Source organism: Ricinus communis, chromosome 7 (assembly GCF_019578655.1).
Source record: "Ricinus communis isolate WT05 ecotype wild-type chromosome 7, ASM1957865v1, whole genome shotgun sequence".
Classification (NCBI taxonomy): domain Eukaryota; kingdom Viridiplantae; phylum Streptophyta; class Magnoliopsida; order Malpighiales; family Euphorbiaceae; genus Ricinus; species Ricinus communis.
Genome location: NC_063262.1, coordinates 19,118,007 through 19,190,095, shown reverse-complemented (window position 1 = coordinate 19,190,095; position 72,089 = coordinate 19,118,007). Strand labels below are relative to the sequence as shown.

The 72,089-nt window shown below is 33.6% G+C and overlaps 4 protein-coding genes across 5 annotated transcripts in view; 2 read left to right on the top strand and 2 right to left on the bottom strand.

Annotated features, from left to right (window-relative positions):
* Positions 1-2,287, bottom strand: part of LOC8277697 (elongation factor-like GTPase 1) — a 3,468-nt gene extending 1,181 nt beyond the window's left edge. Inside the window, exon 1 of the mRNA XM_002515669.4 lies at positions 1-2,287. This exon is cut by the window's left edge and continues 1,181 nt beyond it. Coding sequence (XP_002515715.2) covers positions 1-2,007 — 2,007 coding nt within the window. The 5' untranslated portion in view covers positions 2,008-2,287.
* Positions 2,288-33,971: 31,684 nt separating this feature from the next.
* On the top strand, positions 33,972-35,670 carry LOC8277696 (uclacyanin-3). 2 transcript variants are annotated; one of them, XM_048376486.1, is made up of 3 exons: positions 33,973-34,618; positions 34,928-35,154; positions 35,206-35,670. In XM_048376486.1, exons 1-3 carry the CDS (start codon positions 34,453-34,455, stop codon positions 35,536-35,538), a joined length of 726 nt encoding a protein of 241 aa, XP_048232443.1. In that variant the 5' UTR covers positions 33,973-34,452; the 3' UTR covers positions 35,539-35,670. The 2 variants fall into 2 exon arrangements, with proteins under 2 accessions (XP_002515714.1, XP_048232443.1); XM_002515668.4 differs by having other exon boundaries at positions 33,972-34,618; positions 34,928-35,670.
* A 16,794-nt stretch (positions 35,671-52,464) lies between these two features.
* On the bottom strand, positions 52,465-57,709 carry LOC8277693 (pentatricopeptide repeat-containing protein At3g26782, mitochondrial). The gene is made up of 4 exons (XM_048376485.1): positions 55,033-57,709; positions 53,515-53,597; positions 53,151-53,361; positions 52,465-52,988 (listed from the first exon to the last, which is right to left on the bottom strand). Exon 1 carries the CDS (start codon positions 57,579-57,581, stop codon positions 55,425-55,427), a length of 2,157 nt encoding a protein of 718 aa, XP_048232442.1. The 5' UTR covers positions 57,582-57,709; the 3' UTR covers positions 52,465-52,988; positions 53,151-53,361; positions 53,515-53,597; positions 55,033-55,424.
* LOC8277694 (beta-amylase) lies at positions 52,860-55,384 on the top strand. The gene is made up of 7 exons (XM_002515666.3): positions 52,860-53,066; positions 53,170-53,568; positions 53,725-53,889; positions 53,980-54,243; positions 54,320-54,529; positions 54,738-54,977; positions 55,060-55,384. Exons 1-7 carry the CDS (start codon positions 52,860-52,862, stop codon positions 55,267-55,269), a joined length of 1,695 nt encoding a protein of 564 aa, XP_002515712.2. The 3' UTR covers positions 55,270-55,384.
* Positions 57,710-72,089: the final 14,380 nt, after the last annotated feature.

The following is a 72,089-nucleotide window of genomic DNA, read 5'->3' as shown; positions in this document are numbered from 1 at the left end:
ACTGGCACTTTCATCAAGCACCTTGGTTAGAGCAGGTGGAAGTTTCATGACTTGCGCGCGAACAACACATCTTCCATTTGGTGTTATTTTCTCCACATAATCAGAGCTTTTACTCAGTGACTTCAGATTATCAAAAGCATTGGATGCATTATTCTCAATGGTCTCCTTATAGGATACGAGAGGTGGAGAGACTTCCAGGCTCACCTTTGCAAATCTTTCCCTCAAATCTTTGACGCATCTTTCTAAGTGAACTTCACCAGCAGCAGCAAGCACATGCTCCCCTCTAGAAGAAACAGTTACCTCTACAAATGGATCTGCCCTGTTCAGAAGCCTCAAACCTTTCATTAGAGCAGTAATATCTGCTGGATCAGATGGCTCAACTGCAACTCTTAGAGTTGGAGCAACCTGGAATGTCATGCTGGAGAAAGGCCAACAGTTTCTCGTGGATGAAAGAGTTGCACTTTTTAAAATATGTTGGCCGAGGCCTCGAATTGCCACAACGTTCCCTGCTTTTGCAGAGGTCACTGGTTTCAAGCCTTGACCCATCATGAGATACAAGGAATGCAACTCAGCCTCCTGCACATGCTTCTGCATTGAGTCTCCCCTCAAAGGGTCATATAATGCTGAAAGAACAAAAACTCTTTGACCTGAATAAAGAACCCCACTAAAAATCCTTGCAAATGCAAGGAAGCACTCATCCGATTCACCATTTCCATTTTCATCACTGTAGTTATTCAAAATCTCCCCATTTGGACCCCTTTGAGGTAGCATTTTTGTTGGTACAGCAAACATCTTGGATACAAAAGCAACAGAAGCTGCTTCAGGGCTAGAATCACAAATCTCAATCGACTTCCTCACAAGATCTGTCTCAGTAATGACACTCGGGTCAGCCACATCATGCAAAACATCTCTCTTTGGAAGCAAACGTGAAATTCGAAAAGACTGGGCAGCAATAGGATCTGGCATACATTTCACAACCATGGATAAAACAGAATCTGACAAAGGAAGCCAGCGGCTCATGACAGCTTGAAGCACAAGCTTTGGATCCTTATTTTGAAGTTCACGAGGTGGCACACTCAAATTAAATGACTTAATAACTTTCTCAAGTAATCCTTTATTTCCATCAGGCTCTAAGGCTGAATGGTAAACCTGCCACAATGGTTCAAGCACAAATTGCACAAACATAGGCCGAGCCTTGCCTCCTCCTTCCAGTCCCTTCTTCCCTACAATCATCTTAGTCTTAGGATTGAAATACCTAGGACCCCACAAAGCCTTCTGCAATGCAGCTGAACTTGCACCAAGCTTTGACGCGTAAAATTCAGCAAACTCACTAATACTAAAACCCCACCCATCTAATGCACAAACAAATGCCACATTCCCCTTCTGCGGTTGAAAAGTATCCTCCTCGTCATCTTCTATTAACTCAAGATTTTCATCACCCAACTCACCAGATGGCGCGGAAAGTATAGAATCAACATCTGACAAATATCTCTCAGACTTGTATGCACTCATAATTCCATTAACCTCATGAACAATCCTCAAAAGACGGTTATATGCTTCCATAGGACTCAACTTCAACTCACAGATCAACCTATCAATCTTATTAAGCACCAAACAAGGACTGAGCTTCTCAAGCCAAGACTGACGCAAAACAGCATGTGTCTGAATATGAACTCCCTCAACAGCATCAACCAAAACTAAAGCCCCATCACTCAATCTCGCAGCGGTAGAGACCTCACTGCAAAAATCCATATGACCAGGGGAGTCTATAAGGTTAATCGAGTAGTCCTTATAATGAAGAGCAATTGAAGAGCTCTTCATAGTTATAGCACGCCTTTGTTCCTCATCAAGATAATCCATAAACCTAAGCTTCCCCGCTAATTTAGGGTGAAGCAGACCACCACCAGTGGCGGCAATAAGGTGATCAGCAAGCGTAGTCTTCCCATGATCAACATGTGCTAATATGCATATGTTTCTCACTTTTCGGGCATCATCAAAATCACCCATTTTGTTTCTACTATAAATATACAAGCAGGAGCAGCAGCAGCAGCTACGAAGCAAATTATTGAAAGTGCTTAGGAGAATATTTGACGAAAAAACGAAAAGGCCGCTTACCTGCCTCTGTCGGAGCTATGACAAGCGGTCATGTATGTCGGCAGGTCGGTTAACTTGTCGAGCTTATTCAAGGAGAACGAACCGTGGTGGCGACGGCGAAACAGCCGGTGACAAGGGAGAAAGTAATAGGGTTTGTTAGCAATTCATATATCTTTATTAAACTATGTCGTTTTTGTGTGGTGCTAATGATATATATATATATATATATATATATATAAAAGAGCCTCAGCAATAATAAAGTGCATAATTTTTATAAATTTTTATAATAAAGAGTATAATTTTTATAATATAGAGTATCTTAAGAATATATAGTTATAGAAAATATTTTTATCTAAATTTAATAGATTTTTTATATTTTTATTTAACTTTCATAAATATTAATAATTTTTTATTAATAAAAAAATAAGAATTACAAGTATTAATTAAATTAAATGTATAAATTTTGATGTATTTATTAAATATAAAATAGAAAGAAAAAGTTATCTCTTCATATATATAAAGAGTCAAATTCATTATCTACATTAGAGTATCATTTTATGGTATAACTCTTTAATATAAAGAGTTTGATATATACAAATAGTGCATTTAAGATGTTCTAACAATGCACTCTTTATATATGTTAAACTCTTTATTTTAAAGAGTCATATAATAAAACTAATATCACTCATCACACACATCACGTATGTAAGTTATTATTATAGTAATATAAAAATATTGGATAAACTAGTATATAACTAGATAAATGCCCGCTCTTTGAGCGGCTTATTTCAATAAAATAAAAATTTTAAAATTTTAAATTGAATTTTAAATTTTAAAATAAAAATATATAATTTATAATGAGTCTTTATATATATATATATATATATATTAATTTATGTACATTGGAAGCGACTTAATAATATAAAATGACTTTTCACGTTCAATGATAAAATATATAGTTTAAATTCAAAATATCAAATAAAAATAATACACCACATATAGAGACATTTAAATTATTTTTACTAATTAGTAATTTTATTAATTTAAATATAATTAATAAAAACTTATTAAATAAATAAATTAGTTAATATTATTTGAATATTTTAAATGATAAGTAGTTTAAAATTCATATGCATATCGTGTAAGTGTTCGCATAAATAATCGTATATAAAGTAATTTAATTTAATTAATAATAATAATAAATAATAATATTATTTGATTTGACTTGATAAAATATTTAATAAATATAATATTTCAACTTGAATAGAAGTAAAAACTAGAATGAATGTAAGTATGTGTTTATATATATATAATTCTTATAAGAATTAAGAAGAATATAAAGAAAAAAATCTATTTATCTTGTGAAAAATAAAAATTTTAAATAAAAAGTTATATATAATTAACAATCTAAGTATTTTTCCATTATTATTGGAGTATTTAGTAATAAAATAAATTTAAATAAATTAGAAAATGATAGTTATCAATTGATGATTAATGATTTAAATATTTATAGTAATATACTAAATTCATCAAAATATAAAAAAAAAAATTCATAGAAAAATTAAGTTGAAAACATAAGAAAAAAAAGGCTTGTATGAGTATTAATAAAAATATATATAAGAAAATATTCATCTTTTTAGAAAAGAAAATATTCCAAATGAAGAGTTGTATAATCAATAATATAAATGTTTTTCACAAGTTTTGAAATATTTAATAATAAAATAGATTAAAATAGACTAATAAGATTATGCTTATTAAATGATAATTAACGAAGAGCTATGTAATTTTTTAATTTAGATATTCTTAATAATAGATTAATTCATCAAAATATAAGAAAAATTATAGAGAAATTGTTAAGAAGAGAGAGAAAAGCAAGTTGAAAACATTGCTTTCATATATTTTAGTAATAGATTAATTCACCAAAATACAAGAAAATTCATAGAAAAATGTTAAGAAGAGAGAAAAACCAATTAAAAATCATAAATTATATAGTATAATTTTAAGACATCAAATAAAAATTACATACTACATATTGAGATATTTAAATTCTTTTTGCTAATTATTAATTTTGTTAATTTAAATATAATTAATAAATATCTATTAACTAAAATAACTTTAATTAATTAATAGTATTTAAATACTTCAAATTGATAAGTAGTTTAAAATTTAGATACATATCGTATTAGCATAAATAATTGTATGTAAAATAATTTAATTTCATTAATAATAATAATAACAATAATAATAAATAATAATAATAATAATCTCACTGTTTGATTGGACTTGATAAATAAATACAATAAACATATCATTTCAACTTGAATAGAAATAAAATTTTAAAATAAATATGAATATGTGTCTATATTATAAAAGTCTTTATAAGTAATGAGAAGAATATAAAGAAAAAAAATTAACGTTATAGAAGAGAAAATACTTCAAGTAAGAAGTTATATATAGTTAAAAATGTAAGTATTCTTTTCATTATATTGGAATATCTAGTAATAAAATAAATGTAAATGGATCAAAAAAATAATAGTTATTAATTGATGATTAATGAAAAGTTATTTAATTAATTTATTTAAATATTTATAGTAATAGACTAAATTCATCAAAGTACAAAAACATTTATAGAAAAATTAAGTTGAAGACATAGTAAGACAAAAAAAGAGACTTTTCTAAATATTAATAAAAATGTAAATAAAAAAAATTATTTATCTCTTTAGAATTCAAATAAAGAGTTGTATAGTCAACAATCTAAATATCTTTTTCATCATTATTGAAATTTTTAATAAAAAAATAATTTAAAATAGACCATTAATATGATGGTTATTAAATGATAGTTAATGAAGAGTTATTTAATTTTTTTATTTAAATATTCTCAATACTATATTAATTCACCAAAATATAAGAAATTCTTTAAAAATTTATCAATAAAAGAGAAAAAGTAAGTTGAAAACCTTACTCGCATATATATATAATATTTACTAAACATATTTAACTATTTTATGAATTTTTTTTATTTTGTAGTAAAATATCATATATTATTATGTACTTTACAAACTTAACCAATAATTAGACATCAAATAAATTTATATAAAATTATAAAATATTTTAATTTTTCTTTGCTTTGAATTTGTGACTCACTATAATAATAAGCTTTATATAATTATTTTATTCATAAATATAATTTATTTTAGTTAAATAATTATTTTTATTTATTTTATTAAAATATTTTATTATATTATTTTAATATTTATCTAATAAAACATAATGAAATAAAATTTCCATAATAAAGAAAGAAATATGAAAGTAGTTAAATATTTCAATTTTAGTAATTTTTTTAAATATTTACTTTATATCTTAATACTTTAATAGTGATATTATTATAATTAAACAAAAATTGAAATAAAATATAATAAAAAATTTTAAATTTTTATAATAAATAGAAGCAATCATCTTAATAATGAAATATCACAATAGTAATGAACCCATGAATGTATTAATCTATACTAATATAATAAAAGAGGAAATACTTATTGACTTACAAACTTAACTTTCTCTGGCCAAATAGGAGCACTTGAAAACGATCGTGTAACGCATGGATATTTTTATCAAAAGCTCAGTTATATTCCAAAATATGCTCATACCAATCCCGCATTAAAATTAGGGTTAATTGTATATCGAATAACGACCTTTATCATGATTTGCATATTTAATATGAGCTTTCGATTTTAGCAATCTCAATCACCAACTTTTCAAATTTTGCAATCTGATACACTAGTGGAACTGAATGTCATATCATGATGATGTGGATGGTGGAGCTACATATGACCTGGCAATATGATAGAATGACTTGTCATATAAGTGACACATAATTTTCACAAATACTTAGAAAATTAATAAAAAAAATTATTAATAAAGCGCATCATTTATGAGTGAAAGTGTAAATAAAATTAATATCCCTAAGATTAAAAAAAGCCTAATCTCCCAAAAAGAATTAATATTTGTTCTTATCTCTCCTTCAAAATCGATAGTAGTTTTCCCAATCAATTATAGATTTCTAAAAAAATCTTCTTTAATCGATATATTGCAAATCTAAGAAGGCGATTTTTGCATTTTTAGAAGTTGTGATTATCATGACCCGATCTATGGGCCCGTTATCGACACTAGGGAATGGTAGGCTTAACGCGACCAAATCCCATAGTAAGCCTTACTAATCGATAATTCAATAAAATGCTTACAACAATATAATATTAATCATGTCTAACATGCCATACACAAATCTAACTGGTCTTTGATAATATCTCACATTCATTATGGACTAAAATAATTATAACAAATAAAAAATACTACTGCAGAAGGTCTATAATGTAAAATAACTAAAAATATGAAAGTATAGATTATTTACAATAAACCAGATGAAGAAAGAAGTCGGGTTGTCAAATTGCAGAACGACGAAGAACTCTATGTAACACCCGGAATTTTTATATATTTAATAATGATTTTTTATTTGAGTTAATTTTAGCTTCATTATTATTGGGTTTAATTTGAAATGATTTAATGAAAAATTTAATATTAATCAAATAAATGAGTTATTTTCTATACCCAATTAGTTTGAAATTTTAAGAAATTATTCAAGTAAATTATTTGAGAAATGATTATATTTTGGCTATTCAAATTTTCCCAAATGCATATTTATATAAGTAAAATTATATATTGGAAAATTTTGGAAGAAATTATAAAGGATGTTTTAATAAAAGAATTTTGGGAAAATTGGTATTATAATTGATCAGTAGTATTAAATTTTAAGTTGGAATTTGATTATTTAATTTAATTGTGTGTTAGGACTAAATTGGAAATTTATTTTGGAATAAGGATTGAAAGTATAATGTTATTTTTATGGGGTTTTAATGGAAATTTGTGAGTTTGGTATTTTCGTAAATAAATATGTCGGTCAGGGTATTTTTGTAATTGTGTATTTTCAATAATTCGGATTTGGCCCAAATTAAATAGTTAGGGGCTTAATTGAAAGGCTAAAAAGAAGTTTGGGGGTCAAATTGGAATTCTGTATGATGAAATTGTAAGTAATTAAGAAAGTTGAGGGACCAAATTGCAATAAGGAAAAGTTCAGGGGTCAAATGTCGATATTGAAGGGAAAGAAATCGGGGAAGAAGAGAGGAAGAGAGAAAGAAAGCGGGCGTCATGAGAAGAAGGAGGAGTAGGTGGCGGCCGTGGCAAAAGCGGCTGAGGCGGCAGAATCGCAAGGGAGAGAAAGAGCGGCCGAAGCTCATTCCGGCTTCCGGCCTTCCGTACCGATCTTGGTGGCGATTGGCTCCCCTTGGAGAGCTTCCTTTGGCGGCCGGTTTGGTGGCCGGGAGGAGAGAGTTCCGACGAGTGGAGGCAGCCATGGAGGAGAGAGCTCCGTGAGGATGGATGATCGGAGGATGTATCCCGACTCTCCTCATCTCAAGCTTTGCATTGGCACCGATTTCGTGGAGATCGGGCTTCGTTTGCGAATCGACGGTCGAGATCGTCCGCAAATCTCTCCGGATGATCGGGTGTCAGATCAGAAAATCGAAAGCGGGGATCGTCATCAGCGCGTCGTTGTGAGTCCGATGGTGTGTTCGGATCGTCGATCGGACTCCGGCGGCTGGAGGCGAGTCGACCGAGCGACCGAGCGTCTCGGTAATTTTCTTTGGCCCATTAATTTTAGAAATTCTTGGTTTAATTGTGTCTAATGGTTTATATTGAGTATTTGATGATTTTTGTGAGTCAAAAATAATTATCTGTCAGTTAGCCTGCCTTGTATTTTGTGTCTTTGTGTGGCGAGGTCGGAAATAGTGAAGTTTGGGGACCCGACTCCTATTGTTTGAATCGTTAAGCATTTGGAGTGTTTTTCTGGCAGGTCCTGGACCCGTTTTTATGGGGGGTAATGTTCGTGTTGTTGGGGAGGTTCTGCCGGATTTTCGGTAGAATTCTCCGGTCAGGAGTCTAGACCTAGGATTAATGATCGATTGTTTCAGCGTTTTGATAAATTGTTTTCCGTGATTAGATGATCTGTCTGTTCGGCTCGCTCCTACCGAGGCACCGGAGCAGAGCTAGGAAGTCGCCAATTCTGTGAGTTAAAGTCATTTAATCATTGCACTATTGCTAAGTCTGATTTTAATATGCTATTTTGGAAGTTTATGTTTAACATGGTTACTAATATCTCAACGTAATTAATTTTACTGGATTATTAATTATTGAAGATAATATGAGTATTATTATAGTAATGTTATAATAATTCCAAATATCATCAATTTTCCACCGAAATACCGATGTTTTACTCTTAATTGTTAATCATTAATTTGATATGGTTGAATGACTTCATTATACAATGATATTTATTAAATGGATGATTGTGTCTTGGGAAACGTGGCTTGTAGAACATGCCGCCTGATGGGTTACATCAGGACCGCGTGCGCACCGGTAATGATCATGGATATAAGGTTATTATAGATTTGTTTGCCCTGATCGAGCTTGCTCTCCGGGGGCCGAGTTCGATTGATTACGGGAGTTAAGGTCCCCGATCGAGCGATGCTATCTGGGCGCCTGCTTATTTGGAATTCAAGTGTTCAGGCTGGAGGTAAGGACCCTGATCGAGCTTGCTCTCTGGGCGCCAGTCTTATTGGATTAAGAGAGCCAAAATGGCTGTTAGATTTTGGGGTTTAGGGTTCTACCGAGCCACTCGTCCCGTAAAAGTAAAAATATATTTTTATTATTCATTTATTTATTTATTATGGTATGATTATAATATGGATTGTATTTACGTGCATGGTTGATATTTTGATTCGAATGATTGATATTTTTATGTGAAGGAAATAGTAGGGTATAATTATAGTATGGTTTGATATACTGATTTGAATAATCTATGTTTTCTGAGAAGAAGCAATAGTCTCTAGATTATTTGATTTTAACTCACTCTAGATCGATGCCTCATTTTTGTTTTTCATATTTATTAGTTCTCCATGACTCTTATTCAAGAACTCCTTCATCATCGGGTGATGTATTTGATTTGGTATGTAAATTGGTAAATCTTAGATTCTCCGCAGTAGTAATAGTAAATGTATCAGTTGTAAATTTTCTGAGCTTCGGGTCTCGCCTAGTTTTTCTGGCAGACTGAAGTATTTATGTAGAATGTAGCTATTAAGATAATTTGTGGTTTTAATAATATTAATTTGAGATGAGATTTGTTTAAATCAGTGAGTGTCAGGCTTACTACGGGTTTCGGTGGCCTTAAGCCTACCCATTCCCTAGTGCCGGTCACGGGCCCACGGGTGGGGTCGTGACACTCTAACTGTCACCTGAAAAATAAAATTGAGACTATCGAGAGTAAGTTAAAATCACATAACCCTGTAACTATTGTAGTCTCCTCAATAAAATAATATTCATTAACTCAGTATATCATATGCCATTATGTATCAAAATACGAGTCATAGCATAATTTAGAAAAAAAAAATTTAATACTCATGGGACGAGTGGCTCAGTAGAACCCTAACTCCAAATACTAGTAGCCCTTCGACTCTCTTATTCCAATAGGTCTGGTGCCTAGAGAGCGAAGCTCGATCAGGGTCTTTACCTTCAGCCTCAACACTTGATTCCAAACTAAGCCGGCTTCCAGAGAGCATTGCTCGACTAGGGACTTTTCTCCGGCAGTCAAGCTTTCAGAGCCTAGAGAGTTATACTCGACTAGGGAAAAATCCACAAATAACCTTTGTTACTTGTCTCTGATTATTATCGATGCACGCGCGGTCTTGATGTAACCCATCAGGTGTCATGTTCTACTATAGTCTCATTCCATTGTCACAATCATAACATATATATAGTAACCATAATAGAATATTCATAGACTGACATAATTTTTCAATATCATACCGAAAAATAAAGTTTAGTAATATCAGGTAAAGCAAACATGCAAGATATCTGTAGAGATAATAATAATAGTATTAAAATAACATTAGTTATCGTAAATAACGAGATAAATTAACTAATAATAATATTAGTATTATTCATGATGATTATTAATTAAATGACGTTTATTTATAATAATGATAATGATAATCATACATAAACACTAATCATTAAATATCACATTAAATCTAGACATGTCACTGTAATGATTATATGACTTTAACTCACAGTTTAATCATGCTTCGCAGTCCGCTCCTACGCCTCGAGTGGAGCTAGCGGAATGAACGAATTATCTATTCACAAAAACGCTTAGTTAATAGACATTCTTAAAACTATCTAAAATTATTTTAGACTTGAGAATTCTGTCGAAAATTTGATAGAACCTCCCCTAAATTACAGACATCTATCCACGTACAACGGGTCTGAAACCTGCTAGAAACACTTCAAATATTCTATGATTAATTAACAGGAGTCGGACCACCAAAAATGTATTATTTTTTCCGACTCTGCAACACACCACAATCATAATTAATTAAATCTAATAAATTTTAAATTATCTATAATTGATAATTAATAGCAATAATATTTTTCTAAAATTATAACATAATTTTTAGGGTCTGAATAAAATTATATCGGCCAAAATTTCTATATTTCGTGCGTCCAAAAAACACGAAGGTCCAAAAATTGGTCCTGCCAATGGTGTCAAAATTCGAATCCGGAAGCGCCTACGCGAAGCTCTAGTTGTGGGGAGTCCGAAAAAATGAGAGTTTCGGCCGGACGTCCGTCGGAAGGCACCAGATCGGGACCAGAAAGTTTTCAGCTCCGGTGAGGATGAACACAGTTACTGACGAGGATTTCACGGTGGGGGAGACTTATTCTAGGGTTTTCAGGGGTGAGGAACCCGAATTTGGCGTTGGCAGCGACAAGGAAAGGCGCCAGGAGCTTGTTTCAGCGGGGAGGGTAGGCTTCAGCTGGTGAGCAGCAGAAGAAAAAGGAAGGGGGAAGGGTGGCGTGGCGAGAGGAGGGAGTGGTGTCGGGCGGCACGCAGGTGGGCAAGGGAGAAGGGGCAGTTGGCATAAGGGGAGAAAGGGAGGGAAGGAAAGAAAGGAAGCGGGGGGGGGGGGGGGAGGAAAGAAAAAAGGAGTTATTATTATTATTATTATTTTTTTGGTATTACATTCTACCTCCCTTAGAAAAAGAATTCGACCTCGAATTTTAAAAGAAACACGGCTTACCTTAGGATTAAAATAAATAAGGGTAAAGACTTCTCATTTCCTGCTTGGTCTCCCAAGTACACTTCTCTAATGAATGGTTCTACCACAACACCTTAACCATCAGAATAACCTTATAGCGTAGTTGGCGAACTTGAGTATCCACAATCTTGACTGACTGCTCCTCGTAAGTCAGATCTTCACTTCCATATATTGAAACTGCAACAAATGGGAAGGGTCCGAAATGTACTTCCTTAGCATTGATATGTGAAATACCGGATGCACGTGCGAGAAATTTAGCGGCAAGTCCAGCTTGTATGCCACCTTTCCAATTCTGTCAATAATCATCTCAAAGGGTCCCACATATCGAGGGGCCAATTTGCCCTTCTTGCCAAACTGCGTCACATCATGCATAGGAGACACCTTCAAGAACACATATTCCTCAACACTAAACTCCATGTGCTTTCGCTTCAGATCCGCATAACTTTTCTGCCTACTGAAATCTGTCTCCAGGCGCTTGTGGATAATAGAAATCTTTTCTGAAATGATCTGAACCAACTCCGATCCTGCTAACTTTCCTTCGCCAACTTCTTCCCAACACATAGGAGATTTGCACTTCCGGCCAACAATGCCTCATAAGGTGCCATCTTAATGCTCACATGGTAGCTGTTATTATACACGAATTCAATCAACGGTAGATACCAATCCCACTAACCACCAAAATCTATTACGCACATTCGAAGCATATCCTCTAAAGTCCGAATAATCCTCTCCGACTGTCCATCCGTCTAGGGGTGAAAAGCTATATTGAAGTCTAATATGGTACCAAGCTCTTCTTGTAGCTTTTTCTAAAACCTCGAAGTGAACTGCGGTCCTCTGCCAGACACTATGAAAATACGAACACCATGAAGACTGACAATTCTCTCCAGATATAGTCGTGCATACTTAGCCACAAAATAAGTAGTCTTCACCGGAAGGAAATGCACTAACTTAGTCAATCGGTCCGCAATCACCCAAATAGAATCATAACCAGCTGAAGTCTTAGGTAAACCCGATACAAAATCCAGAGTAATCCTTTTCCATTTTCACTCTGGTATGGGAAGCGGTTGCAATATATCTGAAGGCTTCTAATGCTCTAATTTGACCTGCTGACACGTTAGACACTTGGAGACAAACTCTGCCACATCCTTCTTTATTCCATTCTACCAATAATTTCCTTTCAAATCATGATATATCATGGTGGAGCCCGGATGCACGCTATAAGCTGTATAATGAGCCTCTTCTAAAATCTTCTTTTTGAGATTATCCACATCAAGAACACACAGCCTAGTGCCCATCCTAAGAGTACCATCATCATCTATAATAAAATCATTAACTCGACCCTGTTGCACTTCTTTCAAGATTTTTCATAACTGTGGGTCCTGATTCTGTCAACGAGTACAGACCTAACCCTAAAATGTGCTAATAATGCTCCCGATTCAAATACCTCCATCTGTAGCCCTTGGTCGTACAGTTCGTGCAACTCTCTAGTTTTGGGTCTTCTGCACTGATATGAGCAAAACTATCTACCGACTTCCTGCTTAAGGCATCTACCACAACATTCGCTTTACCTGAATGGTAGAGAATATTACAATTATAAACTTTTAAAAGCTCCAACCATCTCCTCTGTCTCAGATTCAATTCCTTTTGTTGAAAAATATACTTTAAGCTTTTATGATCCGTATATATCTCGCACGTCTCACCATAAAGATAGTGCCTCCAAATCTTTAAAGTAAAAATTACTGCTGCCATCTCTAAATCATAGGTAGGGTAATTTTGTTCATGCTTCTTCAATTGCCTGGATGCATAAGCCACTACCTTACCATTTTACATCAGGACGCAACCCAAACCCACTCTGGAAGTGTCACAGTACACCGTAAATCCACCAGTCCCAAAGGGTAAGGTTAGCACTGGAGCTGAAGTCAAACAGTCTTTCAGCTTCTGAAAACTTCTTTCACACGTGTGAGTCCACTGGAAGCTGACGTTCTTTTGAGTCAGCTTAGTCAAAGGTGTTGCTATCCTTGAAAAGTCCTGCCTGAATCGACGGTAGTAGCCTACTAATCCCAGAAAGCTATGCACCTCAGTCACCATGGTCAGTCTCAGCCAGTCAGTCACTACCTTCACTTCTTAGGGTCCACTTGGATACTCTCTCTAGACACAACGTGTCCTAGAAAGGCAACGCTTTCTAACCAAAACTCGCACTTGGAGAACTTAGCATACACCTGATGCTCTCTCAACGTCTAAAGTACCATCCTCAGATGCCATGCGTGCTCCTCTTCACTTATGGAGTACACCAAGATATCATCAATGAATACGATGATAAAACGATCTAGAAACTGCTTGAACACTCGATTCATCAGATCCATGAAGGCTGCAGGAGCATTAGTGAGTCCAAACAACATTACCAGGAACTCATAACGGCCACAATGCATCATGAACACCATCTTCGACATGTTTTCCTCATACATCCTCAACTGGTGATACCTCAGTCGCAAATCAATCTTAGAGAAGCATGCGGCTCCTTGAAGCTGATCGAATAGATCATCGATGCGATGAAGTGGATACCGTTTATGAATCGTCGCCTTATTTAGTTGCCGATAATCAATATAGAGGCGCAAAGTACCATCCTTCTTCTTCACGAACATAACAGGAGCACCCAATGGAGACGTACTAGGTCTAATAAAATCCTTATCTAGGAGGTCATGTAACTGCTCCTTTAACTCTTTTAACTCGGCTGGTGCCATTCAGTAGGGCGGCAAGAAAATAGGTGTTGTACCCGGTACCATGCCGATGCAACTGGTAGCTCTTCTAGAAATACATCAGGAAACTCGCAAACCACCTGAACGTCCTCAACGCTACTCTTCCTGCTGAAGTATCCTTGACCGAAGCTAAATATCCCTAACATCCACAGCAAAACATCCGCCTAGCTGCAATAGCTGACACGAGATTCAATGAAGTAGGTACCTGCTCGCCTTTAAAATGGAACTCTTAGTCTCTGGGGGTTCAAAAAGCTACTTGCTTCTCCCGGCAGTCTAACATGGAAAAATGCACAGCCAACCAAGTCATTCCCAAAATTACGTCGAAATCTATTACGTCCAACATAATTAGATTAGAACTGTCACGACCCCATCTGTGGGCTCATGACCGGCACTAGGGAATGGGTAGGCATAAGGCCACCGAATCCTGTAGTAAGCCTGACATTCACTGACTTAAATAAATCTCATATAATATTATTGATACCACAATTACCTTAACAGTTACATTTTACATATCAGTCTGCCAGAAGAATTAGACGAGACCCGAAACTACAAAAAATTACAACTGAGACACCTACTATTTCTACTATGGAGAATATAAGAGTTTACAAATTAACATACCAAATCAAATACATCACTCGATGATAAAGGAGTCGGGTTACTAGATAAGGGTCGCGGGAAGACTAACATTCATGGATCTAAAAAATAGTAAAATTGAGACTGTCACTCTCGAGAGTGAGTTAAAATCATATATCCAAAAACATTTGTATATACTTCGATCATACATTTATTTAATTTAAAATAAGCATTAAGTCATGTAAAAACATATGTGTCATGCCATGCTTAAATTAAACAAACTAATTTTCACAAGCTACGGGATGGAGTACTCCAGTAGAACCTTAATCCCACATCTTGGCTAATCTCAACTCTAACATCTCAACTAATCTCATTCCGATAGGACTGGCGCCTAGAGAGCAAAGCTCGACGAGGGTCCTTAACTCAGTCCAGTCACTTAATGTTCACTATCTGCCTTAGCCTTTCAGCTATCTTATTCTAATAAGACTGGCGCTCAGAGAGCAAAGCTCTACTAGGGACCTTACCTCCAGTCTGGTCACTTAGATTTCCAAATAAGCCGACGCCCAGAGAGCAATGCTCGACCAGGGACCTTTACTCCGGCAACCACACTTTACTAAGCCTAGAAAGCGGTGCTCGACCAGGGAAAATCCTAAACCTTCCTTTTTAAATTTACCCATTTACCCTTTTTCCATCCCTCTCGGATTTACACCGGTACACTTATCAAACCAAAATGTTCTATTGTGATCCCATCCCATGTCAACACAAAATCAATAAAAATTGTAATGCGAAAAATGAAGCATGCATGAACAGTACATAACCAATTAGCCAAATATATTAATCATTAAATCAGAGATATCATATAAAATATTTACATGACACACGTGAGCAGATATATGACTTTAACTCACAGCTTTGGCGACCTCCTAGCTCTGCTCTGGTGCCTCAGTTGGAGCGAACCTAACAAACGGATTATCTAATCACGGAAAACAATTTATCAAAACGCTGAAACAATTAACCATTAACCTTGGGTCTAGATTCCTAGGACTGACTATCTAAGAATCTCGACTCGGATAAATTCTACCGAAAATTCAGCAGAACTTCCCTTAAAACACTGACGTTTACCCCCGTAAAACGGGTCCAGGACCTGCTAGAAAAACACTTCAAATATTCAACAATTAATACAACGGGAGTCGTGTCCCCAAGACTTCACTATTCTTTCTGACTTCCCCACACAACACAATTCACGACTACGACAGGCAGACCGACAAACTATTATTTTTGACTCACAAATATCATCTAATACTCAACACAAATCAATAAGCATAAATTAAATCAAAGAATTCTTAAATCAATGGCCAAAGAAAATTACCGAAACGCTTGATCACTCGGTCGACTCGCCTCCAGCTGCCGGAGTCCGATCGACGATTTGAACACACCATTGGACTCGAAACAACGCGCTGATGACGATCCTCACTTCTGATTTTCTAATCCGACCCCTGATCATCCGGAGAGATTTGCGGATGATCTCGGCCGTTGATTTGCAAACGGAGTCCGATCGCCACTAAATCGGTGCCATTGCGAAGCTTGAGCTGAGGAGAATCGGGATATGTCCTCTGATCATCCATCCTCCGCCGAAGCTTACCGAAAAAGCCAGAAAACGCGGCTGCCACCTGCCTCACCGGAAGTCCCTCCTCCGGCCACCAAAGCCGACGCTGCCGCCACCAAAAAGAAGCCCTCATCTCATTGGTCAAAACAAGACCGACCTCGCTGCTAGAGGACGCCAGAAATGGCCAGAACGGCGCCGACAGCCACAACGCTCCCTCTTTTTTTTTCCGTTACTTTTAACGTCGCCGCCATTGGACTGCCAAGAAGACTTCTACGGCTTTGCCACTCCGACAATGACGTCGTCACTGCCACGCCTCCTTCTCTCTCCCCCGACGACTTCTTCTCCCTCTTCCTTCTTCCTTCTTTCTTTTCTTCTTTCTTTCCTTCCATATCGACTTTTGGTCCCTCAAATTTTTCTTTCTTACCTTTTGGTCCCTCAGGTTTTTTAATTATAACAATTTCGCCCCGTAAAATTTCTAATTAACCCCTAAACTTTTCTTTAGTCTTTCAATTAAACCCTCAACTAATTGATTTGGGCCAAATTAGAATTATTAAAAATACACAATTACATATATACCCTTGTCGACATATTTATTTATAAAAATACCAAACATACAAATTTTCATTAAACCCCCATAAAAATAAAATTATACTTTTAATCCTCATTCCAAAATAAATTTTCAATTTAGTTCTAACACACAATTAAATTAAATAACCAATTTGCTAAATATTTTCCAACTTAAAATTAAATACCACTAGCTAATTAAAATACCAATTTCCCTAAGGAATATCTTTTATAAAAACATCCTTTACAAATTCTTCCAATATATAATTTTATTTATACATATATATTTGGAGAAAATTTGGAATGACCAAAAATATAATTTATTTCTCAAATAATTTACTTAATTAACTCCTTAAAAATCAAACTAATTGGGTATAAAAATAACTCCTTTATTTGTCTAATATCAAATTTTAAAATTGCGTTTAAATCATTCCAATTAAACCGAATAAAAATATAATTAAATTAATTTAAATAAAATTAATTTATTAATCATTATTAATATTATCTTTATTAAAAAAAAATTTGGGTATTACAAGAACCAAATCTCGACCCTCAACTGACACCGGATACGACGGAAACACAACATCGGTCTCTAAGGCATCACTTAATGGCGTAGTGATCGACATTGAACTTGAAGTCTAACGGGCTGGACATCCAATCTTAAGGAAAAACTAGGCGACACAAAAGAATGGGTAGCCCCAGGGTCTAATAAAACTCTAGCTTTAGAATAGTAGATAGGAATAATACCTGACACCACACCATTAGAGGCTCGCACATCCTGAGGAGTGAGGGTGAACACTCTCGCTTGCCCACGGCCTAACTGCCGAGAGCCTGAAGCTTGACTTTGAAATCTGCTCCCAGATCGGCCTCCCATAAATCTACCTCCAAAACCACGGCCCTGCTGACCGACAAACTCAGATCCACCCGTAAAATATCCCGAAGCTGCAGGAAAAGCTGGCTCGGTCGCATTGGCAGATGAGCCCTGAGGAAAAGTTGGCTGGCTGAAGTAGCAAGTGCATGCTCGAGCGATATGACCTATCTCGCCACACCTGAAACAGGCTCCGCTAGAAGCTAGGCACGGTCCTTGATGTGACCTGTTGCACATCTGATAGGTGCTGGCTCTAGAACTAAAGCTGCTGTAGCCTGAACTCTGCCCACTACCACTGAAGCCTTGTCCTGGTGTGAACCCTCTACTACCCTTCCGATTGTGCCTACCCTTATGGGTACGGTAGCTTCTCTGCTTGGCCTACTGGTCGGAACCTTTAGAGTAGTCTCCACTACCATAGTACGACATAACTGGCTGCGCACTGGACTGACCCTTAATCCTGGTATTCTTTTTCCTACCATCGTCAGTCCCCTAGCCAAATCCTCGCAAGGTCATCTCTATCTGTCTGACCATGTCAGTCACTTCTAAGAAGCTGCTCCTTCTAGACTGAACCAAGGAGACAAACTCTGGACTGAGTCCTGAAATATACTTGATGTTCTTCTGCTCCTCGGTCCCTACAACATAGGGCACATACCTACTCAGCTGTATAAACTGTCTGGTATATTTTGCCACTGACAGGTCTCCCTTAATCAGCCTTTCAAATCTCTCTCAGTACTTCTGCCTCACGCTAAAAGGGATGAAATACTCCTCAAACTTGCATTTGTACTGCCTTCACGATAATTCATCCAAAAAGGGGCAGATATAATCTCTGAACCACTAAGATGCTATCCCCTTCAAGGAAAATCCGGACATCTTGATGGTCCTCCTATCAGAACAGTGCAAGTCGGATGCCCTTTTCTCGACCTTGTCTAGAAAGTTCAAAGGGTCCTTAGATGTCCCATCAAATTCCAAGGGTACTCAGACATGGGAACCTTGTCCAGATTCCTGATACCGGACCTACTACCATGACTTCCTAAGCCCTAGGCAGCCTGCTGCTGCTGAAAAGCCAATAACTGCTCTAAGGCCCTCTGCAGCCCAGTTATATCAGCTACAAATGCTTCCACTAGGAATTCACCAGCACCGTGTGCCTCCTGAGTCTCGCCTTGATCTGGTTGGGCTACTGCTCGAGGCCTACCTTGCCTCCTGGTATCACAGGCTGGGCCTGGTGGGGCCATCAGAGCAAAAAACTCATCTTGGCCTTCTTGGGCCGATGCTACAGCTGCAGTCGCTCGAGTTCTCGGCATGGCAAGGGCTGAAAATAAATAGCAAGTTATCAAACCCAATAGACTCTCTAACATACAACATATATATTAGAATCAACGAAACACGCAAGGACAGACTCGATTTCCTAACTTCGCAGTAGTTAAGGAAACTAACCTAGGTCGAAGGAAAACTAAACCTAGGCTCTGATACCAACTTTGTCACGACTTGATCTATGGGCTCGTGACCGGCACTAGAAAATGGGTAGGCTTAAGGCCACCAAATCCCACAGTAAGCCTTACTAATCGATAATTCAATAAAATGCTTACAACAATATAAATATTAATAATGTATGATATGCCATACATAAATCTAACTGGTCTTTGATAACATTTCACGTCCATTATGGACCAGAATAATCATAACAAATAAAAAATACTACTGCAAAAGGTCTAGAATGTAAAATAACTAAAAATATGAAAGTATAGATTATTTATAATAAGCCCGATGAAGAAAGAAGTCAGGCTGTCAAATTGTAGGATGGTGAAAAACTCTAACTGTCACCTGAAAAATAAAGTTGAGACTGTCAGTTTCGAGAGTGAGTTAAAATCATATAATCGTGTAACTATTGCAATCTCCTCAATTAAATAATATTCATTAACTCAGTATATCATGTCATTGTGTATCAAAATACGAGTCATACCATAATTTAGAAAGAAAAATATATTTAATACTCATGGGACGAGTAGCTCAGTAGAACCCTAACCTCAAATGCTAGTAGCCTTTCGGCTCTCTTATTCCAATAGGTCTAGCGCCTAGAGAACGAAGCTCGACCAAGATACTTACCTCCAGCCTGAACACTTGATTTCAAACTAAGCTGGCGTCCAGATAGCATTGCTCGACTAGGGACTTTTCTCTGGCAGTTAAGCTTTCAGAGCTTAGAGAGTTATACTCGACCAGAGCAAAATCCACAAATAGCCTTTGTTACTTGTCTCTAATTATTATCGGCGTGCGCGCGGTTCTGATGTAACCCATCAGGTGGCATGTTCTACTATAGCCTCATCCCATTGTCACGATCATAACATATATATAGTAACCATAATAGAATATTCATAGACTGACATAATTGTTCAATATCATACTGAGAAATAAAATTTAGTAATATCTAGTAAAGCAAATATGCAAAATATCTATAGAGCTAATAATAATAGTATTAAAATAACATTATTTAAAAAATATCGTAAATACCGAGACAAATTAACTAATAATAGTATTAGTATTATTTGTGATGATTATTAATTAAATGAAGTTTATTTATAATAATGATAATGATAATCATACATAAACACTAATCATTAAATATCACATTACATCTAGACATGCCAATATACAACAATTATATGACTTTAACACACAGTTTTGTCATGCTCCGCAGTCCGCTCCTATACCTCGGGTGGAGCTGGCAGGATGAACAGATTATCTATTCACAAAAACGCACAGTTAATAGACATTCTTAAATTTTTGTAGGCCTAGACCCTAAATTAGACTACCTAAAATTATTTTAGACTCAAGAATTTTGTCAAAAATTCGGCAGAACCTCTCCTAAATTACGGATATATACCCCCGTACAACGGATCCAGAACCTGCTAGAAACACTTCAAATATTCTATGATTAATTAATAGGAGTCGGGCCACCAAAACTGTATTATTTTTCACGACTCCGCAACACACCACAATCACAATTAATTAAAATAAATAAATTTTAAATTATCCATAATTGATAATTAATAGCAACAATATTTTTCTAAAAATACAATATAGGGTCTAAATAAATTTATACTGAGCCGAAATTTTAATATTTCGCGCGTCTCGAAAATACCGGAGTTCGGAAACCGGTCCTGCCAATGATGTCGAAATTCGAATCCGGAAGCGCCTACGCGAAGCTCGAGTTGCGAGGAGCCGAAAACACGAGAGTTTGGCTGGACATCCACAGGAAGGCAACGGATCGGGGCCAGAAAGTTTTAGCTCTAGCAAGGAAGAACATAACTGTCGGCGAGGATTTCACGGTGGGGGAGACTTGTTCCGGGGTTTTTGGGGGTAAGGAACCCGAATCTAGCGTCAGCAACGGTAAGGAAAGGTCCCAGGAGCTCATTTCGGCAGGGAGGGAAGGCTTTAGCGTCGGTAGCAGAAGAAAAATGAAGAGGGAAGAGCAGCGCCGCAGTGGGAGGAGGGGAGTGGTGCTGGACGGTGGCGGCAAGTTAGGCAGCACGCAGGTGGGCGAGGGAGAAGAGGAAATCAACGTAGGAGGAGAAAGAGGGAAGGGAAAGAGGGAGAAAGGGAGGGAAGGAAAGAAAGGAGGGGGGGAGAGAAGGAAAGAGAAATGGAGTTATTATTATTATTATTATTATTTTTAAATTTCTAGGTATTACAGTGATCTTTATTCATGTGGTCGCAAGCTTTTTCCTTTGTAGCTATAATAGCGAACATGTATGCTATTTTTTTATTAGTGGTCCCAAATGTTTTCTTTTTTCTGTATTATTCTATTAGTAGAAGTGTTAAGACTTCAATTGCATAATGTTAAGGATATTGTAATATTTTATTAGTAAATGTGCTAGAGTTTCGAGCATTGAGAGTAAAAGTTTTAATTTATTTTTTACTTGGTTTATGAAGGGAAACATTCTCTTTGTACTTTCATCATGGTGGTAGGTTTTTTGAATTTGGTCGTGAATATGGGTATATTGGTGGAAAAATTACTGCCAAGCATGGACTAGATGTAGACAGGTTTGGATATTTTAATTTATGTGATGAAGCTGAGAAGTTAGGGTATAATTTGTATGAGAAACTTGGATATAGAATCCTAGGATTGAACTTCAGTGAAGGGTTTAAAGATTTAAAAGATGATATTGGTGTAATGGAGATGTTGCATTATGTTAGTGAAGGGCATATGGGATGATTAATTTGTATGTGTAGAGGGGAAAGTTGAAAGTAGTTGTTCTTTCATATTTATATATTTTAGTTTATTCACGATACTTCATGGAAAAGCTAAACATTATGCAAGGTTAAATTTAACATTTTTATACCCAAATAAATAAATAAGAAAATAAATTAACATGAGTTTTCCTAGTATAATTAGACTTATACTAATAAATTAATAATATTATTTATAATTAAATTAAATTAATCCAATTAGTTAAAAAAGGGTTTAATTGCAAAAAATACACGACCTTTGGCGTTTTTACCAATTTAATTACATTTTTTTTAATTTTAACAATGTCATGCGCAACCTTATCAATTTTTGCAAATCGATACATGAATTAGATTTCTGGTGAAGTTTATCCCATGTGGCTACCAGAGCTCTCGTAAGTTAAACACGTAGAAACGGTACGTTTTAAAGCTAAATTAGAACGCTGCATTTTTTACATCAGAAACTGCAGCTTCTTGTTTCTTCAATCTCTAACCCTAATCCCCAATTCGGCCTAACTCAAGTACTCCAAGAAAAAGCTCTACTTGTTCTTATTCTCTTACTTTATATGCAAGCTCGATGAGTAGAAAACAATGCATGCATTACATTTCTTTACTAGTTTGAAGCTAATGGTGTTGTATTAGGTTTATCGAAACTAAATCATTCTTTGTTCTTGTAGTTTGATGATTCATATGCGAGCTCAATGAGTAGTTTGATGGCTTGATCCTAACATACCAATCCATCAAAAAGAGGTTATCAATAGTTTGAAGGCTAAAAGGAATGCATTAGAAAAGAAAATGAAGGTAAAGAAGGTAATGGAGAAAATGATGGTTGAGAAAGTATCTAACTGTGAGAAAAGAAGGAATAGTATGAAAAGCTGTAGAAAACTATTGATGAGCTCAATTCAAATAACTCCAATTTAGTGAAGATGGTTTAGCATATGAGGGCAATGAATTTAGAGCTTAATTCTGAGAAAAATAGGCTATAGGAGAGTATCATGATGTGGCATAAGTCAACTATTGGTTTGAGAAGGCTTTGTATTCTACTATTCATGATTGTGGTTATTGGTGTTGTAATAGCTATGAGTAATAGCTAAAATGGTAGAAAACAAATGATGCTGCATGAAATGTAACTGACTCTAGTTAGCTTAAGTTAATATTTGTATTGTAATTTTAACTAAAATGTTGAAAAAATGACAATGTTTATTTATGATTATTAAGTATTTTTACCTATAATATATACCTTGAAGTTGGATGCCTTGCACATATATAGTACTAGTATAAATCATAAATAAAAATAAATGGTTTAAGAAGACTATTTTCTGATGAAAGTAAAGGCATTATCTGCCTTCAAAACATGATCATAAGTGTGAGAATAAAAGCAATGTTTGCCTACAAAAAAAATAGTATAAAGACTACCACAAAGAAAGGCACAAGTCTGTCTACAGAACAGACACAATATTGCCTACAAAAGAAAATGTCCTGCTCTACATTTAATCACAATTGCAATAACTAATCAAATTGCTTGACTCTTTCAGGTTCTAACAGGTATAGCACCTCTTCCACCATTTTTACCTCCTCTACCCCCTCCTCTTTCTCCTCTATTGTTTGCTAAACTTGAAATTGTTGGTTTGGCATAAGAGGGAATTGATTTTCCCTTACTTGCTGCTACCTTTGCTGATGCTGCCTTAGCTGCTACCTTTTTACCAGAAATGAATTTCACTCTCCTTGATTCAGGCATCTAGAAATCAAACACAATTGTTCCTTTAGACTAGGCATAAAAAAATAACAAAGAAAAATATAGATATTATATTATCCTCAAATACATGTTGCCAAAATCTTCAAAGATTCTTACTCCAAAACCTTGGTTAACCTGTTTGTATAACCATAGTTAATACAAATTGGGCTTCCCACTGTCCAAATGTAAACCAAATATAAGTGTTCAAATAACTTACTAATGTAGTTTCATTTTTCCTGCTTTGATACCCATTTTTGGTTGTTAAGTCGGATTGAGGTTCATTTGAAGGTGTGCCAGCAAATTGACTTAGTCTACTTGAGCTAGGGACATCAGACTGAGTTGTTGGGAAAGTTGCACTAGATCCAACTCCAAAAGTTGCTTTTCGTGGCCTATCACGCTTCACTGGTAGTTTATGAGTGCTCTTGAAAGATGGATCATTTTTCATCTTATAATTTCTTTTGTTATGCCCAACTCCTCCATAAACTGCACAAGTCATTTGAATTCCTTATCTGGATAACTTATTAGGATTCTTTGGTTCTTCAGTGATACTTCCTGTTCTTCTTGGGTCTGCCAGGCATTTTTTTAAATTTGGTGGGTTGATTGGAAGTCCATCAGCTTGTGGCCATATTTTTCTGCCATTTAGTGGCTCAAGAGTATTTTTGTAGGTTTCGATATAAGTTTCTAACACTATAGTATTTGTCCATAAAGGTTGTACTATCCTGGTTCATCCAATAATTGCTAGAACAGGCATGCATACAAGGAATGCTTGTTATCTCCCATGCTCCACAAGTACATATGTGCATATTTAAATCAACCACAAACTGATCCTCTCCTATGTTCACTTGAAACTTGCCACCAAAATTTTTAGTTGCACTCCAATACATATTTTTTAATACTTTCCCCTTAAACTCTTTCTTCCATTTACAATAAACATGCCTAGTACAATTCCTATATTCAACAAAAGGTGCTAGGTTCTTTATAGCATTAATTAGACCCTGTACAATAAAACAAAATATAAATATTCAATAAATACCAATAACTAATATAAAATAAAATAACAATTAAAACAGATCAAGAAAAATCACCTTTTATTGGTATGATATAAAGATCCAGCCTAAACCATCTGTGATTTGCAGCTCCTCTAAAACAATGGTTAAAATCTAAGTCCAAAAGTACTCATTTTCACATTCAATTATAGTCCAAAAGATGGGGAACATTTGATTGTTCCCATTTTTAGCAACTGCACATAATAGTGCCCCACCTAAAAGTTTTTTCAGAAGACACCCATCAAATCCAATAATGGGCCTGCAACACTTCAAAAATCATTTCCTCAAGGAACTAAAGCCTATAAAGAACCCTTTAAAAGTGAAGTCTTTATCTAGGAGGAAATAAAATCTACCTTCCTTATCCACCCTTACTAATTCAGCTTTATAGCCTCTTAACTAAGCATAATGTTCTTGTACAGATCCTCTTAGCATTTTAAGTGCTTTCCATTTTTCCCTATGGCACTTTGTTCTTAACACTTGAACACATAACTTATCAAGGAAGTCATCCTCCAAGTCCTTCACACTCCAATTGCCATTTCTTCTAAATCTATGTATATATTCCTTAGCTATACATTCAGAGGTAGCTTGCCTATTTTTCATCTCTCCAGGGCACCTATGTTCACCAAGCTATGTCTTAATTGCAAAACTATGCTCTATTTTAATCATGCTTCCATACAGTCTCCATGGGCATCCCTTGTCACATCTCATTTGAAGTTGGTACTTATTGCTTCTCATCACCTGCAGATTGTAAACATTAATAATTGCTTATTTACAAACAGCAGCTTTGCATTAATGTGCATTTCTAAATCGCATTCCAGGAACCAGCTGTAAATACTTATGATCACATTTGGATCATATACAACCCTTTTTCTCCTCTTTCTTGAACCCTCTTCAATGTCATTGTCATCAATATTTTCTGAATTCACATTCCCATCAGAGTCTTCGGATTCACTTAGAAAGCCATATGCTTCCTGTCCAACATTTTTTGCCCTAGTAGTACTACCAATAGATGATCTTTTGAACTACAAACCAGTGTTGCTATGTAATCTCTCAGCAACCTCATCAACAGGCACACAATTCTTATACTTTGCTATACTTTTCCTTGCTTCCACATACTTATCATCATCTAACAGTTCATTATCATTTAGTCCATTGTTTGTATCGCTCTCATCAACTGGTAAGTATTCAAGATCCTCTTTTAATTCTTCTTGCTACTGCATTTGCGCACTATGTTCAACACTGACATCAAACACAGTGTTCAATTAATCACACTCAATGTCATCCTCAGTTCCATCTAAATTATCCATAACTTCTGGATTTTCACTAATACAACTAACAACATCTTTTCCATTAATAGATTGACTTATGCCACCAAATAATGCTACTTGTCCTTTCTCTCCTTTGATATAGACTTGTAATACACTATTGGCATCATCTATATACTTAACCATATCCATTAACCTTTATCATCCACCATTTTTCTTTACCCATCATTCAAACTCAATCCTGGAATCTTATAAGAAATCTTTGCCCCATAACACCCTAGTTTTTATGCTTTATCAACTATGTCCAACAATCCTATCCTATCTAGGTCCAATCCGTGTTTAGGCATAATATCTCCACCTATATAAACCACATTCCCATAAATAGATGCAAAACGCCCACCATAGTTTATATATACAGAAAATCTGTCAGACATTATGTTCATAGAGTGCATGAATGTTAATATTTAAACAAGACAAATAAAACCATTACATAAATAAAACCCTACAAACCATAACAAACTCAAATAAATATAATACTAAAATCACAGTACCTTAGAATGATAAACTCAAATAAATATTGACAAACCCTAATTGCAGTAATAAAAAATTGATTCATGCCCTACCCCACACATATCGCACTCATCTCATTAATATAAAAGCTTTTTAGAAAAGGCATTAACAATATAATAACTTGTCTTTTTCCAGTGGTTAGTAATTAAGACCACACAACTTAGCTTCTTCAAGGGATCATAATGTCTTTGCTTCTTCAAGGGACCACAATATCTTTGATTCTTCAGAGGACTACAATGTCTTCACTTCTTCAAATAAATGGTTTCAGTAACAAATGATTTCCTCTTTTACTTTCACTCTTTCTGAATAATAGCTATATCAATTTTGGGGATTTAGGATTTTCTTACAACATATATGCCTCTGTTTGGTTTTTATTTTTCAAGGAGATTTAGACTTAAAATGCACTGTTTCACTTATTTAGCTTACCAGAGCTCTAATAGCCACGCGGGATAAATTTCAATAGAAATCTAATTCATGTATCGATTTGAAAAAATTGATAAGATCGCGCATGACATTGTTAAAATTAAAAACACGTTATTAAATTGAAAAAAAATGCTAAAGGTCGTGTATTTTTTTTTTTTTTGCAATTAAGCCTTAAAAAGATAAGTAAGGTCTTTTAGTACATTTACTTGCTCTCCTTTCTTTTATTCCCTTTGCACTTTATATATGTTATGATAATGTTATATAATTAATATATTTAATGTACTATATGAAGAGTATACATCTAACTTGAATCCATTTATTAAAATTCATTTATCATTTACACATAAAAAAAACCAATACTTCACCTCCATTAAAACGAATCAAAACTAGATCACATGAGATATTATCCGCTTTGACCCTCACTGGTCTCATGATTTTGTCTCCTTGGCGAATTCGAGAACTTCCCAGGATGTCACCCATCCTGAAAATTCCTCCTTGGCGGATTTGAGAACTTCCTAGGAGGTCACCCATCCTGAAAATTTCACAAATCAAGCACGTTTAACTTTGGAGTTCCTACAACTCTACAGTTAAACAATCAAAAGGTATCTCATTTGATTAGTTTTAACTCTTTACATATATATTATCAACTATTCCCTGCCCCATTTCGATGTGCAATTCGATTCAATCATGTACCCCCGTACCTTAGAGTGTTGTCATTCTAGAAGCCTGCTAAAAGCCGCTCCTTGTCCAGGCATCCTATCTTTACCCCGGCGTCCACTTTCCGGCCTCATCGGACCGCTTCTCTAAGCTAAGCTGTCACATTCACATATGCTTAAATATCAACATTTTAAGATAAAAATAAAATAAAATATGTATAGATAATTTAATAGTAAAAGGCATATAGTATTTTCTATTAAGATATACTCATTAATTAATACTTTTAATTAGTTAAATAATGCAGTTAAACTAGTAGGGAATGTAATATTTTCATTTAACTATAGGTATTTATGCTTAATATTAGTTGATATTGAGTTGCATTGTTAATTTAATAGAGTAAATATCATATATATTTCTATATATTAAAATATTAAAAGAATTTTAAATAGATTTTAAATTATTAAAAGTATAATAAAAGTTTATAGGCAAACGGTATAAAAATGCTCTTGAACTTATTAGAAAAGTCCAATTCAGTTTTCATCCTATTTTTGGCTCAATTAAACCCATTAACTTTTATAAAAAGCCTTATTAACCCATAATGCTAATAGCGTCCAAAATACCATTAAGTGCAAGGGTCCTATTATTTTTGAGAGCGTGAATAATAATTGCTCTAAATATTTTAAAGTCACGCCTATATCACGTGAAGGAGAGAAAGCCACTTCTTGTTTTTTATTTTTGTACAATTAGTATCTATAAATCCTAATTTACAAAGAAGAGTTTCATCACGCTCATTTGTAAGTAGAGGGTGAGTGCAAATTGTTGAGTTAGATCACATCTCACCATCTCCAATATTTTTTTGCAATAAAACCACAAAGATGTACACTTCATGGAGGGAGACCAATCCTGGAATGAGATTCTACAGTTATAGGAGCTATGATATAAATTAAATAAAAAAGAAGAAGTGGCTTTCTCTCCCTCACGTGATATATGAGTGACTTTAAAATATTCAGAGTAGTTATTATTCGCACTTCTAAAATAATAGGACCCTTACACTTAATGGTATTATTAGACGTTGGTAGCATTAGGGGTTAATTGGACCTTTTATAAAAATTAATGGATTTAATTAGCCAAAAAAAATTTAATTAGATCTTTTATAAAAATTAATGAGTTTAATTGAGCTGAAAAAAAAGAACAAAAACTTAATTGGATTTTTCTAATTAGTTTAAGGGCATCTGTGTACCTTGTGCCAAATTTATATTATGAGTAGCATAAGGGAAGGTTTTGTATAATGTCGTCCTATACATTATATTAATAACCCTAAAGTAGAAGTTATTATTATAAGAGTTTATTAACTACACTCATTTTTATATATGATATGCAATTATATGTTTATATATTATTATCCGTTATGGATTGCTATAATTATAATATTTATATCCTATAACAATATATGCTTAATATTATTAAAATTAATTGACAAACTCATTAAACAAAAATATTATTGCCGAGAATACACCAATTTGATATGTAATACCAATCAATAGAAATTGATTGTGCTTTTATATGATTATGCACATAAATTCTAATTTTTATTGAGTTTGTTTTGTTTAATATATTATTCAAAAACTTTATTTTACAACTAATGTTGAAATTTTAATAGAGTTGGACTTCTAGAGTTAGACTTATATTTAATAAATTATTAGTATTTTTATTATTAATAAAATTAATTTATAAATTACCTAATTAAACTAATTAACTAAACAATAAATAAGGTTTTTAATAAATCTATATATCCATGTTTATATATTGTTATAATATAAATTTTTAGAAGTTCCAAACACTCCTTAAGTATTTAAAATCTTAAACTTTTTGAATTTAGATTATTAAAATAATTAAAATAAATTTATGACATGTTTGAGAATTTATGGGTACAATTGAATAAATAAAAAAAATTCACTCTCTCTCTATATATTTATGAAAATAAAAATTAAAAATTAAAAATTAAAATTCTAGAATCTAAATTATTAAAAATAGTTATTACATAAATATAAAAATTTACTTATGCACTGAAATAAATAAAAGAATTATATAAATCTTTTCTCTAAATTTATTTTAAGAACTAAAATTAACCGATATATATAGGTTTCTTATATATTTATCTTAGTATATAATAAATATATAATTTAAGATTATAATTTTTTATAAAAGAATAATATAAATTAAGAAAAATAATATTTTGTATTTTATACTATTATAATTATATATTTAAATGAAATATTATTATATAATATGAAATCTAATATAAAAAATTAATAAAATGATCGTGTATTGCAGGAACAAATTACTAGTTAGAACTACCAAGAAGAAAAGTTCAAAACCAAAAATTCACGAAATATTTATCAAAAATCAAAGAGTTTTCAGGTTTTTATAATCTTAAATACAAAAGAAGAAAAAGGATTGGATTTTTTCACAATTTTTAAAAATTCTAAAACAAAAAGAATTAAGTAAAAAAAATGATTTCTATGTATGTTTTATATGTAATATGTGAAAAATATGTACTTATTACCTCACTTTAGCTTTATTGTCTAATTTCAAGTCTTAAAGGTTAAAAAGGATAACTATAAACTAAATATTTATAAATGGGTTTAAATTGGACTATCGTTGCTGAGACTCATAACCAAGACGCGTGAACTATTAATTGTCAGGCCTAGCCAAAAAATTCAAAACTCACAAGGAGAAATTAATTAGTTATTGTATAATTATGGATAACTACTTTTAAGTTATTTTTTTTTATTTAGAATAGTTAAGAAGATAACTATTAGAATGTTGTGCTTAGAGAATGACTCTATAAAGGAAATCTCTATAAGTAGTGGAGATCAGTTATATAACGAAAAGAGAATTCAGTCTGCACCTGTCCATTATTTCTTTCTCTGCAACTCTCTATAGTTCATCTTCCATAAACATTTTAGTTAGATTTTATAGTATTATTTTAAGATTTAAGGAGCTTTTCAAGAAATAATGAGTGATGACCAATCCTTTTTCTACTTGAAGGATTCCTGACTTAAAGAGAGCTTTTACTTTTTCTATTATTTTTATATCCTTCTATTTAATTACAATGACCATTGGATTAAATATGTCAGGTTAGTTTCATAAATATTTAATTTAGTATTTTTACTTTGTATGAACCTTGATATTTATTTATTTGATGAATAATTTCTTTACCTTCATAACTTTATTAGTTTCATTTATTATTATTGGTTGACCATCATATCAATTTAATAATAATATTTGTAGTGAAACTTTTTAGGTTGAATGTATTAGAGACATTATCTTTACTTCAGTCTATATAACTATAACAGACTTTAGTTGCATTATTAAATTGAGTGACTAAAAAAAAAAATACATCACTATCTCATTCATTAAGTCTACGCTTAAAGGAAACAAGGGGATTACTTAATAAATGACTAAGCTAAATGCTAGTTTTATCATATAGTTTTTATTAATCATTTTATTTGTATATTTATTTTATAATTTTTTTAATTTTTTTATAAAATATTAAATTTTTCTCAAAATATTAGTTTAAAGTGTTTAGATTTATTTTTAATATATTTTATGTAATGATTAGTCTTTATAATACATGTCATACAGTTTCTTATAAGATCAATTTTGTGGTGAACTTACCTGTATTATAATTCGGTTCGTACAGTTGCAAATACTAAGTTTAAGACGTTATTGGTAAACCTCTTTTTACTTTAATTTCAAATTCTATATATTTTATGTAGATTTCAAGATTCAATGATAAGATATTATTTCCAACTTTAAAAGATAAAAGTTTTAGTAAAGAAATAAGGTTTAAATTCTAAAAACTATCTAATTAAATTTTAAATCAATTAGATTAAGAAAATTAGAGGGGAAAGGATTTCCATGACTTGATTTGAAAGTTTCAAAACTCAACCAGCTAAGTCTATTAGTGGAAGGGATGACAAGAGAATATAACTAATGCATTGTTGAAGACCTATTCTCTCCTTGACTGAGCAAGTTATGAATGGAGTCTCTTTTTTATTCAATTTCTTAAATGAAAGTGCAAATTGCAGGGAATATGTCACAATTAATTATGTCATAATTAAAGTCGTAAATGATTTTATCATAGTTAGAGATATAGCCTGTAATGTAAGGATATAAACCAGTATGGTCTTTTTGTTTCTTAAAAGAATAGATGAATTTGAACGTTAATCCGAACTTGATCTCGCTTTACCATTAGCTTAGGGCGCTAAATTTAGATTTTTTTTAATCAAAACGGAAATATATTCCATATAATATTGCACAAAACTCCAAAATAAATTTCAACTAATTAATCTTTAGTTTTGCTATTTTAATTTGATAAAATAACGTTACGTTTAATTGAAATTTAATTTTTTTTAGATTTTTTAAAAATATTTTAAAACTAATTAAATTTATTATTTTTATTTTATAAATTGTTTTAAAAATATTTTTTTAATCTTTTTAAATTTATGGTGTAATTATTTTTAATTATCCAAAAACAACCAAAAGAAGACTAAAAATAAATCAAAATCGTAAATTTAAAAAATAAAAATTGAAAAATCATATTTTTAATATTTTGACACAATAAAAATAAAAATAAAAATAATACTAAATTTGATAAAAAGATAAAAAAATTATTTATGATATTTTTTTAATTTTTATTAAATTTATTTATAAATTTAAAATTTATATATTTTGAATGATGTGATTAATTTAAATTCTATATAATTAAATTTATGTGAAATTGATCATAGCTAATTAAATTGGATAAAATGTAATTTGCCCTCTAAATTTATGTTCAAGAGTCAAATACATCCAATTTAGATTTTTAAGCAAATAGCTCCATGAGCTTATGTCCAATTATTAAATATATCAAATTTAAATTTTTTCAATAAATAGCCCTCTGAATTTATTTCAATAGTCAGATAATTAATTTTAAACTTTTTTAAAAAGTGAAATGATATTAGATTTTTAGGCTTTAATTGAATTATAAAAATTAAATATTATATTTATTTCATTAATTTGTTCATACATTAAATTTTTAAGTTTTAATTAAATTAATAAATTAATAAAATAAAAATTATTGTTAATTTTTACAATTCAATTAAAATTTAAAAATCTAATATTATCTTCTTCTTTTTTTAAGTTTAAATCGGATGTATTTTAATTCTTGGATACAAGTTCATGAGGTTATTTACTGAAAATATTTAAATAGAATATATTTGACCTTTAGGCATAAGTTTAGAAGGCTTATTGCTGAAAAAATTTAAATTATATATATATAATATTGATTCTTTATCCAAATTAAATTCTAACGAAATAAATAAAATTCTCAAATAAATTTTATGTTAGTTTGTTTATATATTCCACAACATTAAAATATTTCTTTTAATTTTATTTTTTAATTTATTTTTTTAAAAAATAATTTTTTAATAAATAAAAAGAAAACAATATCAATGAACTCCAATTAAAAATTATGATTTTACCAATTAAAGTACCAAATAGGCCAACTTGTCTTTTTCCATTTCCCCCTGAAATATCATTCTATTTTATACATAGAAATGGTTGGGTTGCATACCATAGATTTGGTGGTGCACCTCAAACAAAAAAGTCATCCCTTCTTTCATGGATTCATTCAAACCACTCCATTACAATATTTTGACTTTTCTGATCTGACTATGCTTCATGTGCATATATTCATTCAAATCATTTTTATTTTTATTTTTATGTATAACAATTTTTAAAAAAGAAAAAGAGGTTAAAGAATAAGCTATTAGCAAAATTTTGTTTGAGTGACATCCAATTTGATGTGTACATGCTCATTTTTCTAGTTCTATTTTTTTTTTTTTTTGAATAACTAGAAATCATATAAGAGGTCAATTTCATAAGTAAGCACTAAATAAATTTGGAATCTATGACTTTACTCTTTTTCTTTTTGTTTTCAATATGTAAATAAGATTAAACACTTCTTTGTGTCATAATACAAGATGTTGGGAGTTTAACTATTTGATAGACCACTTCACATACTTTTAAAAAATTCTTAAAAAGATAAATAAGTAGAAAGAAAAAAAAAAATATATACCAAGTCAAATCATGTCTTTAACGCAACACCCAGCCGCAAATGGAAAAATATATTAAACATTTTAATTATTTTTTTTATTTCACCTTATTATTGGATAAATAAAAGTGTGACAGACCGAGATCAATCACATAATAATTTTTTGTCATTTACAGTTATATTTTACAATTTTTGCAGTTCATTTAAAAGAAATTTTCATATTTGTTGAAATCCACCTATAACATTTTACAACTTTTTAAGTTTGCAGTGTTTTGACCGATGTTGGATTAATAGGTACCCAATTTTTAAATTATAATATTTGATTTATATATCATTCTGTAATTCAAGTGTAAGACTTGGAACAAATGTCACTCATATAATAATTATATACAATATATCAAGAGTAATAAAAAAAATTAAACAAATCATGCCAGAGAGATTTATTAAAGTATTAAAAATTAAAATGAGAAAAAAAAAGAAGGAAATTACAAGGTCAACTGCAATATTGGAAAAGAACAACCTGGCATTAATGGCTGCTTCTTTATAAATCAATATCAACGAAGACAAAAAAAGGTAGCAAACTGACTCCATCAACTTCACCATAAATACTCCTTAAAAAAAAAAACAAAATTCACTATAAATTAATTATTTCATTCTCGAGGACATTGTCCGTGTACTTTCTCTTTCTATATAAGCAATTTTGTTGGAACTAAAACTTTGCATATCTGTATCTCATCCAGTTTCCATATTTCTTAGTTAGTCACAAAATTAATGGCGATACTGAGGAATGTGATGAGCTTGGCTGTTATAGCCATGCTGTTTGAATTAGCCATGGCAGCCAATTACACAGTTGGAGGTTCAAATGGTGGCTGGGATACCAGCACTAACCTGCAAGCTTGGGCAGCTTCGCAATTGTTTTCAGTTGGAGATAACTTGAGTATGTTTCTCTTATCTACTTTCGTTAATCTTACACTGAAATAAAAGCAATATGATTACACTAGTCCAGTTTTATATATTTCAATATTTTTAATCAATAGATAATAATTAAATAATTAAATATGCTTTAGTTATTTTACATTTATGTGTACGCATCATTTACTTACTGCATCATAAATCACTTAGTTCTGCATTAGAAATGTAAAAGTCTAATATTGTTAAGAAATAGAGTAGTTTAATTTAATTTTGATTCAATACCATTTTAGTTCTAATGGATTATGAACCTCAATCTCCTGACTGAATATTGCAGTTTTCCAGTATGGAGCCAATCACAACTTGTTTGAAGTATCACAGGCAGATTACGACTCATGCCAAACGAGTAATGCAATTCAAGGGCACAGTGACGGCTCCACAGTCATCCCTCTTTCATCTCCTGGCACTAGATACTTCATCTGCGGAACTCCAGGACATTGCACCCAAGGAATGAAAGTTGAGATAGACGTCCTTCCATCTTCCACACCACCACCAGCCACTCCTGCCACTCCTGCAACCCCACCACCAACATCGCCAATTAACCCTCCACCACCGGCCACTCCTGCAACCCCACCACCAGCATCACCCATAAGCCCTCCACCACCTTCTCCTTCGTCGGTCATGCCGCCCTCGTCCTCCCCATCTCCAACAACTTCTACTCCCTCACCATCACAGTCCCCACCTGAGACCAGTCCTACCATGTCTCCTCCATCTCCTCCTACATCGCCTATGGGCAGTCCTAAATCATCTCCTACAATCTCCCCTTCTCCTGATGTTTCCTCGCCGCCACCTTCACCGTCATCAGCTAATAAAGCTAGCATCAGAAGTAATCTAACAGTAAGCTTCAGCATAGTCATGATGATGATGATAATGGTTCTGGTCCGCTAAGCATTCTTGGAAGATAATTCTTTCGGATATTACATGTTTATTTTTTCTTAGCATTTGTAATTTTATGTCTTCGCTATCAAAAATTCTGGTGTGCATTCAATTTTAATTAAAAAACACTAAATTATTCTTGAATTTTGCGACAATAGATGCCAAATAGCCAATCAAAATTCTTAAATAATCAAAACCAAAAAATGCAGATAGTGATTCACCATATGTTTTAAGTTTTACATTTTGATTTTTTTGTTTTCAATATTTGTACAGGTTATTCAAATCTGATATAGTGCTACAACTGAATTATTCATTTTTTATAACACCAAAACTAAGATCAATCCTCAATAACCCTAAGCGGTATAATTTTACAAAAATATCCTCACAAAATTCTTTTACTTTTAAGCACCAAAAGTTACATAATTTACATATATGTCCCTAACAGTAAGATATTTCATTCTTATTGCACCTTTCTTTTGTTGTTCTTTTTATGAATATAGTTTTTAAAAGATATTTCACTGTAAAATATCTATCTACATAAAACATTCATTTTATTTAATACACACAATTTTTTCAAAAGAAATATTTTTTTAGTCAATCATATAGAGACATTAATATTTTAATGAGTCAGTATTTATTATTTAAATCATCAATAAATTATTACTATTAGAAGAATTCATTATTGCATTTGGACTATCGCTAATGCTCATTATCGTTCGATCGAGATACTTAAAAGAAATCTAGCTTGGCAGACCTAAGGTAAGAGTCACTGAGAAAAGGGTTCGGTCCTCCTTAATTTTTATTTGAAATAGTAGTATACGCCCGGCTGATAAGAAAAGAAGCTCAAATCATTCAAATGGCCCAAAACCCTTATAAACTTTCCTTTGATGAGATAAAGGCACATGTCACGTATATTAAAAGCTCCCATTCATTGACTACCATTATATATACTCCTTCATTTCCTCGTAAAAAGGACTTTTGCTCATTCACACAACCTTGTGATTTAAGAAAACTGAGAGTTTCTCACTCTAGTTTTCTCTCTCCTAATTACATTGCACCTTGAATGCAATTGCTGACTATGCTACTATTATCCACTATTCACTCTTCATTTATCACTTTGGCTACCCTCTAAGGGTGTCGGTATCAGTGTTTTAAAAATTAAATCTAATCGAATGGTCTAACCGGTTCAACTAGTAATTGGCGGTCAGTCTAGTCCAATTCGGCTAAAAGACCGGATTTGCAGTTGAACCAGTTTGGACCATATTGAATCGGATTAAATCGGACAAAATCGGTTCAACTAGTTTATATATATAAAGGAAAAAATGTCAAAGAAAATAAAGAAAAATATAAAATATTGAACTAACTTGTACTTAAAATCATTAGAACTTGTATTTTGGAAGAAAAATAATAATTTTTTAATGATTTGGACTAATTCTTTTAATGTCCTTGAGTTTTGTCATATTACACTATTAGTACACTAAATTCTTAAAATGAGAGAATGTTATAATTAATTATTAAGAACAAAAGGACCTACTAGTATAATATGATAAAACTCAGGGACTTTAAATAATTAACTCTTAAATTTTAGTGTTTATTATTTATTTTTTTTAATTTATTATTTAATTATAGGATATAATTATATTAATATATATCTACTAAAATATATTATTTAATTATTTAAATTTTAGTATTTGGACTTTATTCGATACTATTAAAAATTGATAATTTACAATTAGTTTATTATAATTACAATTCTAAAGTATAATAGGTAAAATACAATTAATTTTTATTAGATCGATCTAATCAGTTGTCTGACTAATTAAATCAATCGAACTGATAAATAAAACATTGACCGATTCATTATTCGGTCCGTTTTTTAAAATATTGGTAGCTACATACTCATTTAAAGCTAAATTGTCATTAAGTCGTCAACAAATCAAAAATATTTTTCGCTAGATGATTAGCAAAAATCAATATACTGACATAATATTGTTGTTGCAAGTTTATTGCTAACCAGCATTGCTAATGGTTTAGCCCCCCTTCGTCCGTCGTTAAACCATAGATTTTTTATAGTGTTTGTCTTTAACATTATTTTTCTCTCCTCGGACGTGCTGATCTCACTTTATCCAGTCTATTTCATTTATTGTAGGTATAAATTAAGATACTAAACCTCATCCTAGATAATCTAAACTACTTCAAGACTCTTTGACATTTACCCTTTTTTCTTTTTTATTTTTCTTTATTTTTATTTTTATTTTTTTGTTTATGATCCTATCTTTAAGCTTTTGAGGAAGCATCAGTCTGTTGTGTGGGATGAACATTGTCAGAAGGCCTTCAACAAAATCAAAGAGTATCTGATGAAGCCGCCGGTACTAAAGTCACCGAAAGATGGCAAGCCGTTGATCTTATAGTTAGCCTTGGAGGAGGAAGCGATAAGGGCAATGGCAGCACAATGCGGATCTAATGATGTGGAGCATGCAGTCTATCACCTGAGTAAGAAATTGCTAGCTTATGAGTCAAAGTATAACCTCGTAGGAAAGACGTGCCTAACCATAATATGGGCTACAAGAAAGTTTAAGCACTATTTTTAGTCTTATAGTGTGCGTGCAATTTCAAAAATAGACCCCCTGAAGTACTTGTTTAAAGCTCCATCTCTTACAAGAAAGCTGGCTAAATGGTTAGTACTCCTGACAAAGTTTGACATTTAGTACATCACTAAGAAGGTGGTCAAGGGTCGGGTTGTAGCAGAATTTCTAGCTCAGAATGCAATTGAAGGAGACAACCCTTAGAATCTATAATTTCTTGATGAGAATTTAGAGGCAATCGAGATCCAATAGTAGGAGATGTACTTCGATAGAGCCATAAACATAAGAGGTGCAAGCTTAGGAACAGTTCTAATCACTCTAAAAGGGGAGATGGTGCTAATAGCTAAAAGATTAGACTTTAAAGTGACCAATAATATGGCGGAGTATGAAGCATGTTTATTTGGATTAGAAGCGGTCGTGGTAGTAGGAGCCAAGCATTTAATGGTCTACGGGAACTCTATGCTGGTAATCCAACAAGCCCCCGAGGAATGGATAGCAAAAGAAGAGAGGTTGAAGCTGTATGTCAACTACCTCAAGACTTTAGTATGTAATTTCTTCAAGTGTTTCTTTATACACTTACCTTGATATGAGAATCAGATGGCAGATGCGTTAGCTACCCTATCATCTATGTAGGTAAATTCCTCACAGCTTTTGATGAAGCCTTTAGTGATTGTGAAGTTGGGTGCACCTTGTTATCAAGGGGATCAGATAATGCAAGTTTAGATGGGATCGAAAGAGAAGCCACGGTTCTACTATCTAAAAAGGTTTATAGAAAGTACAAAATACTCGGAGGAAACGATTGCCAAGGAAAGATACATATTGCAGATTCAAACTAGGAATACATCAGCCATTAGGGAGTCTTATATAAAAGAATGGTGTCGGGTGTACCACTCTGATGTGCGACTAAAACGAAAGCCCAAGTAGTGATGGAGGAAATACACAAAGGAGTATGTGGGACTCATATGAATGACATAGTGTTAACCAGGAAGATCATGCAGTAAGGTTATTATTGGTTAACAATGGAGAAGGATTGCATAGCGCTAGTGAGGAAATGTCGTGAATGCCAGCTGTACAGTGATCTGAGTTATATGCCTCCAATCAAGCTGCACAACCTAATGTCTCCTTGGCCTTTTGCAGCTTAAAGGATCGACATCATTGGTGAAATAAAGCCTCCCTCGAATGGCCATACATTCATAGTCATAGTGATTGATTACTTCTCAAAATGGGTCAAAGCCGAGACATTCACTACCATGGGGGCAAGGCAGATGGCCAGATTTATAAAAAGGAACTTGATCTGCAGATACGGAGTCCCATATCATGTCATGACGGATAATAGGGTATAGTTTATGGGTGAGACAATAAATCTACTAGCGGAATACAAGATCGAGCATCACAGGTCCTCTCTGTATAGAGCTTAGGTGAATGGAGCGGTAGAAGCAGCCAATAAGAATCCGAAGAAAATACTTTTGTAGATGGTATGGAATCACAATGACTGGTCATTTCGATTACCCTTTGCACTTTAGGGATAGAAGATAATTGAGTGAACATAGACTGAGCAAACACCATACTCTATGATTTACGAGATTGAAGCAGTTTTTCTAGTTGAGTTAGAGTTAAAGTCTTTTAGATTTATATTAGAGGCTGAAATACCAGAGTACTAGTGGGTTGAGCAAAGATACTAACAACTGGCTTTGGTTGATGAGAAGAGGATAAAAGCCCTGTAGCACATGTAATTATATCATTAAAGGATGGCTAGGGCTTTCAACAAAAAAGCAAAACCGAGAAAGATCAAAGTGGTGATCTAATATTAAAGCATATAAGACCTACTACATTCGATCCGAGAGGGAAGTCCAGGCTAAACTAGGAAGGCCTGTACTTGGTAAAGAAGATCTTGCCCAAAGGTGCTGCTAAGATCTCAAACCTAGAATGGAACGAGTTCACTGAACCAATCAACATAGATCGCCTCAAGAAATACTATGTATTAAAAAAAAAATAACTAATAGAAAAAATGGTATGCTGAACGAAAAACTTGAAAAGACTGGTAAGGCAAAAGTCAGGGCAAAAGAGAGAAAATAATCAACTAAAAAATCTGAAAAGACTCGCTGATAACAAGAGTTATATCGTGAAAAATTCGAATATACCTATCTGGGCTTTTATGAAATGAATAAAATTGTATAGGATTGTTATCAAATATATGTATGTTCGTTTACCATTTTACACACTAACTGAAAGAAAAACAAACCTAAAAGTTCTAAGAAAATAAATGAGATCTAAAAAGAAGCATAATTTCTATCTTATTGTCATCTTTGCATTTGAAATTTGCATCCTTAGATAGAGCAGCTAGTTCTCGAGTCCTCTTGAATTGTGCAAAGCCGAGAGATATGGAAATTTGAAGCTAAACCTAAGCCTTGAAGTTTTCATTGGTGGTTAGATCACCCTCAAGATCAAGATTCCAGTGGAACCATAGTCTCTAGATCTTATCCAGAAAATCCTGTCTGAGTGAGAAGCTTTCGAATTTGGGTAGGAATTCTAAGATTCACTACTTCTGCCCATACTGGCGGCAAATTCTCAAGTGTGTAAAAAGTGGATGCTTGTAGTCTAGGTAAGGATATACAATCACCGTACACCATGAGTGTGACATGCTTGATTCTCCACTAAGGGTAAGTCCAGTGAATGAGCATGTCCGGAATGCCTTTCATCTAGAAAATCCCACCATCATGACCCCATAGGGTAACAATAGATTGAGTATGCACGTGCTTTGGCTTGTACTTATCGATATTCCTCGGGATGGTCAGTATTGGAAGCTTCTCCCATAACCAAATTTGTAAAAGAGAAATAGAAAAAAAAGAAAGAAAATAAGCTAAGTTGAAAACCCAAAAGGGCAGCTTAGGTAAAAATAAGATCTGTTATGTCGAGAATCCAAAAGGGTAGCTTAGGCAAAAGTTAGGATAAAAGCCTGCTAAGTTGAAAACCTGAAAGGGCGGCTTAGGAAATTAAGGCAAAGAAAGGGTAAAAGAAAAGAGATTTGGCTGTAGACTTGTAAGAGAACGAGGTTGTCACCAAACCGTTGATGGGTCTTGTACATGTCTAATCCAATGATAATTTCAGCCAAGATGACTAGATTAAATCTGTTCCATGCTCTACTTAGTCAATAATGCCAGCAATTCTGATATCTCCCTTTTCTTGAGGGGAAATCGGTAGAAATTAGGCATAAAAGCAAAAGCCCGCATTCGGATCCAAGAAGGCATGCCCTTCTCCTTATTCTCACAGTAAGAGATTAATGAAGTAAAGGTAGTATACTCGCCAACAGAATGGAAAAATACCTCAGCTGGGGCCATGTCGAACAATTCCACTAGTTTGCCAGAAAAAGGCTCATTGAGTTTTGGCAGGGCAATGGGATGTGTAGAACCCATGGGAATGCCAAGAATAGCAGGAATTTCTTCAATCATGGGGCACAAATCTTGTACATTGAATCTACAGATATGGTCCCTTAGGCACTAAAAGTTGACAGTAGAGTGGAGAAACCCATAATAAAGACTAGTGTGCTGCATGGCCTTGAAAGAGAAAAGATGGAACTTTTCCAAGTTTGATCCAATCATCACCAATTAGGATTTTAAGAAGAGTTTATAGGCTCGTGGCGCTCTTCTGAGATATATATTTTTTATTTTTTAAATGTGAAATCGTGTATGAGGAAGTGAGGGGGCTCATAGTATATATAGGCCTTAAATCAATTTCTGATTTCTGAATTAGAAAATCACTATGTACAGTCGATCGGCTGTATGTAGAGCTGAATCGGTTGAGCATACAGTCGATTGGTTGTATGGCCTCCTGGTGTAATTTTTTGCCAGTTTTGGAAATTTCTCGGGCGCTCATTTAGTTTTCAATGCACATAAGCTCAAATGAATGCAATAATAAAGTAAAATGAGAAAAATAGAAACGGTTCAAAAGCTAAAATCATGATTTTATATCTTCAAAAAATCAAAAGCTTACAAGAGTCTTAAGTTCTACAAGTAAAGAAGAAAGTATATCAAAAGTTGGAGTTCTCTCTCGAACCCCCCATCTCGTCATCTGAGTCAGTGTCCATTCTCTGAGTCTGCAAGGCCGATAACTGAAGGGTCAGCATATTGATTCGACGTTGCTGAGCATCAATATGATGTTACCGATCGTCCACTTGCCCTTACAAGCCTTCATGGTGCCTTTGATAAAAACCCAAAAGGAGATTAGTTAGTGCATCTAATACATGCATACGTGCATATATCTACATTGCATAGATCATCTTCTTACTCGTTGGTCCTCGCTGAGGATAAAGAATTGCCTTCTTGTAGCACTGACCAGTTGATGTACATGCTCGAACTAATCCCTCTGAACCTGTATTTGAATAAATATGTGACTAACTTTTTAGGAAAACCAAAAGGTAAAATTATAGAAGAGAAGAGTAACTTATATGAGTATAAGTACTCGGAGTGAACTCTGGAGGAAGGCATTATTTCATGGCAAGTCGGTGCTTTATCACACCATATGGCCTCCAATATGACACCATTTGGATTTGGAGGGAATAAAATACATGCTGGAACCATATCAGATATGGTCATAGAAGGTGCCTTAGAGGCTGCACTAGCAGAAGAGCTTGTGATGTGGGAAGGCCTAGAGCATCAGGTAGATCGTCCCTCACTCGACTCACGAACAGTAGGAGCTCGGTGGATGAATTGTAGATAAATAATTAAGAAAGTGGGACACAACCATAGGGGAATTCTAAGTGAATCCAAGAAAATACCTGAGCTATAGCGTCATCGCCTAGAGGCACGACGCCCAATAGCTAAGGGATGAACAAAGTATAGTCCGCCCGCCGAGATCGAATAGTGAGATCCTCGGGCTCATCATACCCTGTTAAGCACTCTACTAACTCCTCCGCAACAAGATTTGATATCCAGAACATGGAAAGAAAAGGAGATAAGGGAACTCGATGCCTATTAGTGCCTCGCTCCTAGCCATAGATCCTCTCTCCTAAGTACTAGGTCCGAAAGGCGGGTACGGTCAGCAAAATCCTCCTCTGCTCGAGGTCAACCACAGATAGCATATAGGGTTCCCACTAACTGCACTCCTCCGGCCAAGTGCCTCGAATCTACAAACCAAAAAAGGTAAGTAATAATATAAATAGAGCATGAATATGACTAGTGAATTGTATTTACCCCATCCTAAGTCAAGCTATTGATTCACATGCGGTGCATGTGAACTTGAGCCCACTCCAAGATAACAGTCTTGCTCGAGCCCTAGCGACTCAAGCGAGGAAAAGTTCACGAAGTGCACATGGGCTATAAATCCACTAGAAGGCTGATCTTTAAGGCCCAAACCTGTAGAAAAATAATTAGCATTCATTGCGTTTATAAAAGAAACTAAGGAACAGAAGTCAATGCATAACTTACATAGATCGCGTGCCATAAACCACAAATCCTTTTACTACCTTGGACTGCAATGTCCATCTGATGATACAAATATGCGAGAGCCGCAGATTCTCAGTTGTAGAAGGAGACTTGGTCCAAATCCCACAGTGGGGCCAAATAATGGAAGTTCAGTAAGTTCTCTGAGTCATTGAACAATGTCGTTTCGAAGAGGTACACTAAGAAGGCTTGGGCCATGTGGTCAACCTCCCGAAGAATAAAGCCCCGGTAGTAAGGGGGATTCTCTGATAAGCAATGCAATGCGAGTTCTTGAACATCGGCAAGAACCCAAGCAAGTTTTGTGATGAAGCACTCCCAGACATCGGAATGCTAATCATGGATCGCATCGTCAAGTGACACGGGCAGGTCGAAGAAGTCAATGTCTGTAATGGCAGAAAAAGAAAGAGAACAGAGAGTCAGGTCACCAACCGGGGTGTGGAAGGTGTGAGTCATGTCCATCCACCTCTCGAGCAGGGCATAGACAGAATTATGATCGACCCTCCCAGTGACAGATGGGAGTATGGCTATGAACCAACAAAAGCTGGTATAACAAGAATCAACAAAGAGAAAAATAGAGAAAAGAACAAAAGCTAATTTGAGAGAAAAAATTATCGTTCATCATTAGGCAAAAAAGATCTAGGTCACTAAGAAGAAGGCTACTCAAGAAAGAACCTTTTTTAAGAACTTTTTTTAATCGATAGAAGTTTTCTCAACATCACTCCAGCACTAGATTCCCAACTAGTCTTCGATTCAACTACATCTTCATCACATGAGACTCGAAGAACCATGAACTACGGTGACAACCTAAAGGTTCCTCCAAACATGCATCCATCATCATCCTAAACTGATTTTTTTATTTTCTCCTTATTAATATGATTATGGTTGATTTTATAGGATTAGATTAGGATTTTTTATGAATCTGCATGTTATCAGTTTATTGGGTTTTGAAATATGATAATAAGAACACTAGGGTTTTAAATCTGATAATTTTGCCAATATTAGGGTTTCGAGTCTGATTAACCACATGCATAGGATTAATGATTAGATTTATATTTTTATTATAATTCAGTAATTAAATACGTTTATTATAATTGTATGATTAAACTACTGGCTTTGTTTACTGTATGTTCATTTTTTTAAGGTTTGCATAGTTTTTTTAAGGTTTTGGGCTTAAATTGACTGTTATTTTCTATTTTCTTTTATTTCTTTTATGTTTAATCAATTTTTATTCTTTGTGCATGTGAAAATCGGCTTTAGGGACGCAATTAATGCACTGACAAGTCAAAAAGTCTGCCTAGAAACCCTAAAGTCGATCAAATATGCCATGTTTTGTCCCAAAAATTAGCCTTTTATCGAGTTTTGATGTATTTTGTGTATTGTATTAGAATCTTAGGACTCTCTTTGCAGTTTTGATTGTAAGCCGGATTGTAATAGTTAGTTTTATTTCATGCATCTTGTTTTGCTTATTTTCTGCTTATCATATGATTAAATATGTATTATGTGATTGATTATTTAAAATGGCCATATAGACTTAGGGCTAAAATTAGACCCAATATGAAAACTATAGTCCAATAGGCTGATCAACATTAACTCGGCTTCAACTCTAAAATAAAAGTAGACTATGGGCCTTGGTATGTCTTAGTTAGGATTGGGCTTTAATAGAATTACGTTCACACAGAATAGGCCTTATCGTAATAAGTAGTCCATTAGGCCTAAAAGATTAGAAATCAAAAATATAATTTGTAAATGGGCTAGACTAAGTATATATATATATATATATATATATATATATATATATATATATATATATAATTAATTAGTAATTTAAATTAACATCGCTAATACGGCCTGAGCTTAGATAAAATGGATTAGACCTAAGTGAGTTATGTATGTTATGTAGTATGTCTATGTATGAACTGCTAGTGTTTATAGGGAATAATTTGTTAAATAATAAAATTAAAGACTAATATACACAAATAAGAAAGTTGGCTTTTAGATCCATCTCTAAATTTTGTGGCGTAAGCTTCCTTATGGAATTTAAGAACGCCACTCGTTAGTAAAAGTTTCCCAGTGATTACTCGGGTGTCGACTCTCATCTCCGTGCTAATCTCAGTGATTAGTTAGCGTGTTCCCGATTAGGATAAAAAGCCTTACAATATCGTAGTCGCTAAAGACACTTAGGTGCGCGTCCGAAACCACCCCCCACACTCCCACTTCATAAGCCTAAGGTCATTTTGGTGAGAAATTGGAGAAGAAAACTCTCAATTTGGTGCAATTGGGATACATCTAGTAAATCTTAAGGAAGAATTCACCATTTCAAAACTGATTTTGTGGAATTTGGTTAAGAAATGAGAGAGAAATCACGAAAAAGAGTGAAAAAAAAATTTAAGAGAGAAAAGTGAAGAAGAATAGATAAAAGTGAATAATGAATGGATATAGGGATATATACATGTCCTGAAGAGGGCAAAAATATCGTTTAGATCCCTAACCTATTAAAATCACGTTTTAGTCCAAAACAATTCGATACAAGTCCTCAGAAGACACATAGAAAGTCAGTTGGCATCTCGAAGTGAAAGTTTTCTAAAAGTCATAAATTGAGTCCCTAACCCATCAAAATTACACTTTAGTCCTTGAGCGGGCCAAGTACTAGTATAGCTTCCAGAAGGCATCAAAACGAATCAAATCGCACCCCAAAATGGGAAATTCTAACTAAAAGTACTCAAAAGTAAAAAATTACTGACTTGACCTGAAGTAGTAAATTATTTTCTGAAATGGAAAATAACTAGAGGAAAGTCTTTGCAATCATGAAATCAATGAGTGTGGTTCCCAAATCGACGGACGTGGTTCTAAAGTCAATGGATATGGTTCCCAAATAGCAGGCGGAGTCCTTAACCTAAGCAAGTGAAGTCCTTAAAAGTTCAAACGGGCGTGGTCCCCACATCAAACTAACAATCAAAGTTTGAGCTTATGAGGCGTGGCTTCTACAACTCACAAAGATATCCTTTTGTCTTATCCTTGATATTTATAATTAGTCTTGATTTATTTAAATGCATTCCATGCTTATAAATTTCAACATATCAAGGGCAGCTATCAGCATTCCATGCTTATAGATATTGAGGGAATTACTGAAAATTCTATAATGAAAGTTACTGCCTTATTGGGTATCGGAAGACGAAGGACGAGAGAATTCAAGATTAGGTTTGCGGTTAATTCAACCAAAATTATCTTTTTTAAAATCAATTTAGAGTTAATTGTTAAAAAAAATAAAGTTTGAGAGTCAAAACAATGAGTTTAGCAAGTTCTGGGACTAAAATGCCAACTTTTCATAAGCTTTCTCAATATAGAGCCAATTGTCGATCGGCTTTACACAGTGCCCATTTAGGTTTTCTTGTTTGACATAATTTCTTTTGACACTTTTACATTCAGATACAAATTCTAGAAGGTATTTGACGATAATTATTAGATTTTTATGATATTTATTTAAATTTTAAAGACTTGATTTATTGGATATTTATCGATTCTTTAAAAAGAATTTTAGATAAAACTAAAGCATATCTGTTCCTCCAGGATTTTCTTAAAAACCTACCTCTATAAATAGAAAGTGATGGCCTAAAGTTTGGTGCTAACAACAACAACAATAGAAGGCAAAAATATCAATTAGAATACTATGGATTAAAAAACTTACATTAATTACTAAGTAGAAGGTTTTTGGTAACTAAGGAGGAAGGTCACTAAGAAAGAACTTAAATTTGAAACTACAAAAGCTTTCTCAATACCTCATCCAATACTAGATTCCCAACTGATCTTCGACTCGAGCACTTTATCATCTCTTTAGACTCGTAGAACAATCAACTACATTGACAACCTGAGAGTTTTTCAATATTCATCCATCATCATCAACATCACTCTCCCATTAAACTAGTTTTCTTGTTTTTTATATTTTTCCTTAGAAACATTATTAAGTTTTTTTTCTGTCTTATTTTCATGGTTGATGTGATTAGATTAGGGTTTCTTATAAATCAATATGTTACTGATTTATTGGATTTTAGAATTTGATAATAAGAACATTAGGGTTTTGAATCTGATAATATGTTTGCCTTTGGATTTTGAATATGATTAGTCACATGATTAGGATTATATGATTAGATTTGAGTTTCTCTAATAATTTTATAATCAAATTAGTTTATTAGGATTATGTGATTCATCTGCCATGTTTGTCCATTGTGTTTTTTAGACTTTTAGGGTTTGCATGACTTTTTTAGGATTTCTGGTTTAATTTGATATTTTTTTAATTTTATTTCTTTCATGTTCTAATTAATTTTTTTACCTTCTGTGCATGTAAAATTGGCTCTGGGACGTGAGACTTACAAAGAAATCATAGAAACCAGCCTAGAGAAGTCTCTAGAGCCGACCAGCTCAGTGCAGAGCCAATTGGCTCTACGTTGAGCCAATTTGCTCTATGCCTATAGCCGATCGGCTTAGCTCTCTTTTGTCCTAATTTTTAGATTTTTATGAGTTTTTGATATTTTTTTTTACGATTTTGTGTACTGTAACTAAATTTTAGGACTTTTATTTACAATTTTACTTATAGGTCGAGTTGTAATAGCTAGATTATTTTATTTTTATTTATTTCTTAGTTTAATATATGTTAAATAATTGTAACATGACTGCTTAATTAAGAATTGACATATAGACTTTAGGTTAAAATTGGACCCAACATGAAGACTGTAGTCAATTAGGCTAATCAATGTTAATTGGGCTTAAGTGCTAAAATCATGATAGACTTAATGGGCTTCACCATGTTCTAGTTAGGATTTGGCCATATTAGAATTAGGTTCACATAAATGGGCTTTATCATAATAATTAGTCAATCTAGGATTAAAAGTTTGGTAAAATATAAATCGTAATCAGGCTAGACTAGGAAGGACTAGTACATAATTAACTAGCAAGCTAGATTAACAACCTTAATGTAGGCTGGGCTTAACAAAGATGGGCTAGACTTAGGTGAACTATATGTGTTATTTTATATGCTTGTATATAAACTGTTGTGTTTATAGAAAATAATTTGTTAAATAATAAAATTAAAGACTAAAATACACAAATAAGAAAGTTGGCTTCTGGATCCATCTCTAGATTTGTGGCGTAAGTTTCCTTATGAAATTTGGAAAACGTCATTCATTAGTAAAAGTGTCTCGGTGAATTATCTGGGTGATGACTCCTATCTTCACGCTAGTCTCAGTGACTGGTTAGTATATTCCCGATTAGATTGAAAAGCTTTATAGTACCGTCTTCGCTAAAGACATTTGGATGTGTACCCGAAATCTCACTCACACATATACTAATTTTATTATACATATACCAATTTCATATAAAATACAATTTTTCCTGCATTTTTGCAGAAATCATATACTATTTTTTGGGTATTGTGATTATCTTTGATTTTAAGATTTGATCATTAAAAGTCAATTAAAAACCCTTTAGACTACTATAGAAAACACTTGCTATGGTATGGATTTATCAATTTTAACTCAAAATCAAAGGTCTAATAAGATAAATAATTTAATTATCCATAAATTGAAATTTATTTTCAAATAATTAAAACACACTGACAAGATCATAATTCGGAGTGAAGATATTAAATTCTTGCAAATCAGAATGTTCTACGGTGAATAACCTTTTTATCATAATTTGCAACCACGTACCTCCTTTCGTCTAAAAAAAAAAAACGCATACTAAAAGTTGTAAAATCAATGTTTTCATATTTACCCAAAAAAATATTAGTAAGAATATTTAATCTGAAATTTAATTTTTATTTATTATTTTTTTAGAGAAATTTATTGGTCAAAACTTAGTGAAAATGAAGCAGTATTGTGTCAGTGAAATGTGCCTATTCAAGGGCTCTTGTTAATTATTTGATGCGCTGTGGGGAAAAAACACACTGTGTGCCAAGAAACACCATTGCTTAAATCTCTATAGATATGGGCACAATAGAAGATAGAATTGAAAGTACAGAGGCCAACAACTTGACACTGCACAAATGAAGACATCTCCAGCCTGCTTTGTCCTTTCATTCACCTTCAGTCCTTTTCTGTTTGCTAACACTTCTTGATTTTTGTTATGAGTGAGAGGTTTACAGAAGCATTTCATTTCTTTTTTCTTTTTCAAGAAGTTACTTTTTTCTGCACCTGTTTCTTAGTCTCTTTTAGTTTTCTGTTGAATTTAGTTCTGTTTAAACCCTTCAACGGGCCTTATTTGAACTATTTTGAGCTTATAAATCCTTGCAAAAAGGAAAAGAATGGATGCTTTAATTCTTTTCCTTCATTAAAGGACGTGTTAAATTTAGAGGGCCAATGAATTGAAATTTTTCAAACATTTTTTTTTTCTATAGTTCTTCAACTGCATGAAGTACTTTGTTGGAAACTTTGGGAGAGCTACTGTGTTATATGGCCATTCAACCCGTATATACGAGAAGCTGCGGCCTTGAGTTTAAAGTTTTACTAGCTATAGATTGATTGATGTGGAGGTTGCCCGAGCATAATTGGATACATTCATGAATATGGCCGGGGTTAAGAGGATCTGCTCAAGTTTTCAATTGATATAATATCAATTGATATTATATAAATAAGAAAATTAGACTCTTTTAAATTTAAAATTAATATTCGTACATTCAATTCAATTATTAAATATTTAATGTTAAAATTTAAAATATATTACTTTTTCATTCGTTACAGTATATAAGATTGATGTAAGAAAAATTTCTTTTTAAAAAAATCTACAATAATTATAAAAAATGACCGGAACTAAAGAACGAAAGAAAGAAGAGAAAAAAAAAAGACCATACGAAAATATGAAAGATTGCACTTCAAACACGTGCTCAATAATCACCAGTCGTAGAATTTTAATGCACCACTACCGTCTTCTCTTTTACTCAATCACCCAACCTTCAAAAACTCACTCCATAAGCTTTTAATCATTTCAGCAAAGTTAGAATTTATTGTTATTACTATTTGGAGAGAGAGAGATAAAGAGGGCTCACCAACTTATACATTACATTCCTTTATTTCTTTTCTTTTTTTAATTCAAGATTTTCACATACTCAAGATACTAAAAAAGAAAGAGTAAAAGCAAACAAAGAACATGTTAAGCATTATACAGTCAACAATTGGTGGTTTGGGAGGTAAAATCAGGCTTTACAACAAGAAGCAGACTGTATGGGCAGTTCCATCAGTGGAAGGTGGAAGAGGACTAAGGCAATTGAAGATGCAAAGACATGGAAGTAACATAGCAAGCAAGTCTCAAGCTGTGGCACCTCAAGTTTCCACCACCCGTTTACAGGTATCCAATAACTTCCACAAATGATTTTGTGTATGTAGGATCATATCTAGAAATATTGATGAAGTTGCACCAAACGCAGGTATTTAAAATTAGAGAAAAAGAATAATATTTATAATAACAATGATAATATTTTTTGTGTGGTACAAGTTTTTAGATGTACCCACACACAATCCACACGTATATAAATAAAGGTCAGGAAAAAAAATCCATTACATGACAATTCAACTGATTTCTTTTAGGAAATTTTTAAAAATCTTAAAATTAATAAAAAAAGAATATTATTTTTACTGTCTAATTTTCTTTTTTAAAAAAAATTCTAGATTTGTAACTTCTTTTTTAAATTTACGATGTAGTTATTTTTTTTTTTGTTTTTCAGTTATTTTGCAGCTATTTCTTAATTTTTCGATTGTTTTACAAAAAAATAATGAAAGGAAAACTAAAAAAAAAACCAAAATCATAATTGTAAAAAATTTATTTTTAATATTTTAACACAATAAAAATAAAAAAAATAAAAAACTGTAAATTTGATATAAAAAAAGACGTATATTTTTATATTTTTAATGAGACGATGGATCCAATAAATAAATATATATTACTTGTCACACTATATACATTCATAAATTATTATTATTATAAAATTTTAAATAAACTATTTAATTAATTAGTTTATGTATAACGTTTTAACATTATGCAATATATTATATATTTTATAAATTTAATAGTTATATCTTATAGAATATTTAAATCCTTTTCGTTGTTCCAATAACCATTGCCAACACAAAATTTATATATAATTTTGATTAGAAAATTCTATACTGTTTATCAAAAATAGGGTAGTGTATCCTTTACCTTGTCACTTGTTTCTCCTCCTTTCCTTAAGGAACATGTCATGTTTGATTTTGCTCATTCTATTTAATAAATCTTTTTCTCACAAAAAAAATGTTGCCACTAAAGGAGATGTAGAGATTGACAGCATAACGATCGGAAATAATGTGACTAGCAAAAAAAAAAAAAAAGGAGAACAATTGAAGGAAAAAGATAAAAGAGAATGAATCTGCTGTTATAAAGATAGAAGAAGTGAAATAAATTAATTAATTAAATAAAAAATAAAAATTTACTTTAGTATTTTTTAGGTTAATATATTAGAAACTCTGACACCTTTTAAGGCTCACATACATCAAACGCATTGATTGAAGTCAAAATTTATAATAAGATATAACAATAAAATTCAACTTTATTTATATATACTTTGATGTAATAATTAGTCTAAAAATAGAAAGAAAATTCTACTAATATAGTATTATAATAAAAGGTTTTATATTACCATAAATTAATATATCAGTACACTAAAACCAAGAATTTCTTTTTGATCACCCAATTTCTACAAATATTTATAAAGTTTTAAGGGTAGAATTGTCTAAAAGATTCTTAATCCTAAAACTATTAATAATTAATAAATATTAATTGAATTAACTCAATCAATAAAATTTATATTTATTATACAATATTAAAAAAAATAACATAAGAAGACGTTTTCCTAATAATATATATAATGATTATAATATGATAGCATAAATTCATGTATCGAGTTTGGTGAGATATAATATATTGAGTTGATTTTTAAAATTGTGTGATATAATAATAAGAGTTGAAAGAAATAAAAGATATTCACAGGGTACACGAGTAATCATATGGAATGTGCATGTGCATATATCTATGTAGTGACCCTCCAATAAATACTTTTGTCGTCTTCTAAATATATGATAGCTGCAAAGTCCAGGCCCAAGGAACCTGAGATGGTCCTGAATGACCCCAATATTTGTCAAATCCCTTCAATTTCTGCACAGCAAGGAATGGGGCAACGTGGCCTTCATCTGTGGTCCAGTAGAAACTATGCATGCAAAGATAACGCCATGGGTTCTTATCTCAGGCAAAGTGTTATCTAAACAAGTGGGTCCGACGTACAGTAGACATAATGCACTCCATTTCATGCAAAGACCAAATTTTCACCTTTGTTCTAGCTATAAAAAGAGCAGGATTCCACAGCAATTTTCATCACACCTTCAAAGCAATTTCCATTGTTCTTATACCAGTCTTCTGTAACCTGAAGAAAATGCAGGGTTCTAAAGCTTACGATGAGAACATGCTGGCAAATTATGTGCCCATTTACGTAATGCTCCCAGTAAGTCACATAAACCATTTCTTTCATTTACTTGTTCAGGATTTGCACACTAAGATCAATAATAAGCATATTAAACTCACTAACCTTTTCTGCAATGTAACAGTTGGGAGTTGTTACAGCTGATAATGTTTTCGAAGGTAAAGATGAGCTGAAGAAGCAGCTCAAGGAGCTCAAAGCAACCGGTGTCGATGGTGTAATGGTGGATGTGTGGTGGGGGATCATAGAGTCTAAGGGCCCTAAGCAGTATGACTGGAGTGCTTACAGGAGCTTGTTTGAACTCATTCAACAAATTGAACTGAAAATACAAGCCATAATGTCATTCCACCAATGCGGTGGCAATGTAGGAGATGTTGTTAACATCCCGATCCCCCAGTGGGTGCGAGATGTTGGAGAATCAGACCCTGATATCTTTTACACAAGTAAAGAAGGCGAAAGAAACGAAGAGTACCTCAGTATTGGGGTAGATCACCAGCCTCTGTTTCACGGACGAACTTCGATCGAAGTAAGTTGAATGACCACATTTTTGCCAACCTGATCTTCAAGCTATAATCAATATATGAAAACAGTGGCATTGCACATAGATGTATATAAGTTCGATCTGAATAATTTAGTGATTTTGCTTCCTAGATGGTGAAATAATATTTCTTGATCTATCTAGATGTATACTGATTACATGAAGAGCTTCAGGGAGAACATGTCAGACTTTTTAAAAGCTGGGGTGATCATAGATATCGAAGTAGGGCTTGGTCCAGCAGGAGAGCTAAGATACCCCTCTTATCCACAAACTCAAGGCTGGGTTTTTCCAGGCATTGGGGAATTTATTGTACGTTTCAGCAATCACACAAACTATAAAATTTTATTTTAAGCCTTCATCCTCCTTTTCTAACACACATTACCTCGCATTTGTCTGTAGTGCTATGACAAGTATCTCAAAGCAGATTTCAAAGCGGCAGCAACAAATGCAGGCCATCCTGAATATGAATTGCCTGATGATGCAGGGACATTCAATGATACGCCTGCAGATACAGGGTTCTTTAAATCATACGGGACATACACTACTGAAGCAGGAAAGTTCTTCTTGACTTGGTACTCTAACAAGTTGCTGATCCATGGAGATGAGATCCTGGATGAAGCCAATCAAGCTTTTCTGGGATGTAAAGTCAAATTAGCAGCTAAAGTATATCGCATAACCATATTTCCTTCCTCACTAATTACTGAAACCGATAATGATATCAAATCTATTGTCAAAACAGGTATCTGGAATACATTGGCTGTACAATGATGCTAGTCACGCTGCAGAGCTTACTGCAGGATATTACAACTTATCTGGAAGAGATGGGTACCGACCCATTGCAAGGATGCTATCGAGGCATTATGGTATTTTGAATTTTACATGTCTTGAGATGAGGGACACAGAGCAACCTGCCAATGCTTTGAGTGCACCTCAAGAACTTGTCCAGCAGGTAAAAAAAACCAATTTTACTACCTTTCAACCCTCTTACATACATGTCTAATGAATCTTTATCTTCAACCTAATTACTCTTGAAGATTAATGCAACAAATCTGATAAAAAGCTAACACATAAACAATTATGCAACTAGACAAAGGTAAACTTACAATCATTTCATGTTAGACCTGTGATTGTTTGATGACGGGCTCGTGTGAGTGCAGGTTTTAAGCGGAGCTTGGAGAGAAAACATTGAGGTTGCAGGTGAGAATGCACTTGCAAGATATGATGCAACAGCTTACAATCAAATCCTTTTAAATGTCAGGCCTAATGGTGTCAACAAGAACGGGCCACCAGAACACATGATGTATGGGATGACATACCTAAGGTTATCAGCTGATCTATTAGAAGAAACAAACTTTAATCTATTTAAGACATTTGTGAAGAAAATGCACGCTGACCAGGTAAGCAGCTTCAAACAAACGCATAATATAATCTGTACGTTAGTTTTTCACTTACCTCTCCTAACATGTATATTTGATTCAGGATTACGTTGCAGATGCCAAGAAGTACGACCATGAGCTAGCTCCATTGCAGCGGTCAAAAGCAAAGATTTTAGTTGATGAGCTTCTAGAGGCAACCGAGGGAGTGGCACCCTTCCCATGGAATACAGAGACAGATTTGCCAGTTGATGGTGCTAGTGTTGGTCTACTTTCTAGGTTGCTGAAAAAGATCAAATCCATATTCTTTAGGTGAAATTTGTGGCTGTTGTAGAAATACAATGTTAATCTCTGCAACATGCCCTCCTAGGGCTGTGTTACGAACTTTTAAGCTATCTGATGTTTGAATAAAAGAATCTGTATTATCCATACTTGGCTAAATGTTAGAAGTGCCTTTCAATTAATAATCAATCACCAGTAATCACCGCAGGAACAAAATCCATCTCTAAAGTGGTGGAACCTACGGATATCCCGCATAATAATTTCCCGGCGAGTGAGCTTAGAGATCAGTTTTATTACAGTGTGGCAATCACCACAAACGCGAAGGTTCTTGATGATTCTTATTGTGGCCCCTGGACCTGTATTAATAAGAATGAAGGCGATAGCCAATCTTTCACTGTGATCCCACAGCATCTTCTCTTTTAATTCTTCATCAACACTGTAGAGCACTGAACTTGTATCAGGCTTGTATCCAGCCTCCTTGAGTAGCTGATTCAAGTGCTTTAACTTGGCATAGATATTTTCTATCTGTGGGTGTGATTTATCCCCAACTAAGAAATGATGAACCATCTTATCTAACTCAACAAAGCTGCAGCCTGGTGGTTTTATCAACCCCTTTCTTCTAATCAATGCTCTAACCCTTTCCACATCATCCCATCTTTTTTCAGCAGCATAAATATTGGAAAGGCAAATGTAGCCACCTACCTGTCTTGAGTTCATATCAAAAAGTTTTTCTGCGCAGATCTCTGCTAATTCAACATTTTGATGTAGTCGGCAAGCATTAAGGAGTGTGGCCCATATATCACTGGAGGGATTAACTGCCATGTTCTTTATAAGATTATATGCTTTATCCAAGTACCCTGCTCGGCCAAGAAGATCCACCAAACATGAAAAGTGAGAAAGTGCAGGCTTCACATTGTAATCCGTTGTCATTCTGTGGAAAATCTCTTTACCTTCAGCAACCATTCCTGCATGGCTACATGCAGACAAAACTGAAGTGATAACACCCTCATCTGGAATGATATGGTTCTTGATCATTTCATGAAAAAGAGAGATAGCTTCTCTCCCCATTCCATGAATGCCATATCCAGAAATCATGGCACTCCAACAAAACAAATTCTTTTCAGGCATCTCTTCAAAAACAAGGTGAGCACAAGCCAAATTTCCACATTTAGCATACATGTCTATAAGGGCTGTTGCCACAAAAATGGTTGCACTAAAACCTTTCTTAGAAAGGTAAGAGTGTACAGACCTACCAAATTCCATAGCCGTGATTTGTTCACAAGCTCCAAGTACAGTTATAAAGGTTATTTTGTCAGGCTTGGTTCCTTCCAAAACCATTCGACAAAATACCCTTAAGCTTTCAAAAGCATCTCTATTTCGTGCATAGCCAGATATCATTGAGTTCCAAGACACAGTATCTTTCCATGCCATATGCTCAAACAATTTTCTCGCATCTACCATAGAATTGCATTTACAATACATTTCAATAAGAGAGTTAATCAAAAAATGATTAAAGACTGAATGCCTATTTCGAACAACATAACCATGTATTTCTTTCCCTTGCTTCTCTGCAAATAGTTCAGCACAAGTACAAAGAAGGCCGATTAAAGTCATGTCATCCACAGACAGTCCAATTTGCTTCATTAAATTAAAAATCGCCAAAACCTCTCTCGGTTTTCCATTCTTGAGATAACCTGATATCATGGTATTCCAAGAAGTCAAATCTCTCACAGGCATTCTATCAAATACCATCCTTGCCATTTTCATGTTCCCAAACTTGGAGTACATTGCAAGAAGAGAATTGCCCACATATATATCCAAATTAAACCCAGTAATCACTACCTCACAATGAACTCTCCAACCAAATTCTACATCCCGCAAATCACCGCACGCCTTAATCACAAAAGGGTACGTAAACTTATCAGCTTTCTGTCCAAAACTTGACATATCTTGATACAGAAAAAGGGCTTTCACTGGAAACCCATTGCAAGCATAACCTCTAATCATAAAATTCCACAAGAAAGAATTTTTCAAAACAATCCCGTCAAAGATTATCTGGGCAGCAGCCATAAGGCCACAACTTGCATAAAAAGCAGCAAGCTTTGTGCTGAGATAAGTGTTGTTTTGGAGATTGCCAGAGGTAATGATATAGGCATGGAGTTGCTGTCCTTTTGTGAAAGATTTGATGCTGGTTAGTGTTTGTAAAACGGTTCCACATTGAAGGGAAGTGAGTGGCTCTGCGAGAGAATTGTGTGAGAAGTAGGCAGTTGTGGAGTATGCCAATAATTTCTTGAGAAAGCGTAGACGTTGATGTTTGAGGAGTTTGGGAGTGAGAGAGCCATTCATGAAGTTTAAAGGAGACTAGGAGATGCTGAATGCTGAGACTTCGAAGTTCAAGAACATATGCAGATGTAAAAGAATAGCGGTAATTTTGCCAGTTAATTGATAATCTTCTAGTCGATTGAGACCCGCGCAATTTCCGACTTGATTCCATTTTTTATATATATAACATATAAAATTTTTATTTTGATAATGTATATTCATTTTTTATATCTAAGATTTTCATTTAAATTTTATAATTTATTTATTTATTTCTTAATTAATAAATTATGCTTTTAGATAAAAAATTGTTTCAATTCTAAACATAATTATCATTACTCTTTTTCCGAATCTAGATATTGAGAAAAAAAGAAAACAAAAAATTCTATAATGAAAGTTACTGTCTTCTTGGATCTTAGGAGGTGAAGGACAGGCGAATCCAAAGCTAGAGTCAAGCTTAATCCATTTAGAATTACCTTTTTAAAATCAATTTAGATCTAATTATCAAGAAAAATAAAATTTCGAGATCAAAATAGCAGTTTTCATAAGTTTAGGGATCTAATTGTAAAATTTTAAAACTTTCTCTACATAGAGTCAATTGAGTTTTTGCACTTCAACGTTGATTTTTGCAGCGATTTTACGTCCAGATATAGATTCTAGAAGGGTTATCTTGACGATAATCATTATTTTTATCGATAATTATTTAGATTTAAAAAAAAAAAGAATACTTGTCGATATAATCCTAAAATATATCGCCTCTCTTAGGGTTTCTTGAAATCCTACCTCTATAAATAGAAAGAGGTGATTAAAGTTTAGGGTTAACAATCAAGAGCTAAAACTTGACAGTAAGTGATATTGATACTTAAAAAACATTAAGAAAGAAAACACAGAGAGAGAAAAATCAAAGTAAAAAAGAGAAAAAGACTGTCGTTCTTATTTGACAGTAGAAGACTCAAACCACTAAAAAATAACATTTTTAGAAACAAGCCACTGAAAAAAAAAACCTGTTTTCTAAGTCGACAGAGATTTTTCTACATCAAATCCAGCACTGGATTTCTACCTAGTCTTTGACTCAACTTCATCTAGGAATGGTAGTCGACCAGGAATTTCCAAGTATTCGACCTGATCGAACTTCGGGCGAGAATTTCTGGATACCCGACCCGATCGAATCCTATTGGGACATATTTGGATAGTGATAAATAGGTTTAGGATGGATTTAGGATTGAAATTTAATACCCGTGTTAGGTTCAGGTTCGACCGCGCAAATATCCACTCCCCGTTTATTTAAACGGGTATTTTATATGGTATCCACGGGTACCCTACATTATTAGACCCATTAATAATTTTTTTATAATTTTGTTCTCTATGTGTATTGATTTAAAACCTTTTATAAAAAAAATAAAGTCATTTTATCATTAAGTCACTTAATTTTTTTAGCAAAACCCATCTTTAGGTCCTCGTTCTTTTCTATTTTATTTTACTTAGTTTCTAATGATCGATTGTATTTTATTAAATCCTTGTACTTTTATTTTTGTCATTTTTAAGTCTTTCCGTCAAGGGCGTGCTTACATACGCCGTTAAACATACTAGTAAAATACTTAATTTTAGTTTATTAGGCCCCTAAAAACTTATTTTATTTTGAGATATCCCTTAATTTTTATTTTTTTATTTTTTTAAGTCTTTACATAAATGTCTATTAATATTGAGAACTTCTTTCTAAGAAAACTTTAAGGAAAACAATGAAATTAAAAAATGCGAATAAGGCGAAAAATAAAAGTAATATAAAAATATTGAAATTGAGAAACTAAAGTACAATTTAGCAACTTAATAGAAAATTAATTTCTTTCTAAAATTAACTTGGTTTTAAAATTAATTTGTCTCATTCTTGTATGATATATGCAATTCAAAAAATCACCGCCTAAATTGATATATAATAACTTATTTCAAAAAAATCCTCATTATTTTCTTTTTGGATGATGTACACTAGTTTAATGAATTGCTGAGATTGATATCTATTAAAAACAAATTAGCTCATAAAAAAAAAATAAAGTAATACTATTGATTAGATATTATTGGACTTGAAATTTTACAAATTTCTTAGAATGCATTGAGACTGAGAAATTTTTTTTAAAAAAAATCTAAATTTAGCGCATAATATTGCATTACAATTTTATGAAAATTATTTTTCACATTAAATAAAAAAAATAGATAAAATATAAAAAAAATAAGACGGAATAAGTACGGCAATCCTCTTATACAAATTCAATATTTTTTTATATTCAATCTAATGACATATAGCAAATCAAGACCCAAATAATGTTTGAATAGGGGAAATGTAACGAAACATTATATAAACTTTTAAGCACCTAATGAACCAAAATTAAAATTTTTAGAGATCTTTTAAAATAACGAAAACATTATAGGGACTCAATGAACTAAAGTTGAAAATTTTATTATCTTATTGGCATAATTTTCTTATTCTTACTCGTATTAATGACGTTTGTATGCACATCCCTAATGGAAGGACCTTAAAACTATAAAAATAAAAGTACAAAGATTTATTAAAACACAATCGATTATCAGGAACTAAGTAAAATAAGTCAAAAAGTGCAGAGACCTAGAGATGAGTTTTGCCATTTTTTTTGTAGAGAAGACACATACATATATATATACATATAAACAAATATATATATATATCAACATATACATATATAAACATATTATTATACTGCTCAACCTAACATATTAGTATTATTAATTTAAGATTATGTAGTGCTACTATGATATTAATCATGTTTATTAAATAATCTTGATTAATTTTATGTCTTTTAACTAATTAATATGATATAAAAGAATTTTATATCATATTGTTATGTAGTAGAATTTAAATTTTTACCTTACGTTTTTAATTTTAATTAATAAATCTCACTTTTATTATTAAGATCATATATTAATAAGTATATATATTGGGTAATCACTTCTAGAAATATAAGACAATTTTTTAAAATTTGGATATGTTATATAGTTTATTTCTCAATTTTTTAAAACTTGGATATGTTATATAGTTTAGTTTTCATTTTTGTAATATCAAAATTCAATATTTATACGAAAATAAAAATATCATAAATGAATTTAATAAATTTTTTATTAATAAATTAAAGAAACATATTACATGTAAATTAAAAATAAAACTCTCTACTTTTAAGGAAAACTATGTAGTTTCAAGGTAATTTACATAGTTGTAAATAAAACTACATAGTTTTGAGTAAAACTAAGTAGTTTTGATGTACTAAACTAAAGAAAACCTAAATAAAACTACATAGTTGTGAGTAAAAACTCAACTCTCTCAAAGCCTCCACCACCCACCCTCTTCTTTATGTCGTCCTTCAGGCTCTTGCTGCTACCATTCACTCTATAGTTGCTGTCGTTCACTCTCTTGCTGCTGCCATCCACGCCACCGCTGCTGCTGGTCAAGCCGTTACCGCTGCTGTCCATGCCATTGCTGCTGGCATCACCCTTGCTATCATCGTTGTCAGTCGCTGAAGTTGATGCAAAAATATTTTAGGTTATATTAAATCTATAAATGATTATATGTATTTATGCAAGGACATGAATTTAGTGGCAGTTGGTTTCATAACCTTAATTTATTAGATTTTATTATATCATTTTCTTCTGATTTGTAGACTTTAGTTGCCTTTATTGAATGTATGTACGTACTACTCTTCAAAAGGAATTGTTAAATTTCTATAGTTTGGTTGAGGGAGACATGGCTGAGACACAATAATGCTGAAACTTTTGAATGGTTACGTAATCATATAGCAAGAAACAACTTCTTCTCCTTAATTATTTGGTATACTAACAGATGGTTCTGTTGTTTACCCAATAACCTTTATGAAAATTGAATGTTAAGTGTACTGATGTTTGCTAAATGTTAAGTGTATCGAATCCCAAAGTGTTAGAAATAAATTAATAATTTGTAATGTTAAGTATATTGATGTTTGCTAAATATATAGGATATATTTAACTGTAATTTCTTGATTGTAATTTTATTTCTTTTAGGTTGTAACATGTCAAATACGGATAATACTCTTGAATGTGTAGATAGTTGTACACATTTTCAAGCTTTTGGAAGTAATAAAAATGCTCCAATTGCACTTTGAATATGGAGTTGAAAGATGTAGAAATTGTAATAAATATTACATTTTATTTAGTTTTTATTATTTACAACATTGTTTTAAATTTTATTGAATTTATGTTTGGTTTACATTAAGAGTAACTATGTAGCCTTTAACATTCTGCTCATGTAGTATACGGGTTTTTACTCACCATCTTCTTCTTGAATAAGCACAAATGCTATAGTCTCCTTCCCCGCAAATAAATACAAGAACAATGTTTCACCATCCCTAGGAAAACTCAGCAACGGTGGTGTTGTAGCATTAAAAGCTTCTTAACATTTGGATGTCCATTCAAACTGTTTGCACTTCTTGAGGATTTAAAAGAATGGGAGATATTTCTTTATAGAACAGGAAATATATTACTCTTTCATTGAGCTTATGCACTTCATTTATGTTCTTTGGTGGTTGTATGTCAAGTATAGCACGAATCATCTTCAAATTAGCTTCAATACCCCGTTGGGACATCATGAAATCTAAAAAAATTCAGCTTTCACCCCAAATGCACATTTTTCAGTATTCAACTACTTGTTGCACTTGTTTAGCACAACAAAGACTTCCTCTAAGTCTTTGGCATGATCCTACAACTTAACGCTTTTAACAATGATATCATCTATGTAAATAACTATATTCTTGCCAATCTGTTCTTTAGACACAAAGTTCACTAATCATTGGTAAGTGGCTCATGCATTTTTAAGTCTAAATGGCATTTTTAGTATAGCGATATGTTGCACCTTTTGTGATAAAGGCTATTTGTCTTCATTGTCTGGTTTTAAAGGATTTGATGGTATCCTTGTGATATTTAAGGCTTTATAACTCAAAGCATGTTGTTGCATCCACCATATTCAATGCATAGTAAAGGATAATAATCCCTAGGGTAGGTTTTGTTTAGATCAATAAAATCAATAAATATACGATACGTCCTATTAGGCTTTTTCACCAAAACAACATTTGGCAACCATTCATGATAGTGAATCTCTAGGATGAATCTTGCCTATAATAACTTTCCTACCTTTTAGGCTATGCCTGCCTACTTGTCTAATACGAACCTTCACTTCTTTTGTCGAATTGGTTTTACCTCAAGATTAACATTCAACTCATGCATTATTGTAGATGGATCAATGCCTAATATCTCAGAAGCCTAGGTGGTGAAGATTGAGACATTTCTTTTGAGGACTCCTTCAATCTGTTTTTTAACCTATTCCCTAAATTTAATGCTTACTCACTATATTATCAGTGTTGAGTTCCAAATTTACCATATCATCTACTGGTTGTGTTTTGTCTTGATCTTGTTCCTTTTGACCTCTTCTATGATTTCGTCAATAATTACAGATTCCTGAATTTCAGAGGAGGCTAAGGAATAATACTCTGCATCCATGTTATGATCTCCTTTGATAATGACCATTCCTCCTAGGATATGTAACTTCTTTCCCAAGTATCTAACACTGATGATAACATCTACATTGCAAAGGTATGTCCTGCCAAGGATAACATTATATGCAAAACACATGTCAACAACATAAAATAAAGTTTTATAAATCTTTACAAATCTCTCATGATCATTACCTAGCTCCATTATGAGTTATATCGTTCCTTTTAGCTTGATTTGCTTGCCTCCTAATCCTACTAAGGGTGTTGTAACTGGTTTCATCTTGCTTTGTATTTATAACTAGTTTCGTCTTACAATTGTTCCTCCCATGCTTTTATAGGTAGTTAAAGTGATGAGACTAATAACACTAGTATTGTCTATTAAGATTCTACAAACTAGGCAATCATTTATGTAACCCTTAATTACTGATGCATCCTTATAGTGCTCCCTTTCTTTTATCATGTCTTATAGTTCGATCAGAATCTCTTAGTATGAGGCCCTTGATTTATTGTGGATAGTTAACGCATCTTGTCTACTTCTTTTATAACTGGCTATTAGGGATGAATATGCTCTGAATATGACATTTACTATGGTCGCTGGATCTCTGTTCTTGCTTTTGTTAAGAGCTTGTCTTTTCTCCTGTCATTCGTCATCTTCTCTATGCCTATTGCTTCTATCTTCATCTCTCTTTACAAAATGCTTTAGGGTATCATTCTCTATCAACCTTTCAATTTCAAATTTTAGATGTTTGCATTGTTTTGTATCATGACCATAATCCTTATGGAATCGATAGTACTTGATCTTATCTCTGACAGTTTCAGAATCTGGATTCATCTTCCTTAGCCATTGTATGCTTTCTTATTTTATTTAATTCATATGAATATGTGATTTGGATTCTATTAAGGGGGTAAAACTTTGCTCTTTCTCCTTAGGTTGACTTATTTCTCAAGGTTTAGTTAACTTCTTTCAGAATCTTAGTCGACTTTTTTCAGAATCTTTTCGCTTCAAGTTCTTAAGCTCAGCTTCCATCTTTTGCTGGTTCCTTCGCCCCTCATCCAGTTTCATATATTTTCCAGCTATTGCCATGAGTTTTGAAAATGTACAGGCTTTTTAGTATGCAATTTGTCAATAAGTTTACCTAGACGAATCCTTGCTTGCAAGGCTTCTATGGCAGTCTCCAGAATAAGATTTTCAATTTGGGTTGCCTCGTTATTGAATTTCTTATGATAACTTCGCAATATTTCATTTTCTTCTTGTTTGAAAGCTTTCAAATCATTAGTGCATTTTTTGGGTGGCACATTGGTGATGAAGCATAATATAAAGGCCTTTGAAAGAAATTTGAATATCGAAATGGATCCTCTGCTCAATGCTAAATATCATCTCAAAGCTAAATATGTCAATACAGTAGGAAACTCATGACATATAATTGCATCAGTAGAATCTAAAAGTAACATTTGACATCTAAACTTATGAAAATGGGGTCTTGGATCCCATACTCCTGTAAAGGAGTCGAGGGTTGGTAACTTGAGCTAACTGGGAATTTTTTTCAGCCATTATCTCTAGGGAAAAGGGTGACCCTTCAACCATAAATTTTTCCATATCATAATGCAATGCTTTCAACTCTTTTATTGCCTCTAGCAATTGTCTTTTAAGGTTGGGATTCTCTTGCCTTATTGCTGCCACACTCATAATTTCTGGTTTTGTAAGTCGATAGGATTATGCCTTATCATCTACATATTTCGGGTTAGCATTATGTTATTATTTTGTCTATTCAGAGATAGAGGTGGTGGAGGATGGGGCATTCCTTATCCCAACTCTCGGATCATCTTGATTCATTACAGGATTAATAGGTGTTGTTGAGGCAGTAGCCTATGATATTTCACGAATGATATGCTATAATTGGCCTTGAAACTATGAAAATGTAGTATTCATGATTGGATTAAGAGTCATTTCAGGGGTCGGGGATAATGTTGGTGGATCTTCCACTGCAATTATCGATGGTGTAACAAAAGTAGAACCTCCCTCAGTTTCTAAGTAGGAAAAACGTAAGGGTCTAGGAAAATGAGATATCGACTAGCGTCCTTGGGACATTGGTATTAAACCAGGTGTTATAATGACATGGGAGCTATTCATTTTATGGTGAGAGAGAGTATTGTGCTAGGGCATAAGATTTCACATGCATGGATGGAGGTAGATAGAGCTAAGGTAGAGACCATTGCTAAGTTGCCACCCCCTAGCTCGGTTAAGGCTGTTAGGAGTTTCCTTGGTCATGCAGGTTTTTATAGAAGGTTCATTAAGGACTTTTCTAAGATTGCTAGACCTTTGATTCAATTGCTTGTAAGAGATGTCCCATTTATATTTTCTGATGACTATTTGCAGGCTTTTGAGTTACTTAAGGAGAAGCTAACTACAGCCCCTATTATGGTTTCGCCTAATTAGGGACTGCCTTTTGAGCTAATGTGTGATGCTAATGATTTTACAATTGGAGTACTAACGACGTATTAAGAATAGGTTCCATCGAGTTTGCAGGGTCAACTAGTGGAATTTGTTCATTGGAAACCATTTTTTAGAAATCGATCACAAAAATAGAAACTTTTATAGTTCCCACAAATGATGCCAAATGATTATATATAAAAAATGACTCTAAAGAGATAGACCCTCAAGTTGCCGAATCCTCAGCAAATACAAAAGAGTAGCTTTGAAGGATCTGGACTGGAAGTCTAGGAGCCTTTGATGCTTAAGTCAAAAATGGTGAAGAAAGAATGAGCCTAGAGAGAGAGCCATGTGATGTAAAAAGTGTGTATATTTGTCCCTTACTAATGATGAGATAAGGATATATATATATATGAGTTTTAAGGGTTCATTTTGTGACCGCTGATTACCTAAAGACTCCATCTGAGTATCCAAACCCTAGAGGATTCCTCCCAAACCTACTCCTATCTCTTATACTAAAGGATAGAGGATTTATTAAAATGAGCAATCATCAATTGTAAATGCTAAGACATTACTTTTGAGGACCTGCCCGATTTGTCTTCTAACTTGTTCTCCATCTTCTAATTCCACTTTCACTATCTTTAAAGCATTGAGTTCCAAACTCACTATGGCTGAGTTTTATCATGATCTTGGCTCTTCACGACCCTCTTTAAGATTTCATCAATTGATATAGATTCTTGACTTTTTGATACAAGTAAAGTGTAGCATTCTACGACCATTTTCTGATCTCTTCTAATGGTGATGACTCTTCCTAAGGTAATTTCATTACCAAATACCTCATACTAATTATAGCATCTACATTCCAAAGATAAGGTCTGCCAAGGACATTGTTATATGCAAAATACATATCAACAACATGAAATAAGGTTTTATGAATGTATTATAGATCTGGTTTAATCATCACCTCCATTCCACCATTAACTCTAATGTTCCCTTTAGTTTTATTTGCTTGCCCTCCCAATTCTACCAAAGGTATGGTAACATGCTTTAACTTGTCTATAGTTCCTCTCATGCTCTTATAAGCGGCCAAGGTAATAAGGTTGACAACATTCCCATTATCTATCAGGATTCTTTATACTAGATAATCATTATTATAGCCATGGATTACTGTTACATCATTGTGGTGTTCTTTTTGCTTGCCTTTGTCTAGAGCTTGTCATTTCTCTCTATGTTTATCCTTTTCTCTATGCTTGTTGCTTATGTTTTCATCCCTTTGCATAAAGTGTTTCAGCATGCAATTCTCTATCAGCCTTTCAATTTATATCTTCAATTGTCTGCATTGTTCGTGTCATGACCATAGTCTTTATGGAATCGAGAGTATTTCCTCTTTGGTGGTTTCAGTTTCAAGATTCATTTTCCTTGGCCATCGTATGTCTTTCTTATTTTCTTTAATCCATATGATTATCCTTGATTTGGATTTAGTCAACAGAGTCCAGTTTTATTCTTTCTTTTTACGTTAATTCCTTTCCCTAGACTTAAATAGTTTTTTATCTTAATCTTTGCGCTTCAAGCTCTTAAGCTTAACCTTCATTCTTCTCTAATTCCTACATCATTCATCTGACTCTACATACTTTTTTACTATTGCCATGAGCTCTAAAAAGGTGTCATGCATTCTAATATGCAATTAATTAATGAGCTTATCTAACTGAGTCCTTCCCTGCAGGGCTTCGGTGGTTGTCTCTTGTTCAGATTTTCAATTTGGGTTGCTTCATTATTAAACCTCTCAATATAACTTCGGAATGATTCATTTCTCATTACTTGCAAGCCTTTAAATCACTAGTATACTTTTTGGGTGCAATGTTGGTGATAGATTACAACATAAAAACCTTTTAACAAGGACTCAAATGAAGTGATGGATTCCTTGGGCAAAGCTAAATACCATCTCAAAGCTAAATCTGTCAAAGTGGTTCAAAACACACGACACATAATAACATTAGTTGAATGTAAAACCAACACTTGATAGTTAAACCTGTGAAGATAGGATCATGGATCTCCCACTCCTCTGAATGAATCAAGAATGAGTAGCTTGAGCTTGAATGGAAATTTTTTAGACCTGATCTTTGGAGATAAAGGTGACCCTTCAACCATGAACGGTTTTGGTCAAAATGAGAGGTTTTCAACTCCTTTATTGCCTCCAACATTTGTTGCTTGAGATTAGGATTCTGCTACCTGCATTTTCGTCCTAACCATATATACTTCTGTTCAACGATGACATTCTACCTTATCATTCCCATTTTTAGGATTAGCATTATATTGTTGGTTTTTACCATTCGAAACTGGAGGTGGTGGTGGAGGTGCAAACTTCGACCATACCCTGGGATTATTTTGATCCGTAGTAGGATTAACGGGATGGTATGGCTACCTAGGATAAAGTCTCACAGATAATTTACTATAATTAGCCTTGGAATTGAGAAAGTGCGGTGCTTGTAGTTTGATTGATGGTAGTTTCAAAAGCTAGGGGAAATGTTGGCAGGGGTAAAGCTGTGACTCTTGATGGTGTAGCAAAAGTGGAACCTCCCCTAATTTCCAGGTTAGGAAAATGTAAGGACCTAGAAATATGAGCCAATGATGAGTGTTCATGATATGCTGGAGTTGAACCAAACATTATGACATTAGGAGAATTATGAGAAGGCAATAATTGAACATAGTCTATCGAGTTTATAGGGTTGATTGGTGGAGTTTGACCATTCAAAGTCATGTTGCTTCTAGAAATCAATCAAAGATGAGAAGCTTTGCACTCCTCACATATAGCATCAAATGATGATGCTTAGAATAATGACGTCGAAAGGATGAAGTTGCCCATATAGCCAAATCCCCTACCAAAATAGAAAATAGCCTCAAAGGATATAGACTTATGGTCTAGTGAAGCCTCTGATGCTTAAGTTAGTAAAAGTGGAGTAAAACCAGATTTAAAAAGTGATTATTGTAATAAAAAAAGTGTGGGAGATCATACCTTATTAATGATGAACTAGGAGTATATATAGATGAGCAATAATTGTCTCTTGTATTGACCTAAGGGCCAATTAATCTTTATTTTTTATCTTGACATCCAAATTAAGTGTTGATAACTATATGTTTGAGTGTCTATATGACAATGCATTAAGACAAAGGTTGGTCAAAAGTGCCTTAAGTCTTTAAGTAAGGTTTGTAAAAAGACCCATAAAGCGCGAGGACGCTTGATGTGCATAGTTTTACACATATTTGCTTGCATATTATTGTGTATTTTCTTAGCAATTATTGTTCTTTTATTCTAAGATCATTCGTGTTTTGTGTTCTTTTACATTTCAAGAGAATTTATAGGGCCATCATCAGTGTTTGAGCAATTATAGATCAATACGTGTGAAAACGGACAGGAATTCATCAAAATTGGATAAGGGCTCGCATGTCAAACATTAAGCACTGCCTAGACCAACCATTAGCCTTTGATCCTCAAATGTGGCATTTTGGGCACGGTTTCTGAGGCTGTCACGGCCTCAGCAAGGCCCGTGGTGGCTTAGCACCAGTGGGGGCATGGCCAGGAAGAAAACCTAACTTACGAGATCTGAAGGTTCAACACGGCCTGGACTCCGGCTGTGCTGACCAGCACGGCCTTGACCACGGCCGTGCTGGGACAATTATATAAGGAAAGCGATTTCTTGAGCTAGGGCAAGAAAGAAAGGCAGGAGGAGAGTTTTGGCGGCTGGTTCAGTTTTTGTGGAGTACTGAGTTTGGGAGAGAGTTGCAGAGAGTGAGAACTTCAGAATTGCAAGGTTCCGAGTGCAAAACAGTAGTGGAGCAAATCAAGAGGCAATTGGGGAGATCAGTCGTAGTGTAGATTCAGATTTGGAGCTGTTCATCCAATTCAAGAGAAAAGGGTGTACATGTTTCATTTTCATTATTCTTTCATTGTAATTGATTTCCTAGTTGTTTTAAACATGAACATGTGTAGCTAAATCGATTAAATCCCTTGGGATTTCTTTACTATGTTGACTTAATATTAAATTGTTTGATTGTTTGAGTTTAGTTTTGTATCCTTCTTACTTTCAGTATAAATAAGATAATGCATTATTCATGAGACATTGTGAAATGTGGTGTTTAGATTGATTTATGTGATTGAGAAGTCCATTTGGCAATTGGAAATAGCAAGAACTGGTTAATAATCACTTAGAGATAAGGATGATTAACTAGCCGGATTAAGAATTAACAAAGCTTAATAGAGGCAGATTAAAGCTTAATGCTAATTTAAGAATCAATCGTTAGGAAGAGATTCCAACTTTAGGTTCTTGAGTCTAGGAATTCGGTTATGTCAAGAGAGAAACCGAATTCAATTAAGAATTCGTCCACGGGTAGCATAATTGGACTCATCAATCTGTTATCTTTTGTTTGATTGCCAACTAGTCTATGTTCCATTTGGGTTTGCTTTCTTGTCTTGATTGTTTCATTTATCCATTCATTCTTGCATCTCACTTAGAACTCAAGTTGTAGTTATTAGGAAATTTAGAAATTATTCACCATTCATTTTAGGCTAATATAACAAAGAACAAAGTAGTAACTCTGAGCTTTCACTTTCCCGAGGGACACGACCTTGATACTCGCCATTAGTGCTAGACTGCATCGATAGGTTCACTGCCTTAGATTATAGCTACATAAAATAGCCTATCAAGTTTTTGGCACCGTTGCCGGGGAATGTTTGAAAATTAGAGTGAAATTTTCTATTTGTTACTTTAGCCATTTTTTTATTGTTTTTATTTTATTTATTTATTTTATTTATACATATTTATTTAGTTTAAGTTTATGATTCAAGTAGTGAATGATAAAGAGGTTCAATGCTAAATTCAAACTCTTTGTATGACGCGTTGGAGAATAGGATAAGGAACCAAGAGAGTGCTAAAAATTGGGACACCCGTGCAGCCTTAGCAGCTCGAGTGGAATCGTTTTGCAGGGCTACCGATCAACTCTCCACTCCTATCCTTTCATCTCAAGATTTTTATGAAATTTATTATGGTTTACATTTGAGTAATGATTGTCCATTGTGCAGTTTTTTGCTCATTGTTCTTATAACTTTGAATAGGCGAATTATACGAGAAGCTGGCTAAATAACTCGTATGAAATCACCTATAATCAAGAATAGAGCACTCATTCACCCTTTGGATGGAGCTTAGATGGCCAAGAACCACCAGGATTTCAGCAACTACATCAGCAGCCTAGTCTTGCACCTTCAACTCAAGATGAAGAGTTAGTTTCAGAGGAGCTGATGATGAGGTTCTTTATAAGTCTTAAGGATAGATTCCAATAAACAGAGAGGGTACTTGAAAGTCAAAAAGCCTCGATCGAGAACATACAACATCAAGTAGGCTTGATCTTTAAGTTACTAGCTGTAGAACAAGTGGGAACTCCATCAAACACTATTGAATATGAGGAACATCTGAGTGCCGTCACTTTGTGTTCAGGTAAGAATTTTTCTGGTTTATCTACTATGTTTGACGATGATGCTTATGTGCAGGACGACTCCTTGAATATGGAGATAGAACCAGAAAAGGAAAAGGCAGACATGATTCCTCTGAAAGACTACCAACAAGAACGTATAGTTGATGATGCTGAGTTGCAGTTACAGGAATTTTTGGTGGATTTTCCACAAGTCCCTTCGAGGATGGAAGATGAGCACCAATTATCCAATGAAGAAGTCTTGGAGCAGCTCCAGTTTTTTCTAGCAAGTGAACCAAGCTAAGGACTGCAGAAAACCATTGACATTCCTAAAGAAGTTTCCCAACCGTTGATCCTTCCAATTGGTGAAACTTCAGCTTTCAAATTGGAAGAGCCCCTAGAGCATCATGACTACATGCAACTATATAAGGAGCGAGTTCTACCCATCATATTGGCAACTTGCTTGATAGTCGAGAGGAGAAAATTGACAATTATCCCTCTAAGCGGATACTTAAAGCCATTTGCTTGGAAGAAGGATGGATGGTCGTCGATCACACCCGTTTGATTTTCACCATGAGTCCAGCTAAGAAGACTCATCACATAAAAAAGAAGCGCTTTTGGGAGGCACCCCAAATTTTATTTTTCATTCTTTTTAATATTCTAACCTTTCATTTTGAAACATTTTATTAGTTTTAGTTTTCATTTTTTATTTAATTTTTATTTTCAGTTTCGATTTTATTTCTTTATTTTATTATTTTTAGCTTCTACTGAGGACGTATTGAATTTCCATTACACCAACCTCGGCGGATGATCAAGGCAGTCCCCTAGATATTTTATTTTTGCATTTATTTACTTTATTTTTCATACATGTCATGCACTTGGATTGTATTGCCTTTGTTTCTCTTAGTTGAGCATCCCATGCGGGGTATCGATAACGTCTTACACTGAGGACAGTGTGTTCTTCAAGTGTAGGGTAGTTATGGGTAAACCTTATAATCTTTCTCTCTCCTATGGTATTTAAATATATCTGAAATTGTTATCACTAGGTCTTGTGTATTTTTAGGGGATATTAGGACACTGTGTCTTTATGCACTTAAG

Bases quoted from the DNA above. Each gene is read 5' to 3' on its own strand.
- LOC8277696 (XM_002515668.4), top strand. From the start codon at position 34,453: ATGGCGATACTGAGGAATGTGATGAGCTTGGCTGTTATAGCCATGCTG. The intron at 34,619-34,927 runs GTATGTTTCTCT...TGAATATTGCAG, and splicing joins TTCAGTTGGAGATAACTTGA to TTTTCCAGTATGGAGCCAAT.
- LOC8277694 (XM_002515666.3), top strand. From the start codon at position 52,860: ATGCACTCCATTTCATGCAAAGACCAAATTTTCACCTTTGTTCTAGCT. The intron at 53,067-53,169 runs GTAAGTCACATA...GCAATGTAACAG, and splicing joins CCATTTACGTAATGCTCCCA to TTGGGAGTTGTTACAGCTGA. The intron at 54,530-54,737 runs GTAAAAAAAACC...GTGTGAGTGCAG, and splicing joins CTCAAGAACTTGTCCAGCAG to GTTTTAAGCGGAGCTTGGAG.
- LOC8277693 (XM_048376485.1), bottom strand. From the start codon at position 57,581: ATGAATGGCTCTCTCACTCCCAAACTCCTCAAACATCAACGTCTACGC.